This window comes from Apium graveolens, chromosome 7 (assembly GCF_009905375.1).
Source record: "Apium graveolens cultivar Ventura chromosome 7, ASM990537v1, whole genome shotgun sequence".
Classification (NCBI taxonomy): Eukaryota; Viridiplantae; Streptophyta; class Magnoliopsida; order Apiales; family Apiaceae; genus Apium; species Apium graveolens.
In genome coordinates this window covers 268,674,440-268,746,528 of record NC_133653.1, presented here as the reverse complement: position 1 = coordinate 268,746,528, position 72,089 = coordinate 268,674,440, and the positions used below count along the sequence as shown (strand labels likewise).

The window sequence follows — 72,089 nt, the reverse complement described above, 5'->3', positions numbered from 1 at the left end:
AATCATTTAATCCTGATGTATTCCATGTCAAGTCAGGGTTTATCTTATGCAATAATTTATCTCCCCTAATGTCGGAAATATTGACTCATCAAAATGACAATCAGCATAACGAGTAGTAAAAACATCTTCAGTTAGCGGTTCAAGATATCTTATAATAGATGGTGAATCAAAACCGACATATATACCCATCATCCTTTGCGGTCCCATCTTTGACCTTTGAGGTGGGGCAATGGGAACATATACGGCACAACCAAAAATCCTAAAATGAGAGACATCAGGAATTTGACCAAGTGCTAGTTGATGGGGAGATTGTTTATGATAGGAGGATGGCCTAATCCTTATTAGTTTCACAACATGTAATATAGCATGACCCCAAACAGATGTAGTAAGTTGGCTTTAAGAAGTAAGGGATGAGCGATAAGTTGAAGTCTTTCAATCAAAGATTCTGCCAAACCATTTTGGGTATGTACGTACGCTACTGGATGTTCGACTGAGATTCCTACCGTCATACAATAATCATTGAAAGTTGAGGATGTAAATTCAGCAGAATTATCTAAATGAATTGATTTAATAGGATGGTCAGGGAATTGGGCTCGTAACTTTATTATTTGGGAAAGAAGTTTGGCAAAGGCTAAATTTCGGGTAGAAATTAGATATACATGAGACCATCTGGTTGATGCATCAATTAAAACCATGAAATATCTAAATGGGCCTGAAGATGGATAAATGGGATCACAAATGTCACCTTGAATCCGTTCTAATAACTTGGGGGATTCAGTTTGAAGTTCAACAGGAGATGGCCGAACAATTAATTTTCCTAGAAAATAAGCTGAAAAGGAAGTTTATCTTGCGATATGATCTTATGGTGTCTAAGAGGATGTCCTGTAGAATTCCTATAATACGATACATCATAGAAACTCCTGGATGACCAAGTCTATCATGCCACTGAATAAGGGATTTTGGATCAACGATTTTGGGAATAGTGACATTGTAAGATTCAATGACCTTTATTTGTGTGGTATACAACCCCGGAAGAGACTGATAGTAATTTCTCCAAGATTTTCTTATAGCCTAAGGTAGTTGAAGTGATTAAGAGATATTCTTTTCCACCCTCACTAGTAGTTTCCACGTGAAAATCATTAAGACGAATATCCTTAAAACTTAAGAGGTTCCTAGTTGACTTGCTAGAGTATAGGGCATTTGGTATATGAACCTGTGTCTCACTCGGTAGAGAAAAATTAGCCTAATTTTATAGAATTATATGAGTAGTTGCGCAGTCAGCAATACATATGTCTCCCATATTTATACTGTGTATATAAAAATGAACAACAATTTTATTATGCAAACAACGTACATAATACAAGAACATAAAATAAGTATATAAAAGCATAATATTAAAAAAAGCACGTCTAAAGCACAACGTCAAAGAAATACAAATGAAATCTAGTTATCTAAATCATAATAAAGGTTAGCAGCAGTGTCTAGTTCATTTGAAGTCTTGTTGTTTGGTTCTTCACTTAGATTATGACTAGCGAAGTTCGTTTCCACCCTTTTCCCGTTATTCTTTTTATTTTCCTCGTAGAGGTCAACTAGATATTTTGGTGTGCGACAAGTACGTCTCCAATGCCCATGTGCCCCACATCTGAGACAGATATCCCTAGCATCTTCTTCTTGTGGTGGCCTTCTTTTTATTTGGCACTTCATGTTATCACTTTTGATGGCCAGAGTTGTTTTAATCATCATGCTGCCACTTCAGGTGGCTAGAGTTATAATGATTTCAAAACCGGCCTCGAAAGTTTCCATGCCCACGGTTTCGTCCATAATCTTGTCCTCCTTTATGCCCTTTCCCACGCCCATTCTTCTGGAATAACGTGTTATGTACTTCAGGTAACTGGGCAGAGCATGTGAGACGTAGATGATTTTTCAGTAACAACTCATTATTCTTTTCAGCGATAAGAAGAAGAGATATCAGCTCGCTATACTTCCGAAAATTGCGCTCCCTAAACTGTTGCGCCAGAACCATAGTGTTGGGGTGAAAGGTTGAAAAGGTTTTTGATAAGTGGCATTTTATACCACTTAGAACGTCTTAAAATGGCTTAAATTGGTGTCTTGAAATCAAGTATTTTGTGTATTTGATGCGTTTTTCTAGTGTTTATGCATTGCAGGGTATTAGTTGCATTTCGGGGGAGGAATCATCAAGAATAAGCCTTGGCATGTGTTCACCATTGCGAGAGGAAAGAAACGGGCAGATTACGGCGAAGAAACGGAGCAAACTTGGATTTTTTCCAGTAGAGGCCTGCACGCCCGCGCAGCTATGCTGAGCGGCCGCGTAGGGTCGGGAATTTTGCTGAATTATTTTAGACTTCTACTTCTGTTTGGCTTCCAACTTCTATGTAATCTGAGTTTTATGGGACTATTATATAAGTAGATTTGAGACGTTTTCACAGGGGGGGTTGAAAAAAAGAAGACTGTGTTTTACGCAAGAAGCGAAGGAGATAAGGAAGAAGACCGATTTAGCACATCGCAACGAAGAGGAAGCATATTTTCTTGTGATTCTTGTTTTGTTGTAACGTTGGATGCTAGTTTTCTTGCTTTGACTTATTTACTCTTGTGACGTACTCTGTTTTAATATAATTAGTTTAGTTATTATTTTCTTGTGTTTGTTTATCATGATTTCATATGAACCCATGATGGCGATAAGTTCTATTATGGGCTAATCGTGATCATGGGGTTGCAACAGATTTATTATGGAATTCTTTAGTTAATTGTTTAATACTTTAGTGTGTGATGATTGCATGATATCTGGTATTGGTTGTGCATATTCGTCTTATGTGCGTCGCGAACATATAAGATAGGGTGTTAATCTCTTGTGAAGCGACGGTGGATCTTGAGATTTAGAACTTGCCATGCTAGCATAGGTTCATGTACGTTGTGCATGATTAGTGGGTAACTCTAACAGTTTTATTTGCCCTATGTAATCAAAAAGAATAACTTGTGCTTAAATCGTTGTGTTGTCAATTTCTGTAGACATATGGGAACTTAACATAATTGATGACTATTCGACTTCTATCTTAATTGTGGATGCTTGGTAGAATGGTATTAGTACAATGAAAATTGGCTTTTATCAGTTTCGTGTTATTCGATTAATATCATCACTGTCACGTGCTAAAGGTAATAACAATGGCTATAGAAGGAAGTAATAATGAAGTTGTGATCTCATGAGTGTTTTATTATTGATAAATTGAAGTGTTAGTTAAGTGGTTAATTAAGTAGTTAATTATAGTTAATATTTAATCAACAAATTTTAAGTGTTATTATCTTAACATTGAGAAGTAATCATACATTGGTGAGTGAGTTTAATTAGACAATAATTTAGTCTGAGTCTCTGAGGGAATGAACTAGAAAGTATTCTATATTACTTGCGAACGCGTATACTTGCGTGAATATTAGCGCGTGTTTTCGCCCTAACAAGTTTTTGGCGCCGCTGCCGGGGAACCCGGCGTATTTGTTTAGTTTATGTACTTACCATCATTGGTCATTAGGACTCAGTGATTAGGACGTAGTAGTTACTTATTTTTTCCGGTTGTGTTTCAGGTACTTTAGCAAGCGTTTATGCAAACTCGTTCTCGTGCTCGCAAGAGGACTTTAGATACAGCTGAGGAGACAGACGAAGTTCTTGATATTCCGGAGAAGTTAGATTTTGAGGATTCGGATTCAGGAACTGAGCAGAAAGAACCAGTAAACATGGGAGATCGTATTGTTCAAGCTGACCCAGCTCTCATGGATTTTTCTCAGCCTAAAATTGATGACATTCAGTCAAGCATCCTTCATCTGGCTATTCAAGCTAACACCTTTGAAATCAAGCCGGGCACTATTCAGATGGTGCAGAATTCTGTTTCTTTTGGAGGAGCGGCAACTGAAGACCCCAACATGCACATAAGGAATTTTGTCGAGATCTGCAGCACTTTTAAGTATAATGGCGTGACTGATGAGGCTATCAAGTTGAGGCTTTTCCCATTCTCACTAAGGGACAAGGCTAAAGACTGGTTACATTCTGAACCAGCTGGGTCCATCACTACGTGGCAAGATCTTGCGCAAAAGTTTCTGGTGAAGTTTTATCCGATGGCAAAGACTGCTGCTATGAGGAGTGCTCTTACTCAGTTTGCGCAGCAACCTACAGAATCTATGTGCGAGGCTTGGGAACGCTACAAGGAAATGTTGAGAAAATGTCCACATCATGGAATGCCGGATTGGATGGTGATAACTGGTTTCTATAATGGTTTGGGGGCTCAATCTCGGCCCATGCTCGATGCAGCAGCTGGAGGCGCCTTATGGGCTAAAAGCTATACTGAGGCGTATAATCTTATCGAGACGATGGCTGCAAATGAGCATCAAAACCCAACTCAGAGGATGACGTCAGGCAAGGTAGCAGGTATTCTGGAAGTTGATGCAGCCACCGCTATTGCAGCCCAGCTCCAAGCGCTATCAATGAAGGTTGATTCTTTGGCTACGTATGGAGTTAATCAAATAGCTATGGTTTGTGAGCTTTGTGCAGGTTCTCATGCTACGGATTAGTGTTCTCTTATAAACGAATCTGTTCAGTATGTGAATAATTATCAGCGACAACAGCAGCCTGTGCCAGCGACCTATCATCCTAACAACAGAAATCATCCAAATTTCAGCTGGGGGAATAATCAGAATGCTATTCAGCCACCATATCAGCAAGGAGTGAGTAAACAGTTTAACCCACCTGGATTCTAGCAACCACAGTAGTATGCTACAAGGCAATCATATCCTCAACAGGGAAGTGCAGCTGCACCTACTAGTGCTGATTTTGAGGAACTTAAGCTGTTGTGCAAGAGTCAGGCGGTTTCTATCAAGATCTTGGAAAATCAAATCGGTCAATTAGCCAATGCAGTGCTCAATCGTCAGCCTGGCACTCTTCCCAGTGACACGGAAGTACCAGGCAGGAAGGAAGCTAAAGAGCAAGTCAAGGCTATTATCTTAAGGTCTGGAAAAGTAGCTGATGCTGAAAAGGCAAAAGAATTAGAAGCTGAAATTAGAGGTGAAGAATCTAAGCAAAAGGAGAAAGCGGCGGAACCAAGGAAGACTACTGTTGAACACACTCTGCCTGAGGCTAATACAGGGGAGAAACAGCTCTATCCTCCACCACCTTTTCCTAAGAGATTGCAGCAACAAAAGCTGGATAGACAGTTCGGGAAGTTTCTGGAGGTGTTCAAGAAACTTCACATCAATATACCTTTCGCTGAAGCTCTTGAACAAATGCCTAGTTATGCAAAGTTTATGAAGACTATTCTTTCAAGGAAGGTGAAACTGGATGACCTTGAAACCGTTGCTCTCACGGAAGAATGCAGCGCTGTTCTGCAACAAAAGTTACCACCAAAACTGAAAGATCCAGGAAGTTTCACCATTCCTTGCACAATTGGCAATCTGACGTTTGACAAGTGCCTTTGTGATTTGGGAGCAAGCATTAATCTGATGCCGTTGTCGATCTTTAAAAAACTGGATCTGCCTGATCCAAAACCCACGTACATGTCACTACAATTGGCTGACCGTTCCATTACTTACCCAAGGGGCATAGTTGAGGATGTGCTCGTCAAGGTGGATAAGCTCTTCTTTCCTGCATATTTTGTTATTCTGGATTTTGAGGAAGATAAGAAGATTCCCATAATCTTGGGAAGGCCTTTCTTGGCTACTGGCCGTACCTTGATAGATGTGCAAAAAGGGGAACTTACTATGCGGGTCCAAGATCAGGATGTGACCTTCAACGTATTCAAGGCAATGAAATTCCCTACAGAAGATGAGGAGTGCTTAAAAGTGGATATGATTGATTCTGCGGTTACTTCGGAACTCGATCACATGCTAATATCTGATGCATTGGAAAAGGCCTTAGTGGGGGATTTTGACAGCGATGATGAAGATAGCAACGAGCAATTACAATATCTGAACGCTTCTCCCTGGAAGCGAAAGCTGGACATACCATTTGAATCTCTTGGTTCTGACCTCAAGAACGCTGAAGGGAAGCTCAAACCATCAATAGAGGAAGCACCTACCTTGGAGCTCAAGCCATTACCTGAACACTTGAGGTATGTTTTTTTAGGTGATTCATCTACGTTACCTATTATTATTTCATCTGACCTTTCAGGTAGTGAGGAAGATAAGCTCTTAAGGATTTTGAGAGAATTCAAATCGGCTATTGGATGGACCATAGCAGACATCAAGGGGATAAGTCCTTCATATTGTATGCATAAAATTCTGCTAGAGGAAGGTAGTAAGCCAACTGTGGAACAGCAGCGAAGACTGAATCCCATCATGAAGGAGGTGGTGAAGAAAGAAATTCTGAAATGGCTAGATGCATGCATCATTTATCCTATTTCTGACAGCTCATGAGTGAGCCCCGTACAATGTGTACCTAAGAAGGGAGGTATCACTGCGGTCGCAAATGAAAAGAATGAGCTCATCCCTACTCGAACAGTTACAGGATGGAGAGTATGCATGGATTATAGAAAATTGAACAAAGCCACAAGGAAGGATCACTTCCCCCTTCCATTTATTGATCAGATGCTTGACAGATTGGCGGGTCATGAGTATTTTTGTCTTCTGGATGGTTATTCCGGGTATAATCAGATTTGTATTGCACCAGAGGATCAGGAAAAGACTACCTTCACTTGTCCATTTGGCACGTTTGCTTTTCGCAGAGTTTCGTTTGGGTTATGTGGCGCCCCGGCCACCTTTCAGAGATGTATGATGGCTATATTCTCTGACATGATTGGAAATAGCGTCGAAGTGTTCATGGATGACTTCTCCATCTTTGGACACTCATATGATGAATGTTTGAATAATCTGCGCGCCGTACTCAAAAGATGCGTGGAAACTAATTTGGTGCTTAATTGGGAGAAATGTCACTTTATGGTGCGTGAAGGCATTATCCTTGGGCATAAGGTCTCTAGCAAGGGTCTGGAGGTGGACAAGGCCAAGGTGGGAGTCATTGAAAATCTTCCCCCACCTAATTCTGTGAAAGGAATCCGTAGTTTTCTTGGTCATGCGGGTTTTTATCGGCGATTCATCAAGGACTTTTCAAAGATATCTAAGCCGTTGTGCAATTTGCTTGAGAAAGATGTGCCGTTCAAATTTGATGATGAATGTTTGGCAGCATTCGAGACTCTCAAGAAGAGTTTGATCACGGCACCAGTCATTACAACACCAGATTGGACAGAACCATTTGAGATGATGTGTGATGCGAGTGATTATGCGGTAGGTGCAGTTCTGGGACAGCGTAAGAAAAATCTCTTCCATGTGGTCTACTATGCGAGTAAGACTTTAAATGGTGCCCAATTGAACTACACCACTACTGAGAAGGAGCTTTTGGCTATAGTCTTTGGCTTTGAGAAATTTCGATCTTATCTGCTTGGTATGAAAGTAACAGTATTCACTGATCATGCAGCTATTCGCTATCTGGTTTCTAAGAAGGATTCGAAGCCGAGACTCATTCGTTGGGTGCTTTTACTTCAGGAATTTGAGTTAGAGATCAAAGATAGAAAAGGTACTGAGAATCAAGTAGCTGACCATCTCTCTAGGTTGGAGAATCCCGATTCTACTTCACAAGATAGGACGTTAATCAATGAATCTTTTCCGGATGAGTAGTTGTTTGCAATTCAGGAGGAAGAACCATGGTTTGCAGATATTGTAAAATATCTCGTCAGCAATATAATGCCTCCTAATTTGACATCCGCTCAAAAGAAGAAGTTTCTGCATGAGGTAAAGTGGTATATGTGGGATGAACCATATTTGTTTAGACAGGGAGCTGACCAGATCATCAGGAGATGTATCCCGTTCTGTGAGACGGAGGGGATATTACGAGACTGCCATTCCACGGTTTATGGTGGATACTATGGCGGTGAGAAGACGGCAGCTCGAATTCTGCAAGCAGGTTTTTTCTGGCCTACTTTGTTCAAGGATGCTCATCAGTTTGTTTTAAGGTGTGATCGTTGCCAAAGAGTGGGAAATTTGTCAAGGAATGATGAAATGCCATTAAATGTGATGCTTGAAGTCGAGGTCTTTAATGTATGGGGAATCGATTTCATGGGGCCTTTTATCTCGTCTTGCAATAATCAGTACATCTTGCTGGCAGTCGATTATGTCTCAAAATGGGTCGAAGTTAAAGCTTTACCGACAAATGATGCAAAGGTAGTGCTAAATTTTCTTCATAAGCAAATTTTCACAAGGTTTGGAACACCTCGGGTAATCATAAGTGATGAAGGATCGTATTTTTGCAACCGTAAGTTCACTTCTATGATGCAGCGTTATAATGTGAATCATCGAGTAGCTACTGCCTATCATCCGCAAACAAATGGTCAAGCGGAAGTGTCTAACAGAGAGATAAAGCGCATTCTAGAGAAGGTTGTTTGTCCGTCAAGGAAGGATTGGTCTTTAAAGCTCGATGAAGCTGTTTGGGCTTACAGAACAGCATACAAAACTCCACTTGGGATGTCACCGTTTCAGTTGATGTACGGAAAGGGATGTCATCTACCTGCGGAGCTTGAGCATAAGGCCTACTGGGCATTGAAGAAGTTGAACCTGGATTTAGATGCAGCTGGTAAGAAAAGAATGCTTCAGCTTAATGAACTGGATGAATTTTGACTTCAAGCGTACGAAAATAACAAAATGTATAAGGAAAAGGTGAAGAGGTGGCACGATAGGAAGCTACATCCAAAGTTATTTGTGCCAGGGCAACAAGTTCTCTTATTCAACTCTCGGCTCCGACTTTTTCCTGGGAAGTTGAAATCAAGGTGGTCTGGACCTTTTATTGTCAAAACTGTGTTTCCACATGGAGCGGTGGAAATTTTTGAGAATGATCCGGACCAAGCATTCAAGATTAACGGTCAGCGGTTGAAGCACTACTATGGGGACATGGCAAACCGAGAAGTGGTTAGCGCCATTTTGTTGACTACTTGAGTAGGGTACGAAACGTCAAGCTAATGACGAAAAAGAAGCGCTGCGTGGGAGGCAACCCATGAATTATTGTTACAGGAACCCTTAGAAGTTAATAACCTATCCAAAAACACAAAAAAAATCAGAAAACAGGGGCTGAAAAAAAAAATTCCAGTGACCCCCAGCGCGCCCGCGCAGCTATGCTGAGCGGCCGCGCAACAAGCTGAGCGCCCGTGCAGCTATGCTGAGCGGTCGCGCAGGGGTCGAGTACCAGAATTTTTTTTACAGTTCAGAAAAAAAAAACAAAAAAAAAACACAAAAACAGTTTTAGCCCATAAACCCACGATTTGTTCCCACTACCCCATCATTTTATCCCTTAATTCCCAAACCCTAATCTAATCCACACCCTATATATACATACACCTATCCTACATATCTCCCACAAAACTTCCTACACTTAAACCCTCTCACAAACATCAAATATCAGTTCTTACACGCTTTTATTCACGAATCAATGGCACCCAAGAGAGCACGCACTATTGACAGCAGCAGCACAGTTCCTACTGCTGATTCATCGAGGGGTACTGCTGCAAGGCCTCGGTTAACTGACAGAGCCGCGGAGGAGGAGTACACTAGGCTGTTGGGGAAGCCGATTCTGAAGGAGAGGGGGTTTTTGCCATTGGGGAGGGATGGTGAATTGCTACCCATGATTGCAGAAAAGGGGTGGATAGCTTTTTGTGAGTCACCCGAAGCGGTACCGATGAGCGTTGTTCGCGAGTTCTACGCGAACGCGAAGGCCGAAAAGAATGGGTTTTCTGTGGTCCGTGGGCTGACGGTTGATTATCATCCTGCGGCGATTCGCCGTGTGATTGGACAGCGAGAGAGGAAGCCCGAGGAGGAGAACTGGAATGAAAAGACTGCTGAGGATTTTGACTTGGATTTGATTTGTGCGACTCTCTGTCGCCCGGGCACAGTTTGGACCTGCAGTACAGGCAATAATGAGTATCGTCACTTTCCGACGATCGCCATGAACAGGTATGCCCGTGCATGGAATGCATTTATTTGTGCTAATATTTTGCCTTCTTCACATGCACACAAGGTCACAGTTGAGAGAGCACAGTTGTTGTGGGGAATTCTGAATGAGGAGTACTATGTGGACCTTGGTGAGTTTATCTACCAAGGAATTCTGAAGTTTTTGAGGGGAGCGAAGCATATGAACATCCCTTATGCATCCACGGTTATGAAGCTATGCCGAGCAGTGGGAGTGAACTGGCCAGCTCATGAGCAGTTGCAGTTGCCAGCAGCTCCAATTGATTCTGGCACTCTGAATGGGATGCGGGAGTGGACCGGTGGTGAGCCTGAGGAGCATGGGCTGGGTTATCGTCTTCCAGGAGGGCGTCCAGCACGAGGTGCTACTATGGCCAGGCCAGGGCGTGATGAGGCTGGTTCTTCGAGAGCTCAGGAGGGTGCTTGGATGGTTGATGCCCAGTATAGGAGGCTTTCACGGCGGATGGATGCCATGTATGAGACGCAGAGCAGGTTTGCTCAGGAGCTGACCCTTGCGTTAGGGACTACTTTTAGAGGCCTTGGAGCTGATATCCAGTGGCCAGTTTTTGGTGAGGACTCTGCATACCCGCCGCCTGATACTCCACCCACTGAGGGTGATGATGATGATGACTCCGAGTAGGTATACCCTGTGTTCCTTTCTACTACTTTCACTGAGGACAGTGAAGATTTTTAGTTTGAGGGTGGTAGTTAAGGAATATTGTGTGTGTGTCATTTAGTTGTATATTCATGATAGTTTAGTTCATATAGTTGCATAATTTATGCCATATAGTTTTTTTTTTATGAATGTCATGTAGCTCATGCATTTACCATGATCCCTTTTGCAATGATTTATCGACTGAATTGTGATATTGATGCGAGTGTAGTGATAGCATTAAAGTGATATTAAGTTGTATAGGTTGATATGCATGCTAGAAATAATTGTAAGTCCACTAAGTCTTAGAGAATGCGTAAGGGCTAGATTGTTGTTATGATTTGGTTGTTTTCAAGGTCAATCTACTTATTATGCTTAGAATTCGATTATAGGTTCTTAGTGATAAAGGCATGAAAAAGAAAAAAAAATTTGGAGAAAAAAATATGGAAGTTGTTGCTAGTTCTGGCTAGGCGTCAAATGGCTAGTAGCCGGCTCGCATATGTTACGAGTAGTCTAGGGTTGAGCAAGATGGAGTGAAACGCACTTGCTCAGAAAGAAAAAAAAAATTGCATAATTGATCAAGAGTGGGCTCTTTGGTATTCGAGTTATTAAGTTCTTAGGGGACTTTGTGCCTAGTGACCTAAGGCTTTTAGAGTCTGGGATCTGCTAACCTAACGCTCGTTACATGGATACCATTGTATAAGTCTTTTGTGGACCTCACTCATTGCACGGTCAAATAAGCATTTGAGTTGTAAATAAAAAGCACGATTCCGTAGTAAGCTCCAGAGTTCTTGTAGTGTTGAATATCACTTTGTGCCTAGAATTTTTTTATTCTTTGTATAATCGTAGGATTGCCTTGAGGATAGTCTAGTCATAGTAATTGGTCTAGTTCCGAAGCATATCTGTTAAGCATTTGCACACACCACGTTTCTGGCTGTATGTCCGTTTGCATGAGTTTATTGATCTTTAGTTGTCTAACTGCATTCGTTGAGATGTGGCAATTTGGTTGATTAATTGTAGTAAGGGGGATCGCTGTATTTTCATATAGATTGCATTCATGCATATTTTTATTTGTTTTTGAGTCTGTGACGCTTGAGGGCAAGCATCGATTTAAGTTTGGGGGTGTGATAAGTGGCATTTTATACCACTTAGAACGTCTTAAAATGGCTTAAATTGGTGTCTTGAAATCAAGTATTTTGTGTATTTGATGTGTTTTTCTAGTGTTTATGCATTGCAGGGTATTAGTTGCATTTCAGGGGAGGAATCATCAAGAATAAGCCTTGGCATGTGTTCACCATTGCGAGAGGAAAGGAACGGGCAGATTACAGCGAAGAAACGGAGCAAACTTGGATTTTTTCCAGTAGAGGCCTGCGCGCCCGCGCAGCTATGCTGAGCGGCCGCGCAGGGTCGGGAATTTTGCTGAATTATTTTAGACTTCTACTTCTGTTTGGCTTCCAACTTCTATGTAATCTGAGTTTTATGGGACTATTATATAAGTAGATTTGAGACGTTTTCACAGGGGGGATTGAAAAAAAGAAGACTGTGTTTTACGCAAGAAGCGAAGGAGATAAGGAAGAAGACCGATTTAGCACACCGCAACGAAGAGGAAGCATATTTTCTTGTGATTCTTGTTTTGTTGTAACGTTGGATGCTAGTTTTCTTGCTTTGACTTATTTACTCTTGTGACGTACTCTGTTTTAATATAATTAGTTTAGTTATTATTTTCTTGTGTTTGTTTATCATGATTTCATATGAACCCATGATGGCGATAAGTTCTATTATGGGCTAATCGTGATCATGGGGTTGCAACAGATTTATTATGGAATTCTTTAGTTAATTGTTTAATACTTTAGTGTGTGATGATTGCATGATATCTAGTATTGGTTGTGCATATTCGTCTTATGTGCGTCGCGAACATATAAGATAGGGTGTTAATCTCTTGTGAAGCGACGGTGGATCTTGAGATTTAGAACTTGCCATGCTATCATAGGTTCATGTACGTTGTGCATGATTAGTGGGTAACTCTAACAGTTTTATTTGCCCTATGTAATCAAAAAGAATAACTTGTGCTTAAATCGTTGTGTTGTCAATTTCTGTAGACATATGGGAACTCAACATAATTGATGACTATTCGACTTCTATCTTAATTGTGGATGCTTGGTAGAATGGTATTAGTACAATGAAAGTTGGCTTTTATCAGTTTCGTGTTATTCGATTAATATCATCACTGTCACATGCTAAAGGTAATAACAATGGCTATAGAAGGAAGTAATAATGAAGTTGTGATCTCATGAGTATTTTATTATTGATAAATTGAAGTGTTAGTTAAGTGGTTAATTAAGTAGTTAATTATAGTTAATATTTAATCAACAAATTTTAAGTGTTATTATCTTAACATTGAGAAATAATCATACATTGGTGAGTGAGTTTAATTAGACAATAATTTAGTCTGAGTCTCTGAGGGAACGAACTAGAAAGTATTCTATATTACTTGCGAACGCGTATACTTGCGTGAATATTAGCGCGTGTTTTTGCCCTAACAGTTTTTTCTATCATGTCATCATCAATAATATTTTCACCACACAAAATCAGTTTTGAGCTTATTTTGAACAAGGCAGAATTATATTCAGCAACAGATTGCAACCTTATATGTATTTAGTCATAAAGGGCATATGACAAATGGACAAGTTTTTGGTGATCAAACCTATCTTTGAGATTGGTCCAAAGGATGAGTGGATTTTTCACAGTTAGATATTCAGATTTCAAATTTTCATGGATGTGGTGTCTAAAGAAAATGATAGATTTAGCATTTTGTCAACAGTTGGGGTCTTTCCTGATTATATGGTGTCTTTTAGCCCATTACCACTAAGATGTAATTCTGCATCGAGTATCCAAGACAAATAATTATCCCTAGACACATCTAACACAACAAACTCTAATTTTGTAAAATTTGCCATTTTGAATGTAAAATAAATATTAAAATATGATGTAATGCTTCACAAATATATTTAAACAATTATTTCCAAATAATAACATATATGATACGATTAATATAAAAGTTACGACGGCATAGCCAACCAGAAAACTTTTGGATAATACTTGACGGCATAGCCATCTTTATAGCGTTTAAACATTAATATAAATAAATAATGATAATAATTAGAATCAAATAATTAAGTGTAAAACGTACCTCTTTCGTTAAATGAAACTTATTCGGGTAATACCTTCTTCGTGAATAGAGCTTACTTGGACAATACCTCATTCGTAAATAAATCTTGCTCGGGAAAAGACTCGTGCTAATAACATGATATAAATAAACTATAAACTATAGAGTAAGAAAGAAAGAGAGAGATCTGAAAAGTATTATTACTTCTTATGTGATTGTTCAAGTACAAATGACTAGGAAAAGCTTCTATATATAGTAGAGTTTTATCAACTATACTAAGAAACCTTAAAGGTAAGTTTTCTTAGTCAGGTTAACAAAATCTTGATTTTCGTGACAAGCTTCCAATATTAAATTAAATCTTTCCTGATAAGTATCGCGAGTCTTCCTTAGTAAGTATCGCAAGTCTTTCTTAGTAAGATTTGACAATCATTATTATAACACTGATAAATTAAAACATGATAAATATCATGTCACATTCATCGATAAAAGTTTTAGAAACAGATTCATAAAACTGAGTACTTAGAGTAACTTCAATGGAAGGTGCCAACTTCGGGTATCAAAAATTGGCATCCCATATAATAGGGTGTCAATTTTATTTATGATCCTAACTTTATATATATCGTACGTTACTTTTTAAATAGTCGAAATCAAAATTTTAATATATTTTGATGTTTTATTTAATTTTGGTTTATGTGAGTTACAAGTTATTTAATGGTGTTTATAAAAATGTGAAGAATTGGAAACACATATATAATGATAACAATTCTATGTGTTAAATTTATAAAAAAATATTCAAAAATGATTAAATTAGTAATAAATAAAAAAATTTACTAATAAAAATATTTAAGTGATTAGTAATAATTTATTATTTGTAATATATAAAAACTATATCCGACCCGAGTCGAGTTATCGAGTTCGAGCCGAGTCAGAGCTGAGTCCGAACTAAACGAGCCGATCCGAGCGAAGTCCGAGCCGAACAGACGAAAATCTTGGCTCGACTCATTTACTTATTCGAGATCCTTTTCATGTTCAAGACCGGCTCATTTAAAGAAACGAGCCGAGCCGAATTCAATTAATCGAGTCGATCCTGAATTTTTTCAGAAACGGATGTGTTAATTTGAAGCCCTAAAAATTTGTTTTAATTAAAAATGTTTTGAATTGTAAAAAGTTATATAAATTCAATTTCAAATAAATAATTATTCATTATTTCCTTAAACCGCCCAAAACGCTTAAACCGTTTAAACCCGAACCGCACCGTATTTTCGTGATGCGGTTTACGGTTTAAGATTTTCGCAGGATGATTATATTATAAGAATTTGGTATAACCGCAAATGCGAGTTATTTTACAAATCGCACCATACTGCACAGCAAATACCTTTAATTATGTCTAGAAGAATCAATTTTTATTTGATTATAGGTCATGTTTAATTTAAGACTAATTTTATTATAAAAATATTATATTTTAAATTTACTTCCTTTTATTTACGAAAGTTAACTCAATAAGAGCGATATTTGAATAAACCCTTATTTTAGGAAAACATATTCTGCCTACCGTCATAACATTCTTGGGTTTACTTTTTCATTAAACCTAAAACTGTAAATTAATCTTTATTTTGTCATATTTGAACAATCATAAAGTTGATAATTGTATTAATTTATTTTAATTTGATAAAATAATTCGTACATCGTATTATGTTGAGAGAAAATAGAATTTTGAAACTTATTTTTTTAACATTTTGAAGAGATGATGAAATCCTTTTTACCGAATCAGTTAAATTTCTAAAATATTTTTTTATACATTTGAAAGCAACGTGTTATCTGTTAATTAATGAATACAACACAGAGGGGGTGAATGTTTTTTAGATTATTTTTAAACTTTTTGAACTGTTATGGATGGTGAACAAAGTAATCTAACTGTACAAATAATATGTTTTAACAGGAATAATAAAACAAGCACATCAACACACTATCCTTTAAAACTCACTTAATTTTATATTAAAATAAAGTATGTCTTGCTATAAATTTCCGGGTTTTTTATTGATAAAGAACTCAGCTTCTCTCTTGAGAGTTACAAGATTTTCTAGATCTATTTTGTTACAACTAAAACAAAACATATAATATTTACTTTATAAAACAGTAAACACATGTTTTACACAACATGCAATAGCATGTAGTAAACCCTACTTTAAGTTAACTAAAACTTTCCATTTCTGGCTTAGTATATCTTTGCAAATCGTGCATGTCTGTGACTTTACTTTGTCAGCTAATCTTGGCCTTTAATCTTGTGTTCTTCAAGCTACTTTTGTAAACTTTTCAAATCAGTGATTGATTTGTTTGTTGATTGATAATATTGAATCTTTAACCGGTCTGCGTTAAGGTACTTGAGTTTTACATCGAGATCTCCAGTTTGTTATATAGAGAACTCGACATCTCGATAAGTATAATGACTTATCGAGTTCTCTTATTACTCTATAGATGTTTTGACTTATCGAAGTCTCTGAGTTCTCTATAAGAGAATTAGGCTTGTCGAGGTCTCTAATCTTCATGTCTTCATTTTGGCTTATCGATATCTCTGAGTTCTCTAGTACAGAAATGACTTTCGATATCTCAGAGATCTCTAGTCATATTTTGACTTATCGATATCTCTGAGTTCTCTAGTGCAGAAATGACTTGTCGATATCTCGTAGATCTCAAGTGATATTTTGACTTATTGATATCTCTAAGATCTCTAATGAAAAATTGACTTATCGATATCTCCAATCTTCATGTCTTCATTTTGGATTGTCGATATTTCTAAAACTTCTCTATAAGATTTTCTTGACTTCTCGATAAGTCATTCTGGAGTTCTCGAATGACTTCTCTATAAGACTTAATCAGTGACTTGTAGATTTCTTGACTTGGAATGTTTTTCCCAAAACAGATTTATTCAACTCCAAGATTCTTCACATTGTCTCCGAGGCATGATCTTCTTCCAGAGTTTATTCTTAGGCTTGAGACTGTTCACAAAAAAATATTACAGTCTAATCTATTTATACTTTTACAGACTTAAGTGATACAATACAAAATGTAAACTTAGATTATCATACAACTTACTTAGGGCTGTCAATTTGACTTAGTCTTGTTATAGTACAAGCATGTCTTGCACAACAATCTCCCCCAATTCGTGAGAAGATTGCTTATCACAAATTCATGAATGTTAACAAGACTAACCCCAAGCTACAATGAACAATTAAACTTTTCATACAAATTGACAGAAGTACACTTATAGAGAAGTCATTCGAGAACTCTACAATGACTTATCGATATGTCATAATGAAGCTTATCGAGAAGTCCCTCGAGAAGTCAGAGAATTGACTTGTCGAGAACTCACTCGAGAAGTCTTAAAATGACTTATCGATAAGTCAATTAGACTTATCAAGAACTCAGTTCTCTATATACTTTTGATCTATTTGATTCTTCCTTGTGCTAATTTTACATATTAAAAATGCAAATCAACATTTAGACAGCTTTCTTAGAATTGAAAAATTCCAAGCTAAATTTGAATTTTGAAAAATAAATATGCAGAGATTTCTGAAATATTTATAATTCATATTCTAGTTAATTTCCAATTAAATCAAATTAATTTTGATTTATTAGAAACTAATCTACTTCAAAACATTATCTGAGTTCTTGCCTTAGGATGAAGAATTTAACATTTTAATTTCACCTACAAGTCTAGTGAAAATTGCTTTATCCAAAGATTTAGTAAAAATGCCAGCTAACTATTTTTCTGTTGGAACAAAAATGAGCTCAATGGTACCGTTTGCAGCATGTTCTCTAATAAAATGGTACCTTACATCAATGTGTTTTGTTCTAAAATGATTAACTGGATTAGACATAATAGATATAGCACTAGTATTGTCACACATAATAGGGATTTTGTGTAACACTAGGCCATAATCTATTAGCTGATTTCTAATCCAAAGCACTTGAGCACATCAACTTCCAGCAGCTATGTATTCAGCCTCAACTGTGGAAGTTGACAAAAATTGTTGTTTCTTGCTATACCAGGATACAAGTCTTTGTCCAAGAAACTGACAGCTTCCACTAGTACTATTTCTGTCAACCCTGCATCCAGCAAAATCTGCATCTGTGTATCCAACAGCTTCAAAACTAATTCCTTTATGATACCATAATCCCAAGTTTGGAGACCCCTTCAAGTATCCGAAAATCCTCTTCACAGCCATTGTTAAGTGGCATTTATGTTTACTTAGAATGCTCTATAAAGGCTTGAATTGATGTTTTTTACTCAAGTTATTTGTGTTTTAATGTGTTTTGTAGAGTTTTTGCATTTCAGGCATATAACAGGTATCCAGGTGATTTAGCATTATTTTGATGCTAAAATGGTGTTAGGAAAGTGTCATGAAGATTGCTCGTGCGAAGGCCATCTCAGAAGGACAGCGCTCCCGTGCTGATGAAGTGCGCGGTCGCGCCGTGTCGGGATAATATAATCCTGATTCTACTACAATTCTGTTTCCTGGACTCCTGGATTAATTGGTCTTCTATATATTGATAACTTATGATCGTTTTTGATAACAAGACGTACTAGAGCTTAAGGAGAAGACGTAAGAAGTCCGTATGGCACAATTCAAGGCAAAGAGGATCTAGTTTATTCTTTATTTTAAGTTGTAATCTTGGATGCTAGTTTTCTTATTTATTGAACCTATACTCTTGTTTTACGTACTTGGTTTATTATTTATTCAGTATAAAGACTATGTTTATTATACCATGCTTTCATCGGAACCCACGTTGATGATGAGTCCGATTATGGGCTAATCGTTATCGTGGGGTTCTAACGGATTTACATATGGATTTCTTTAGTTAATTTGTTTGATCCCTTAGTGTATGGTGATTGTATGATATCCTAGTATTGGTTGTGATTATTCGTCTTATGAGCGTCGCGAACTTATAAGATAGCGTGTTAATCTCTTTTGAAGTGAAAGTGAATTTAGGGGTTTAGAACTTGCCATGCTAGCATAGGTTCATGTAATTGATATGAATAATTCGTAGGTAATTTTAACCATCTTACTTGCCCTATGTAATCACGATAGATAACTTGCACATTCAACCATTATGTTGTCAAATTCTATAGATATATAGGGTCTCAATATAATTGGTATCTATTCAGCTTCTATCTCTTTTGTGGATGTCTGGTAGTAGGGTATTCGTGCAACGAAAGTGGCGTTTACTAGTTTCGTGTTATATGATTAGTGTCATCACCATTACATGTTAAGGTTAAGAACAAGAAAGCTATTGAATGAAATAGTAATGAAGTTAGAATCCCATGTTTGTGTCATAATAGTAATCAATCCTTTTTCAACCTCTTAGTTAATATTCTTTAGTATAATCTCTTAGCTAATTGTAGTTATAAACAATATCAAATTTTAATCATCTTAGCTTTGAATAATAACCATAACATTGTTGCATAAGCACATTGATTAAAGTTAACCTAAACCAGTCTATGTGGGATCGAACTAGAATTAATTCTATATTACTTGCGATCGCGTATACTTGCGTGAATATTAGCGCGTGTTTTCGTCGTAATAGCCATCAAATGTGATTTTTTTGGATTGGCTTGAAATCTTGCACATAGACATGTTGCAAACATGATGTCTGGTCTACTTGCAGTTAAGTACATCAATGATCCAATCATTCCTCTATAGCTTGAAATATCTACACTTTTGCCCTTTTTATCTTCATCCAACTTTGTATATGTAGACATAGGTGTAGATGCAGGTGAAGAATCAACCATACCAAACTTTTTTAATAAATCTTTGACATACTTAGTTTGGCTGATGAAGATTTCATCACTTCTTTGACTGTCTTGAAGTCCAAGAAAGTAACTTAATTCCCTCATCATACTCATTTCATATTCACTCTGCATAATCATAGAGAATCTTTGACAAAACTTTTCATTTGTAGAACCAAAAATGATTTCATCTACATAAATCTGAATACGGTAAAATAATACTCAGAATGTGGTACAACAACCTTATCAGCAGTATGCAGCAAAACAATACAACCCTCCTGGTTTTCAGTAACCGCAATATGCACCAAGAAAACAACTCCAGCTGCAACAATCTAATAAAAAATCTGAATTGGAGGAGTTGAGGCTCATGTGCAAGAGCCAAGCGGTGTCTATCAAGACCTTGGAGAATCAAATTGGGCAGATTTCACTACCTGGTGACACAGAAGTTCCAGGCAAGAAGGAAGCTAAAGAGCAGGTTAAGGCAATCACGTTGAGGTCTGGGAAGGTGGCAAATCCCGAAAAATCTCAAGTTTTGAAAGATAAAGCAGTAGCTGAGGAAGAGGTGCAAAAGGAAGCAGAAGTGGAACCAAGAAAGACTATTATGGAACACACTCCTCCCGAGGACAATATAGGGGAGAACAGATCTATCCTCCACCTCCTTTTCCTAAGAGACTGCAGAAGAAAAAGCTGGATAAGCAGTTTGAGAAATTTCTGGAGGTGTTCAAGAAACTTCATATCAACATACCTTTCGCTGAAACTCTTAAACAAATGCCTAGTTATGCGAAGTTTATGAAAGGTATTCTCTCTCGAAAAGTGAAGTTTGATGACTTAGAGACCATTGCTCTCACGGAGGAATGCAGTGTTGTGCTGCAACAGAAGTTGCCTATGAAGCTTAAAGATCCTGAAAGCTTCACTATTCCTTGCACTATCGGAAACTTGTCATTTGACAAGTATTTATGTGATTTGGGAGCTAGCATCAATCTGATGCCTTTGTATGTCTTCAAAAAGTTGGATTTACCTGATCCAAAGCCTACTTATATATCCTTGCAGTTGGCCGATCGCTCTCTTACATATCCATGGGGCATTGTGGAGGATGTCTTGGTCAAAGTGGACAAACTCATCTTTCCTGCTAATTTTGTAATTCTTGATTTCGAGAAGGATAAGAAGATTCCCATAATCTTGGGAAGACCATTCTTGGCTACTGGTCGAACCTTGATAGATGTGCAGAAGGGTGAGCTTACCGTGCGAGTACCGAATCAGGATGTGACTTTTAATGTGTTCAATGCCATGAAATTCCCTACTGAAAACAAGGAGTGCTTAAAAGTGGAGTTAGTCGATTCTGTGGTTACTTCAGAACTTGATCAAATATTGAGGTTTGATGCCTTAGAGAATGCCATGTTGGGGAATTCAGATAGCGAAGATGACGAAGGTGATGAGCAGTTGCAATATTTGAATGCTTCTCCTTGGAAAAGAATGCTGGATATGCCTTTTGAATCTCTTGGAATGTCAGAACTGAAAAATGCTGAGGGGCGACTCAAGCCTTCTATTGAGGAAGCTCCTACACTCGAGCTTAAACCATTGCCTGAACACTTGAGGTATGCTTTTTAAGTGATGCATCTACTTTGCCTGTTATTATTGCATCTGACCTTTCAGGTAGTGATGAGGAAAAGCTCTTGAGAATTCTGAGAGAGTTCAAATCGGAAATTGGATGGACTATAACAGATATCAAGGAAATCAACCCTTCTTATTGTATGCATAAGATTTAAGATTCTGCTAGAGGAAGGAAGTAAGCCAACGGTTGAGCAATAAAGAAGGCCTAATCCGATCATGAAAGAAGTCGTGAAGAAGGAAATTCTCAAGTGGCCAGATGCAGGGATCATCTATCCCATTTCTGACAGTTCTTGGGTGAGTCCAGTTCAGTGTGTGTCGAAGGAAGGAGGTATCACAGTTGTTGTTAATGAGAAGAATGAGCTCATTCCTACTCGAATAGTCACGGGGTGGAGAGTTTGCATGGACCACTGAAAGTTGAACAAGGCCACGAGGAAGGATCACTTCCCTCTTCCTTTTATTGATCAGATGCTTGACAAGTTGGTTGGGCATGAGTAATACTGTCTTCTGGATGGCTATTCGGGTTATAATCATATTTGCATCGCTCCAGAAGATCAGGAAAAGACTATCTTCACTTGTCTGTTTGGTACTTTTGCCTTTAGAAGAGTTTCTTTTTGGTTGTGTAGAGCACCTGCCACATTTTAGAGATGCATGATGGTTATCTTCTTTGATATGATTGGTCAGAATGTGGAGGTGTTCATGGATGATTTTTCTGTGTTCGGTGATTCTTTTGACGAGTGCTTGCAAAATCTCGGTGTCGTTCTTAAAAGATGTGCTGAGACCAATCTGGTTCTCAATTGGGAAATATATCACTTTATGGTACGACAGGGCATTATTATTGGGCACAAGGTCTCTAGTAAAGGTCTTGAGGTGGATAAATCCAAGGTGGGGGTCATTGAAAACCTTCCTCCACCAATTTATGTTAAGGGAGTCCGCAACTTTCTTGGTCATGCGGGTTTTTATAGGCGGTTCATCAAGGACTTCTCAAAAATCTCTAAACCCTTGTGCAATCTTCTAGAGAAAGATGTCCCTTTCAAGTTTGATGACGAGTGTTTTGCTGCGTTCGAGATCTTAAAGAAGAATTTAATCACGACACCTGTCATAACTGCACCTGATTGGAATGAGCCTTTTGAGATGATGTGTGATGCAAGTGACTATGCAGTTGGAGCAGTTCTTGGGCAGAGAAAGAACAACATATTTCATGTGGTCTACTATGCTAGTAAGACCCTAAATGGTGCTCAACTGAACTATACTACTACAGAGAAAGAACTCTTAGCCATTGTCTACGGTTTTTAGAAATTTCGATCTTATTTGCTTGGGACGAAGGTGACAGTTATCACTGAACACGCTGTTATTCGATATGTCGTCTCTAAGAAGGACTCGAAGCCTAGACTGATTCGATGGGTTCTTTTACTTCAGGAGTTTGAGTTAGAGATCAAGGACAGGAAAGGTACTGAGAATCAAGTCGTTGATCATATCTCTCCTTTGGAAGATCCAAGTGCAATTTCACAAGATAAGATATTGATAAATGAGTCTTTTCCCGATGAGCAATTGTTTGGGGTGCAAGAAGAAGTGGTTCGTAGACATTGTGAACTACCTTGTGAGCAATATTATGCCTCCAGACTTGTCTTCTGCTCAAAGGAAGAAGTTTCTTCATGAGGTGAAGTGGTAAATGTGGGATGAGCCATTTTTGTTTAGACAAGGAGCTGACCAAATCACCAGGAGATGTATTCCGTACAGCGAAACGGGGGGGATCTTGCGAGACTGTCATTCGACTGTTTATGGAGGCCACTATGGTGGAGAGAAGACAACAACTCGTATCCTTCAAGAGAGATTCTTCTGGCCTACATTATTTAAGGATGCGCATCAGTTTGTTTTGAAGTGTGATCGATGCCAGTGGGTTGGTAATATGTCTAAGAGGGAGGAGATGCCTCTTAATGTGCTTCTCGAGGTTAAGTCTTCGACGTTTGGGGAATTGACTTCATGGGGCTATTTGTCTCATCTTACAATAATCAATATATCTTATTGGCGGTTGATTATGTGTCGAAATGGGTTGAAGTCAAGGCTTTGCCGACAAATGATGCGAAGGGAGTGCTTAATGTTCTTCATAAGCGGATTTTCACAAGGTTTGGGACTCCAAGAGTCATAATCAGTGATGAGGGATCGTACTTTTGCAATCGCAAGTTCACTGCCATGATGCAAATATATAATGTGAATCATCACATTGCTAATGCCTACCATCCGCAAACTAATGGTCAAGATGAAGTGTCTAACAGAGAGATCAAGCGCATTTTAGAGAAAGTTGTGTGTCCGTCGAGGAAGGATTGGTCTTTGAAGCTTGATGAAGCTGTTTGGCATATAGAACAATATATAAGACTCCGCTAGGTATGTCACCGTTTCAGTTGGTTTATGGTAAGGGTGTCATTTTCCTGTGGAGCTTGAGCACAAGGCATATTGGGCATTGAAGAAGTTGAACCTTGATTTGGATGCGGCTGGCAAGAAAAGAATGCTTCAATTAAATGAACTCGATGAGTTTGGACTTCAAGCTTATGAGAACAATAAAATATATAAGGAGAAAGTCAAGAGATGGCACGATAGGGGTCTAGTGCTCAAATCATTTGTGTCGGGGCAACAAGTTCTTTTGTTCAACTCTCATCTCCACCTTTTTCATGAAAAGTTGAAGTCGAGGTGGTCAGGGCCGTTTGTTATCAAAATTGTGTTTCCGCATGGAGCTTTGGAGATTTTTGAGAATGATTCAGGCTAATCTTTCAAAGTGAATGGACAGAGGTTGAAGCATTACTATGGAGATATGACAAACCGTGAGGTGATTAGTGCCGTTTTATTGTCCACTTGATCTCGGGAGTCTACGTCAAGCTAGCAACGTAAACAAAGCGCTTCTTGGGAGGCAACCCAAGTTTGTTGTATATTAGTAGATAGAGGAAGAAGAAAACAAGGAGAAAAAGACAAAAAAATCATAAGAAGGAAAAAATTCAAGTTCAACTACAGAAGCACGGCGCGCCCGCACTGAGGAGCAGGGCGACCGTGCTGATTTTCTCGAAAGTGCGCGCGCCCGCGCTGGATTTCCAGTAACACGGCGTGCCCGCGCTGCCAGGCGGGGCGGCCGCGCTGCACCCATGTGGTCGAAAAAAGAAAAAGGAAAGAAACAGAAATTCAGGGACTTCAATATAAAATCAATTCCTACCCGGATTTCCCTCCTCCACTTCCTATAATTTCTATTCCAAATCAATTCCATTACCCCCATTACTCCCATTAATCCCACTTCTTTTCCATAACTAATTATCTTTCAAATTCCTATATATACATACACTTATACACAAATTTTTCCATCACTTCTCAAATTCTCAAACACAAATCTCTCTTATACACACATCTCTTATTCTCTCTTATTCAATCTTAATGGCACCCAAAAGACAACGAACCCAAGTTAGCAGCAGCACTACCGATTTTTTTAGTGTTGGTGGTGTGAGGCCCAGGTTTTCAACTCCAGAGGCTGAGGCGGAGTATACGAGGCTGCTTTTGAAGCCTATAGCCACGGAGTAAGGATTTCTTCCATCGGGAAGGGATAGTAAGTTGTTGGAGATGATTCTAGAGATGGGGTGGATAGCTTTTTTTGAGGCGCCAGCTGCGGTGCCTATGAGTGTGGTTCACGAGTTTTACGCGAATGCAAAGGCGGATAAGAATGGTCTTACTGTGGTGAAGGGGTTGACGGTTGATTACAGTGTTGAGGCCATTCGTCAAGTGATTAGTCAGCCCGAGAGACAATCAGAGCAGGAGGATTAGAATGCGAAGATTGGCGAGGATTTTAACTTGGATTTGATCGTTGCTACTTTGTGTGTATCAGAGACTCATTGGAAGTTCAAGAAAGGCACGAAGGAGTATGCTACCTTCCCGGCTTCGTGCATGAACAGGTATGCCCGTGCATGGAATTCGTTTATTTGTGCTAACATTATCCCTTCATCGCATATGCATGATGTTTTGGTGGACCAGGAAAAGCTGTTGTGGGGTATTCTGTAGGGTGATTATGTGGACTTGGGGTCCCTTATCTTTCAGGGGATTTTGAGGTTCTTGAGAGGGAGCACTATGGGTGTTATTCCCTATGCGTCCATTGTGACGAAGTTGTGTGTGGTGGTTGGAGTTCATTGGCCCGTACACGAGCAGCTGCAGCTTTCCACTGCCCCAATTGATAGTTCGACGATAGCAGTTACGCAAGAGTGGTACGGGGGGAAGCCTGATCTGAAGGGACTTGGGTATTCTTATGACCATCTGCTAGGTGGAAGGCCAACTCCTCTGGAATATGCTGGTGGCACGGCTCGGGCGAGCAGAGCAGCTTGGAGGGCTCAGTAGGATGAAGAGGTCGGTCATTCACGGTCGCAGCAGCAGCAACTGCAGGAGGAAGCACATGGCAGTGCTGGGATGAGTTTAGCGCAGTATAGGCACTTGATGAGGACGGATGCGATGCATGACATCCATAGTCGGTTTGCACAGGACCTTACCCAGACGTTGGGGACTGCATTTAGAGCTACATGAGTTGATATTCAGTGGCCAATATTCGGTGAGGACTCTGTGTACCCGCCTCCAGACACTCCTGACACACCACCCCATGAGGGTGATGACCCTGATTCTGAGTAGGTATGTCTGAATCCTTACTATTACCTTCACTGAGGACAGTGAAAATTTAAGTTTGGGGGTAGTAGTTTAAGGAATATATGTTTGTGTGTGTCTCATATAGTTTGCATATTCATGATAGTTAGTTCATATAGTTGCATATTTATCATGTAGTTTTTTTTTTAATTTTATATTAGTATGTTGCATATAGTTTCATGCATGAGCATTATACCATGATCCCTTAGTTAATTTTTTCGATCAATTTGTGATATTGTTGCAAGTGTGGTGATGTCGTATTTAGGAATGTTAAGTCTTATTGAGTTGATTTGAATGCTAAAAATAATAAATTTCACTAATTCTTATAGGTTGCTTGGGTGCTAGATCATGATCATGTTTATTTGTTCATTGAGGCTTAATCACTTGTTTATATTTAGAATTTAGGATATGCTCTTAATGATAAAATAACATGGAAATTTAAAAATTGGAAAGCATTGGATTTCATTGCTAGTTGTTGTGGCTAGGTGTCAAACTATCTAGGGTTGAACGAGATGGAGCGAAACGCACTCGTTCAGAAATTATTTAAAAAAAGGAAAAAAAGAGAAAAGAAAAGAAATTTTTTGTGTTATGCATAATTGATCATGAGTGGGCTCTTTAGTACTCGAGTTATTAAGTTCTTAAGGGACTTTGTGCCTAGTGACCCAAGGCTTTTATAGTCTGGGATCCACTAACCTAACGCTCGCTACATGGGTATTATAGTATAAGTATTTTGTGGACCTCATTCATTGCACGGTTAAATAAGCATATTTGTGTTGTTTATGTGTTAGCAATAAAAGTATGAATCCATGTAATAACTCCGATATAAGAATTGAAGTGTTGTCAATCATTTTGAGTTTAGCTTTTATTCTATTTATAACCTTGTGATTACCTTGATGAGTAGTGAGTCATGATTATTGATCTAGTTGCGATAGTATATCTGTAAGCATTTGCACACATGCACGTTTCTAACTTGTGAGTTGATTTGGGGGATTTGATTGATCTTTGTACGAATAATTACATTTGTTGAGATGTTGCTTGTTGATTGGTTTAGTTAATCTGAGGGGATCGTTGCATTCATATAGCTTGCATTCATGCATTTTTATTTCTTGTTCTTTGAGTCTGTTTATGCTTGAGGATAAACATTGGTTCAAGTTTGGGGGTGTGTTAAGTGGCATTTATGTCTACTTAGAATGCTCTATAAAGGCTTGAATTGATGTTTTGTACTCAAGTTATTTGTGTTTTTGATGTGTTTTGTAGTGTTTTAGCATTTCAGGCATATAACAGGGATCCGGGTGATTTAGCATTATTTTGATGCTAAAATAGTGTTAGGAAAGTGTCATGAAGATTGCTCGTGCGAAGGCCATCTCAAACCAGCAAAATAAAGAAGGCAAAATCAGTTTATCCAGAAGGTCAGCGCCCGCGCCGAAGATACAGAAGGACAGCGCGCCCGCGCTGATGAAGTGCACGGTCGCGCCGTGTCGGGATAATAAAATCCTGATTCCACTACAATTCTGTTTCCTGGACTCCTGGAATAATTGGTCTGCTACATATTGATAACTTATGATCGTTTTTTATAACAAGACGTACCAGAGCTTAAGGAGAAGACGTAAGAAGATCGTATATCACAATTCAACCAAGGCGAAGAGGATCTAGTTTATTCTTTATTTTAAGTTGTAATCTGGGATGCTAGTTTTCTTATTTGTTGAACCTATACTCTTATTTTACGTACTTGGTTTATTATTTATTCGGTATAAAGACTACATTTATTATACCATATTTTCATCGGAACCCACGTTGATGATGAGTCCGATTATGGGCTAATCGTTATCGTGGGATTCTAACGGATTTATTTATGGATTTCTTTAGTTAATTTGTTCGATCCCTTAGTGTGTAGTGATTGTATGATGTCCTAGTATTGGTTGTGCTTATTCGTTTTATGAGAGTCGTGAACTTATAAGATAGTGTGTTAATCTCTTTTGAAGCGAAAGTGAATTTAGGGGTTTAGAACTTGCTATGCTAACATAGGTTTATGTAATTGATATGAATGATTCGTAGGTAATTTTAACCATCTTACTTGCCCTATGTAATCATGATAGATAACTTGCACATTAAACCATTATGTTGTCAAATTCTATAGACATATAGGGTCTCAATATAATTGGTGTCTATTCAGCTTCCATCTCTTTTGTGGATGTCTGGTAGTAGGGTATTCGTGCAACGAAAGTTGGCATTTACTAGTTTCGTGTTATCTGATTAGTGTCATCACCATTACATACTAAGGTTAAGAATAAGAAGGCTATTGAATGAAGTAGTAATGAAGTTAGAATCCCATGTTTGTGTCATATAGTAATCAATACCTTTTCAATCTCTTAGTTAATATTCTTTCGTATAATCTCTTAGCTAATTGTAGTTATAAACAATCTCAAATTGTGATCATCTTAGCATTGAATAATAACCATAACATTGTTGCATAAGTACATTGATTAAAGTTAACCTAAACCAGTCTTTGTGGGATCGAACTATAATTTATTCTATATTACTTGTGTGAATATTAGCGCGTGTTTTCATCGTAACAGCCATCAAATGTGATTTTTTTGGATTGGCTTGAAATCTTGCACATAGACATGTTGCAAACATGATGTCTGGTCTACTTGCAGTTAAGTACATCAATGATCCAATCATTCCTCTATAGCTTGAAATATTTACACTTTTGCCCTTTTTATCTTCATCCAACTTTGTAGATGTAGACATAGGTGTAGATGCATGTGAACAATTAACCATACAAAATTTTTTTAATAAATCTTTGACATACTTAGTTTGGCTGATGAAGATTCCATCACTTCTTTGACTGACTTGAAGTCCAAGAAAGTAACTTAATTCCCCCATCATACTCATTTCATATTCACTCTGCATAAGCTTGGAGAATCTTTGACAAAACTTTTCATTTGTAGAACCAAAAATGATATCATCTACATAAATCTGAACTAGGATCATATTACCACCATGCAGCTTGTAGAAGAGTGTCTTGTCTATTGTTCCTCTAGTGAATCCATGTTTAAGTAGAAAATCTGACAATGTGTCATACCAGGCTCTAGGTGCTTGTTTTAGTCTATAAAGAGCCTTGAGCAACTTGTATACAAAGTTTGGAAATTATGGATCTTCAAATCCAGGTGGCTGTTGCACATAAACTTCCTCTTCCAACTTACCATTAACGAAAGCACTCTTGACATCCATTTGATATACTTTTAAATTTGAATGTGCAGCAAATACAAGAAAAATCATTATTACTTCAAGTCTTATAACTGGAGCAAAAGTTTCATCATAGTCAATTCCTTCCTCCTGTGAGTAGCCTTTTGCAACCAACCTTGCTTTGTTTCTGGTGACAATTCCATTTTCATCCATCTTGTTCCCGTACACCCACTTTGTTCCAATTATGCTTCTGTTCATTGGTGCAGGAACCAACTCCCAAACTTTATTTCTTTCAAACTGATTTAGCTCCTCTTGCATAGCAGATATCCAATCAGAATCAAGTAGAGCTTCTTCAGTTTTCTTTGGATCAATTTGTGAAAGAAAGCATGCATGTAGACATTCATTTGCAGTTGCACTTCTAGTCCTCACTCCAGCAGTTGGATCGCCAATAATTGCTTCTCTAGTGTGACTTCTATCCCATTTTTTGGTGTGAGTTTGTTGACTTGAATTTTCAGTATTTTCTTCACCATTGGCATGACTTGCAGAACCTTCATCTCTTTCTCCCCCTGAGTTTGTGCTATCAAATTCAGGAACATGAGATGAGCTTCCATTCTCATGATTTACTTGTTCAGTTGACTCTTCATTTATTCTGTGATTTGTGTTGACTTCAGCTTCATCATCAGAATCACTATCAATATTGATATTTTCAAACTTTAGGGTTTCGGCTTCATTTTTACTAAGGCATTCCAAGCCTGGACATTTGTCATCATCAAAAGTAACATCTGTGCTTTCCATGATATTCTTTTGTTCAATCACATAGAATTTGTATGCAGTTATTTCCAATGAATATCCCAGAAAAATTGCCTCAAAAACTTTAGAGTCAAATTTCCCCACATATTCAGAGTTGTCCAACACATAGCACTTACTTCCAAACACATGAAGACACTTCGCAGTAGGCTTCCTTTTAGACAAGATTGAGTAGGGTGATTTCCCAAGATTCTTGTTAATGAGATATCGGTTTTGAGTATAGCATGCAGTGTTCACAACTTCTACCCAAAAACTAGTTGGCAACTTTGCATCTTGCAGCATTGTTCTAGCAGCCTATACTAGTGTTCTATTCTCTCTCAACTACCCCATTTTGCTGAGATGTTCTAGCAGCTGAGAATTCTTGAACAATACCATTGCCTTTGCAGAACTCAGTTAAGGTTGCATTCCTAAATTATGTTACATTGTCACTCCTCAATCTTTTCACGCAATTTTGATCTTCAGCCTACTTCTCAATTTTCTTAATGTGCTCAATTATGATGTGTGGAGTTTCATCTTTGGAGTGCATAAATTATACCCATGTATATTTTGAATAGTCATCTACCATCACAAGTGCATAACTTTTTCTTGAAATTGACTAGACATCAATTGGTCTAGATAAATCCATGTGAATAAGTTGCAAAGGTGCACTTATAGAATTCACAGTTTTACTCTTGTGACTTGATCTTTTCATTTTTCCCTTTTGACAAGCATCACAAGCTTCATCTTAAGCAAACTCCAGACTAGGCATATCTCTTACTAACTCCTTTTTGACTAGAGTGTTGATTGCCTTGAAATTCAAGTGAGATAGATTCTTATGTCATAGCTTACTTTGCTCTACAGATGCCTAGGTGTAGAAGCAACAAATTCCATCCTCATTTGTTGAGTCCAAGTCTGCAACAAATAAGCTTCATTTCCTTGCCCCTTTCATAGCAACTTCACCAGTCTTTTTGCTGATAAAATGCATTCTCCTTTGTCAAATGAGACATTGAATCCTTTGTCTGCAAATTGACTAACACTAAGGAGATTCACTTCAAGACCAGCTACCAGTGCTACATCTTCAATGCCAACATTTCCAGAAATCAATTTGCCATATCCCATTGTGAAACCTTTGCTGTTGTCTCCAAAAGTCACTAATGGGTCAACCTTCTCCTCAAACTGTGATAGCATGGCCATAGCACCTGTCATATATCTTGAGCATCCACTTTCTATGATCCATATGACTTTCTTTCCTTTGCCATGCACACAATGAGTTTAAGTGTGTTTAGCAACCCAAGCAGTGTTGGGTAATATTCTCTTGTTAAAAGATTTGATAGAGGTAGAGTTTGATGATTCAGAAATATTAGATATCATTGAATGATGTGCATTATCCTTTTTAGTTGAAGACTCAATATTGATTTTCTTAAGATGAACTCTCAGCTTGTGGAAACTTGTCATTACTTTCATGTTGCAAGGTATGCAATCAAACTTGTCACAGAATGAGTAGGGATCCTCAGTTTTTGCTTCATTGTACTTGCATGCTCCCACTCCTAGCTTACTAACAACCTTTTTGTAAAGGTGAGTTAGATGATTCACAGAGCCACATTTTTGAAATTATTTTCTTGGAGCATCTGCAACATAAGCAAAATTGTTGCTTTTGTTTATCCCAATATTTCCATTTCAATTCTTCTTCTTCTTTCTTGCATCTTCAATTTTTATTTCCTTGACAGGTGTCTTGGAATCTTCATTGACCATGGGCTTCTTTTCAGCTTTGTAAGTTGGAGTTGTTTATGCATTTTTCTTCTTATTATCTTTATCAGCAATTTCTTGCTTTATGATCAACTCTTCTCCACTGAAATCTATTTAACATGCTTTGAACATAGGTGAACCAACCTTTCTCAGCATAGCTGGGACATCTTCATTTTCTGTTGCTTTTCCTTTACCACCTACATCTTTCTTGTTACTATTCAAAGCATCATAATCAAGACCAATGGCTATGTTAGCACATGGCTTGTTCTTCTCATGGTACTGACCAACCAGCTCAGATGCATTCCTGAATGATTTCAGTTTCACCTCATTCTTTTCAATCTTCTCTCTTAACACAGCTTCAATCTCATTGGCACACTTCAGCTTATTTTTCAAATATTCATTTTCTTTCTTGACTGACTTAAGCTCCACAAGCAGTAGATCCATCTTTTGCTTCTCACTCTCAAACTTCTCACTAGCTTTTGTTAGCCTATTGACTTCCTCAGTAGCTGTTACTAAGCTAGTGTGTATATGGAACATCTCCACACTCATCGTTTCCACAGTCTCCTTATATTGACTAGCATTTAAATCAATAGTGGTTAAATTTGGTACCTTTGATTTTAAAGTGGATGCTTATCCATGCTCAAAATCCATAAGTGCATAATTTCCAACCTCTTCATCCTCATCATCAACATCAGTATCATCCCAACTCTTTCCTTCTACAATATAAGCTTTTACAGACTGTTTCTTCAAAAGAGCTTCATACTTTGCTTTCAGTTCTATGTAAGCTTTATCATTCTTCACCTTTTTCGGCTTTCTGCATTCAGTAGCAAAGTGACCCAACTCATCACAATTGAAGCACCTTATCTTTGATCTGTCCACAGATCCTATTTTGTAGCCACCTTTGCTAGCTGAATTGTACTGAGCTTTTGGTTTCTAATTGTTGCTGTTGGAAGATTGTCCCTTGCTTTTGAAAAATCTTGGCTTCTTGACTCTTATGTTATAAAATTTCCTAGCCAAGTAAGCCATGGATTGATCCATTTCATCTAGCTCATCCAGGCTGTAATATTCATCTTCCTCCAGTTCCAACACAACTTGCTTTTGAGGTTATTTGTTCTTTTGTTTCATAGCTTGAACAACTGTAACTTGATCATCTTGCTCATCTTCACTTTCTTCTCTGTCATTCACAATCAAAGCACTTGAACCATCAACAACATGACCATAGTGTGCTTTCAATGACTTTCTTTGCAACATTTCAAGTTAATAAGTTTTCAAGATTCCATATAGAACTTCCAAAGTCATTCTGCTTAAATCTCTTCCTTCTCTAATAGCTGATATTTTTTGTTCAAGATGGTCAGGAAGAGCTAGCATGAACTTTAGGTTAACCTCCTCAGCCTCATAATATTTATCATGTAGCTGTAAGTCATTTATCAATTTATTGAACCTTTCAAAGACTTCAGTAATTCCTTCTTTTGGTTTAGCCATAAACCATTCATACTGAGAAAATCCTCCTTTGGTTTGACCTAACTTCCTCTATTCCTTCACATAAGATCTCTATTTTCTCCCAGATCTGTTTGGTTGTATCACAGTTGATAATGTTATTGTACATTATATAGTCAAGTGACTCTATCAAGATCAACTGCAAGCCACTATCCAGAGAGACTTTTTCTTTTTTAGGTTTAGTATATTCTGAAGGATCTTTAGAAGCATAATGTGCTGGAATGACCATGTCTCCATTTGTAGATTCCCCAACTCTTACCATGGGGGTGAAAGGCCCATTCTTGAGGATCTGAATGTGTAATGGATTGGACATCCTGATGAACAACATCATTTTCTTTTTCTATAGTGTGTAGTTAGATCTGTCAAAGGTAGGAATTTTGATACTGCTAAGCTTCTGTGTATTCATTCTTCCAAGATCTTTAATCTGTTTGCTTTCAGATTTTGCTCTAATACCACTTGTTAGGTAATGAATACAATATAGGGGGTTGAATGTGTTTTAGATTATTTTTAAGCTTTTTGAACTGTTATGGATCGTGAACAAAGTAATCTAACTGTAGAGATAGTATGTTTTAAAAAGAATAATAAAACATACACATGAACACATTATCTTTCAAAACTCACTTAATTTTATATTAAAATCAAGTATGTCTTGCTACAAATTTCTGGGTTCTTTGTTGATAAAGAATTCAGCTTCTCTCTTGAGAGTTACAAGATTTTCTAGATCTATTTTGTTAAAACTAAAACAAAGCATCCAGTGTTCACTTTATATAAAAGTAAACACAGGTTTTACACAGCATGCAATAGCATGTACTTACGCTACTTTAAGTTAACTAAAACTTTCCATTTCTGGCTTAATATATCTTTGCAAATCGTGGACTTTACTTTGTCAGTGAATCTTGGCCTTTGATCTTGTACACTTCAAGCTGCTTTTTGTGGACTTTTCAAATCAGTGATTGATTTGTTTGTTGATTGATAATTTTGGATATTTAACTGATCTGCATTATGTACTTGAGTTTTACATCGAGATCTTCAGTTTGTTATATAGAGAACTCGATATCTCGATAAGTATAATGACTTATCGAGATCTCTTATTACTCTATAGATGTTTTGACTTATCAAGTCTCTGAGTTCTCTATAAGAGAATTAGGCTTGTCGAGGTCTCCAATCTTCATGTCTTCATTTTGGCTTATCAATATCTCTGAGTTTTCAAGTGCAGAAATGACTTGTCGATATCTCAGAGATCTCTAGTGATATTTTGACTTATCGATATCTCTGAGTTCTCTAGTGCAGAAATGACTTGTCGATATCTCAGAGATCTCTAGTGATATTTTGACTTATCGGTATCTCTGAGATCTCTGATGAAAAATTGACTTGTCGATATCTTCAATCTTCATGTCTTCATTTTGGCTTGTCAATATCTCTGAGACTTCTCCATAAGCTTTCTTAACTTCTCGATAAGTCATTCTGGAGTTCTCGAATGACATCTCTATAAGACTTAATCTGTGACTTGTAGATTTCTTGACTTAGAATATTTTTCCCAAAACAGATTTATTCAACTCCAAGCTTCTTCACATTGTCTCTGAGGCATGATCTTCATGATCTTCTTCCAGAGTTTATTCTTGGACTTGAGACTGTTTACATAAAAATACTCCAGTCTAATCTATTTACACTTTTACAGACTTAAGTGATACAATACAAAATGCAAACTTAGATTATCATACAACTTACTTAGGGCTGTCAATTTGACTTAGTCTTGTTATAGTACATGCATGTCTTGCACAACGTTATCAAATATTATCAAATAATTATATAAATTAGAATTTTTTTCATGGAGCTGTTTATATGTATCTAGTAGGGTGTACATACGAACCACTCAACCGCATTAACCGTTCGCACCGCTCGCACCACTCGCAACCGAACCGTATTTTGCGGATAATCGCCATACGCGGATTGATTGCAGATTAAAATTTGAATAATTGCTTATTTGCGGTTTGTATGGGGTTTTGAATTATAAAAATCATAAAATAGCAACCACAAACCGCAATATATATATATATATATATATTCTCTAGTATATAAACTAATAAGTAAAAACATTTATTATTTTAAGATTATTATTATTAAATATTATAAGACTAATAAATTAACACTCTTTTTGTTATAATTAATGAAGTTGACATTTTGGGGTGCCAACCATTGGAATATTTTTTGAAAGAAGTGTGCCCAAAATATAATACGAAAAAAGAGAATTTAAAATATAGTAATATTTTGATTATTATGCGAAGTTAGGGGTGCCTTTGGAATTGCAAGTTAGAACTGCTTTTAAAAAATGTTATTGTAAACTGTGAACATAAATTAGAACAGAGAAAAGACAAGAAGAGTGCGGGTAGTCACATAAAAGCATAAGGGGACAATAACAAAGAGTTACTAGAGTTACTAGTAGCTCACCTACCAAGTTGCTCCAAAATTTATTTCTACATCCCTGGCCCACATCTCTTCTATGCGACCACTCTTTTTCCTCACCAACTTGGTCAAATATATAATTGTGTATATACATTTCAAAAATACGGTTATTTGAATTTTCGAAAAAATAGATTTTTCATTTAAAAGTAAATTACGATCGAATATATATAATCGTAATATATTTTTGGATCCGAAGTAGAATCGGTCAAAAGATAAAATATTTGCATTATAGTGCAAAACCGCGGTTTTAAATTTTCTAAACAATTACTCCCTCCGTCCCTCCCAAATGTTTGGGGCGCGGAGTTTAAGAAAAATGATAAAATAGTGGAGAAAAGTTAAAAAAGTGAGTAAATATTATATATATAAAGTGGGTATAGTGAAGAGAATTAGTGGATGTAGTTATTTTAAAAATAATAAAAACCTTACCATTTATGGAAAGTTTTGAAATGTAAATCATTGGAAGGGACATTCAAAAAAGGAAAGTGTAAATAAATGGAAGGGACGGAGGGAGTAATTGTTTAAAAATTTCATAAATACACGTGACATCGTAAATGAAGTAAATGTAAGAAATTACGCCACTCTATTCGACTTAATTAATTTCACAAATCCGAACAACACCCCTTCATTTAACTTTTTTTAAGGGTAAAATAATTCATTAATCATAAGTCATACGGTATTTACAATAATAATTAAAATTCAGTGAATATATACGGTATGTACCGATTCAGGGTAACTGTAACTATTATATACTTTTTCCGTCTCATTGGATTTTACATGTTTATTATAGAGTATAGCTTCATAATATTTTTTTTAATAAAAGTTTAAATATAAAATTTTTATTCAGAAAAAAATTAAAAAAATATTGTGCAATTATACTTCATAAGAGTATTAAAAAACGTGACAAAAAATAATATATACTCCCTCTCTGTCCCTCCCATTTGTTTACATTTTCCTTTTTTGGATGTCTCTTCTAATTGTTTACATTTCAAAACTTTCCCAAAAGAGTATGGTTTTTATAATTTTTAAAATAACTACATCCACTATTTCTCTCCACTATACGCACTTTATACATATAATATTAATCGGTCTCACTACTTTACTAACATTTTTAACTTTTCTCCACTATTTTATCATTTTTCTTAAACTCCGCGCCCCACCCCAAATGACGGAGTAAAATTTAACAGAACTATATACCTGATTTGGTGTAGCCATTAATTTAACCAGATATAAGTACATCTGTACATGGAGAGTGATGGCCAGTTAAGTTTCTCCCACCATCTTATTCCTCCCTCTCTCTCTCAACTTCTTGTGATCAAAAAACTCTACCGACTTCTCATTTCTCTCTCTTCATCTACATCTGCTTATAGTCACAAACATTCATCACACGTACAACTACAATACAGGGCCTGTTGATATTGTTATTCAAGTCTGATCCATTTCTCTCAACAATCAAAAACAGTTCAAAACAAGGCTTATTAACAACTTACACAAGAAAATAAAAGATGGGGAGATCACCTTGTTGTGAAAAAACACACACTAACAAAGGAGCATGGACTAAAGAAGAAGATCAACGTCTCATTAACTACATTCGTCTTCACGGTGAAGGGTGTTGGCGCTCCCTCCCTACTTCCGCTGGTACGTGTCACTGTTCTCACGCTAAAACTGTTCTCCTTACGACATCTTATTGTTTGTTATTTGCGTTCATATCACTACAAGGAAAACAGGTTGACACAACAATTTTTAACCGTTGTTTAATATCCCTCAATACCGTTGAGTATTGAGGTGTCGTATGATACGCGTATCAGATAACGGTAATCTTTGTCTGTCTTCATTTTTTTCCTGTAAATGCATAATTATAATTTAGTTTTTTTCCATATTTTTGTACTTAAAAGGATTGTTGAGATGCGGAAAGAGCTGTAGATTAAGGTGGATTAATTATCTCCGTCCTGACCTCAAACGTGGTAATTTTTCGGAAGATGAAGACGAACTCATAATCAAGCTTCATAGCGTCCTCGGTAACAAGTATGTTAATATCTACGTTCAATTTAACAAAAATTCACTTGTACGGACATTGTATTTCGATACAATTCATTTACGAAAAAGTATACTCTAGCAAAAACAAATGTACTGACATGTAAATTGATCTTGTTTTCCAGATGGTCATTGATAGCTGCAAGATTGCCAGGAAGAACAGACAACGAGATCAAAAATTACTGGAACACGCACATTAAACGCAAACTCATCAGCCGTGGCCTTGATCCGCAAACTCACCGATCCTTTAATTCAAGTTCTTCAGCTGCCATTCCCACCGCGAATGCCATAGCTACCACGTCTCTAGACTTCAGAAAAAATGCTAGCACTGTTGCATCGAAAATGTTACCTAGCCAAAATCAACTTAACAGGATGTACAAGTTCAAAACCGAGTCGATCGAGGAAGGAAATTGCAGCAGCAGCACAACAGAAGAAACTCAACAACAACAACAACAACATTATTATCAGAAAGAGCAGAACAAGCCTGTTCTTGATCTCGAGTTATCGATAGGACTTCCTGTAACTCGAACCGACCAGAAAACCGAATCAAATTGGCACGGTTCGAGGATCACGAAACCTTCCGCCCTGGTAGCACCCCGGATGTGCCTGTGTTGGCAGTTAGGCTTTCAGAATAAGGCAGGTGAATTTTGCAGTAATTGCAGAAGTAGCACAACTGCATTTTACAGTTAATGTTGGTAGGAAGTTTAAAGCTGCTAGATTTTAGATATCTGATGCATTTTGTTAATTATTACTACTCCAAGTGTAAATTTTTGTATCAAAACTTACGACAATATTGTTAATTATGATATCGTTATTGTATAATTTTAATCATCAATTTCAATCAACTAATACTAAAAATGCATCATATACATATATATTAAACTAGGACTCGAACCCATACTCCCTAAACCGAGTTCTGAATCTTATAACAGTCCCGTCTAACAATATATAGTGTCCGTTTGTGAAATCTTAAAATAAGTAACTGATGACTTAAAATTAATCAGTGACTTAAAAGTGATTAATATATAAATACTTATAAGTTATATAAGTGTTTGCTTAATTTTACTTATAAGTCAGATTTTTTTTAACTTAAATGAATTAAAATAAATAATTTTTAAATACTATTATCTTAATTCATGACTTTTAAATTAACTTAAAATTTAAAAATATATATTTAAAAATTAAATTAATAAAAAAAAGTGAAAAATCAAAATAAATTGAGAAAAAGTACGTCGTTACCAACATTCAATTTATAAGCTTATAAATTATAAATTTGGTTGACAAACAGTCCGAGATAACTTATAACTTATAAGCCTGTACACAAAAACGCTCGTAATAAACTAGCTCGGGGTATGCATAGGATCGTGAAATTCACAATAATGAAACCTTGAGGAATGGCTATATGGATCATGCAATCTTCTTATTTATAAACCTGTGAATAAATAAAATAAAAATGATGAAAAAGAAAGGCGAATAACATGTGACATGTTTGGAGGGTAGGTAACCAAATCACAAAATACAGAAAGGAAGTAGAGAGTTGGGGTTAGTTAAGAGTTGGTGATGTGATTACGCAGCCAGGTATGGAATACCCACGTTATTACGAATATTAATGGGTTATTAGGCCAGCCAAACATGACCTTATTTTTAAGATTAAACCTACCATTTTCACATGATCACACGTTAATCTCTTTGCTTAACTGTATAAGCACATGTGTATCATGTATGCATGGTTCCATAATACAAGGGCGGATCCAGAAATTTTAGGCGGATCCATGAATTTTAGTTTAGTGGAACACCAAGTAAATTTTAAAAATAATTCTTTATATTTTCGAATTTTCGGAGACATTTTCATATATTTTCAAAAAATTTAATGGTGACAAAACGTAAAATTTAATTTTATAGGTCCCCTGACGTCCCTTACTAGATCCTCCTCTAGTTGCATACACTCTTTCCGCTCAACATATGCCAAAAACGATCCCCGAAAACGTTTCAAAATAATATACATCGTTAATTATGCGAGCGACTCATATATATAAACAGACTCCGTAAACTCAGCACTTGGGAACGTTTTTATAAATACTTTTGAAATTCTAACATTTCTCTTAAATTAAATCAAACATAGGATGGATTTAAATAAAGTTTCAGAGAAAATAGGATATGGCGTAAAATCTCAATAAATGAATAATCTTATTAAATAAATAATAATTTCCGGTTATAATTGAATAATTGAAAAATCTAATTGGAAAAAAAGTTGAGATGGTTGGTGGAGTTTGGTAGATGTATGATGCTTGAAAATTGAGATTGCAACTACTTCCGTCTCTTCTAATCAATTTGAAACCCTACATTTTTGTTGGAGCTCATATATGACGTAGTTAGAGATGTGTTATATCTTTTTTTATATCTATATTATAAATATAGAATAAAATTACAAAAATTAAAATTTATCACTCCCTCTATATTCTGTGCTAGCACAGTTCTATAATTTGTGCTAAACATAAAACAAAAGATAAGTGGAGTTATAACTTACACATCATTCCACCTCATCCCAGCTCATCAAAAAATAAAAAAATAGCTAGAAAAAATAATTTTATATTCAAAATATTGGGATACTTAGGGAGTTGATGAAATTTGGAACAAAATATAGAACGAACAGTTGAAACCATCGGAGCTCTAATGTTATTTTAGCACCAAAAACTACTTTTTGGTATTAAATTACAGCTTCACTTATTTTTACACCACCACTCTTAGTAAAATTTCTTTTAGAATCGGGTTAATTTAGAATTCTGGTTCCGCCACGGTGATTTATCTGTAGACTATTCCACTACATATGAAACAAGAACAGAGTCAATACAGTAAGAGTTGGATCATGCATTGCAGACTTCTGATACAAAATGCTCCTATGGGCTCTGTTAAGCACCATACTACTAGTTTACCTTACCTCCACGAGATGCCCGGCTGTCTGTGGGAGGTACCGTTATGCATCTAGCATTTCGGTATCGCTAAATGCAATAGATTGAAGTTGATAAGAGTAAAAACGTACTTGCTTCTCATTAAATCGAATCCAGAATCATTACATCAGAAATAATACTCGGAGCGACATTCGTCCACTCCTGAATGCCTAACACAGAATGAATGGCTCTAGCTAACGTATTAGCAACTACATTCGTAGACCTATGAACAAACTGAACTAGCACATTAGCAAAGTTCTTTAACAAATCAACACAATCTTCTGTGATAGTGTGCCTAACATATTGATTTCAATTAGGACATTAAAGTAAAACGACAGTAAAATAGCTCCCCTTTGAAGTTTAGCAAGTTTATGATTAGATTATTCTGTCATATTTTGGACAGTTACATTCCCTCTGTGTTGCTTAAAACTCCAACAGCAGCAGGATGATTGCAATATTTTGACAACATTAAGCAACTCTTAAACAGAGCACAGCTAGATAGATCAAGTGGTTAAAATTTATCCTCTGTCATTCCAGGTTTTGCGTTTGAACCTCGCTCACCCTAAGAATTCCTTAAAACAGATACTCATGCAGTCATGCTCACCCCGAGATACTCATTTGTAAGGCTATAAGAGATATTTGTCAAAAAGCAACTCTTAAACGACACGAAGCTAGCAAGCCTTTTGAAGCCAGCGTCTGGTAGCCAGCAGAGCCTCATCCCTGTCTTCTTCTAGTCAGTGGAATATTCCAACCAAACATAGTTGGCACGTTATTACCAAGATAAGCTTGAAACAAACCAGTTGCTTGATTTATGTGGGCGGTCTCATTGTATAAACCAATTACTTTCATAGATATTATCATAGAAAAGAAATACAAATTTATAAACACTGGCATTGATCTCTTCAAGGAAAGAAACTCAATGGGCTTCTCAAGCTGGCTCTATACTAACAGCACAAAACAAGTTCTGAAAATCGTTCATCCTGGTGGCCACGCAGAGCTTCATGATAGGCCAGTTCTTGCTTCTGAGATTATTAACCGGAATCCTAGATGCTGTGTTGCACATCCCAATGTTTTCCAGCAACCTTGGGCCATTGTTGCACCAGACACTACATTAATGCCAGGCCAGAAATTCTACGTGGTGCCTGTAACTACTATAAGAAGGCTTCAAAAGTTGTCTTTGAAGTATAACACCTCTCAAAATCAAGATGTTAGTCGTGATGATCACGGGGGAGGGGATGCCTTCAACACTACCTGTTGGCAGTCCAAACCGTCAAGCGAGGTCACATCTAATGATAGTTATTGTGCATGTTTGAGGAGTGGAAAAAAGATAAAAGGGAACAACAATGAAGAATCTAGCAAGGAGAGGTTAGCAAGAAACTTAACTTATTCGGAGAAAAATGCAGAGTCCAAGAAGGGGAGCAATGATCTTAGTGTCAGGGGAGGAGGACCTCCCAAGAGACTTATTGCTGTTGATAACTGGCATCCAGGTCTAGAGAGCATTGGTGAAGAAATTGCCTCTGCTGAATATATACCATGAAGAAAGATTTATCAGTTTAAATTTGTTTATTGATTCACATATTTTTATCTAGAACTTTGCAATATTTGCAACTGAAAATAACCAAATCAAGAAAAAATGACAAAAATATCTGATTTTTTTAAAAAATTAACAAAAATAGTCATTTTGAAAAAAATAACCAATTTTAGCCACAGCCAGTTGGTATCCCAATTTATATAAAATACCCCACTGTTAGTTGGATATTTCATATATGAGATACTCTACTGATAGTTGGGTATCTCGTATAAAGTGAATACTCCATAACAGTTGGGTATCCATCTGCTAAAATTGGTCAAACTTTCATTTTTGTTAATTTTATATAAAAATAGGCTAAATTTATCCTTCACCCCAAAATCAACCACTAATACAACTTTAAAATTTAAGTAATTATAATATTTTTGGCTGGATAATAAGCTACTTAAATTATACAGTCAAAAAGATTCTAATTACTTAAATTGAATAACAGTCTAAATTCTGGTTCTGGACAAGGGAGTTCAGTTGGCCCAAACACGCTCATAGTCTAAGTTTGAGGTGCTTTCTGTACAAGGCAGTTCAGTTGGCTCCTGTTCCAGTTTTTTGGAAAACCAGTGAGATTGCGAGAAAGGTTTTCGAGTTTCTGCAAGGCTCAGTTGGAATAATCTAAATGGAAGTCACAATGAGAACTCTAGCTCTAGCAAGTTCTCATTGTGACTTCCGACTTACATTTACTTCAATTATTTCAAGCAATATCAAACAAAACTAGAGTTTCCACAAAAAGGCTAATGATATAAGGTGATATAGAGTATTCGTCGTGATAGGTATAAGGAGTCGATTCAACAAAATAATATGGCTCATGAGTATAAAGATCATATGAAATCAAATTGTTTGAATTTGAAAGTAGTGGTTCACCTGTGTTTTTTATACCCAAAACTTGAGCCGGAACGTTCTCACTTATACCAAAACTTATCTTTTTCTCCCAAGAAAACTCAGCTACCATGTTGTCTTTCAACACCCAAATGCCCAAATCAACAGTTCCATATTCGTCACCGCCTTCCTCTGCAACTTCTTCATCGACCTAAACAAAGTAAGCAAGAGATTGACCAAGTGGAAGCATAGGAGGAAACTCATGCAGACAGTAACTATAATACATCCAGGAAGGCATCATGACTTGTCCTAATATATTTGTCTTTGTATTGAGGTACATAACTAACTGACCTGACATGATAGAGTCCCCTACCCAACATGCAGTACCATTAACAAATACTGATCTTTTCTGGAAAAAAAAACAAATACTGATCTTTCATTAAATATATATCCATCATTTGTGTGAATGTTCCGTCCAAAATGCCCACTGAATACGCATCTGTATCTGAGAAATGTGTGCTCAATTTTTTAAAAAATAATAAATTACACGCATTCACAGAATGTGTATTCACTTTTGCCCTGCAGTGAATATAACCGATGAATACGAATGAAAATAGTTACTTATACAAAAAACTTAAGTCCGGCTCCAAAACACTCAATGTAATATCTAAACAGTATACTGTTCAAGTGTACATGGGCCGTAAATTCATTCTACAATTCAACATTTCTATGCACTTTCAATTCCCTTTAAACTATAATACGATCTATACATTTTTGCAGGCCATATAGGATAACTGGTAACAACGTGAGCGAGTAACCTGTAACAAAGTTATCTTCTTATTCAGAACATTTTTGTTTCAGAGTGAGCCAATAGCCAGCCATACGAAACCTGAACCTGCAGGCTGTAGAGTAACCTGAACAGTTTATATCATATCGCATAATGTACGTATTAGCATGGCACCTGATAAAGAAGAAAAACAAAATAATGTCGATCAAGCATCAGCTGACCAAGTACTATCTGCATAACAACAAACTTGGCTTCTGTTAGACGTATGCATCACGAGCCACATTTGTAGAACCAAGCTTGTTAGTCATATCAGGTAAGTATTAATGTATAACTACTATGCTTATGATAAAATAACTTAGATAAGCCAAGCCATTTTGGTTCACAGTTGAATCTTTCTCACTGACACAAATCTAAACATGCTGCACACAGCACATTGACATAACATACACTATAAGGAAAAAGAGTCTCCAAGACAAACTACATGGAAAGGCGATACATAACATTGCGATACTAAAAGCCAGATGTATCATCTGATAAAGATAAAACTACAGACAACTTTGTCCGAATTGTCAACATAAAAAACTATTAAGCTAATAGCAGAGCAAACTCCTAGCCTACAGGCCAATCGTCAACTACACAAACATAAGACGCTACAAAATAGAGCAAACTCCTACCGTACAGTGATAGAATTCAAGAAACAAAACTAGAATCAACAAGATCCAAATCATCTCATCCTATTGTGCACATGTACTAACAATCCCTGACCACCTCAGCAATCAGATATTGATATCTTGAGTTGTAAAAACTGTAACAAGTTCTCACTGTGACTTCTGACAATTTACTTCAATTATTTAAATCAATATCAAGCAAAAGTAGAGTTTCCACAAAAGGGCTAATGACATAAGGCGAAAGTTTGGAGTCCTGCTCATGGTAGGTATAAGGAGTCGATTCAACAAAATCATATGGTTCATGAGTATCAAGATCATATGAAATCAGATTGTTGGACTTTGCAAGTAGTGGTTCGCCAGTGTTTCTTATACCCAAAACTTGAGCCGGAACGTTTTCACTTAGACCAACACTCATCTTTTTCTCCCAAGAAAACCCATCTACCATGTCATCTTTCAACACACAAATGTCCAAATGAAGAGATCCATATTCGTCACTGATTCTGTCTGCATCCTCCTGATCGACCTCAACAAAGTAAGCAATAGATTGACCAATTGGAAGAATAAGAGAACACCGAGCTGACGTTGCTTAAACTCAGATGTAGAAAGACGCGAGTCCGGGACAATCTTAAATTTTTGAACAAGAGGATTCCAGATATAAATGTCGGGATGATACTGATATTTATCGTCAAACATAATTGACAAACAAATTAAACCATTCGATTTTGTATACCACCAACAAGCAGGCAAGTCTTGTGGATAATGAAATGTGCAATATTCTTTACAATGTGCATCATCAGAACGTACTGTCATTACATGGTTACTTGTATTATCGAAAAGTAAATATTTGGGATTAACATGAGCGGTGAGTTTTTGATATTTAGAGTGTAGAAAGATGAACAAAAGAGTTCTTACAAGAGAATACCATGATTTTTGGACAACCGCGCAACGCAAGACATACTTGACAGGAAGTCTTTTGAGCATTTCCGACAGAAGCTCTTCAGGGAAGTCATAGGAGGGCATGTACTTGTGTTTTAACAAGCTCATTTCTGTTCAATTTGATTGTAGGAAGACAGGGGAGACTGTGCAACTAGGAATGCTTTTGTACGCCCCAAATCCCAATTAACAATCAATTAAAGGATTATCAGGTTTTTTAGAGCAGAGTGAGCATGCTCGGAGTAGTCCAAACAACCATTTTGGTTCAACTTTGCATCATTCTCAATGACACGAATCAAACGTTCTGCATATAGACATAACATACACGTATTCACAAAAGGGAAAAGAAAATCGGAAGGTCATACTAAACAAGTTCTCTATTAGAGCGACTTACAATAATATTTAATGATCGTTTTCAACAATCCGATCATATGGATGTGCAAATTATGGAAACTCCGAGACCCATGCTTACACTATACCACTTCCAAGCAGAAAACAAATGATGAAATAAAGTACATGATAAGGCATTTACATAACAATATAAAAACCCAGATAAAAGGTGCTGAATTAATCAAAGACCTAACTAAACAAGCAGAAAATAAAGCTAAAGAAACCCATAACACACTATCAAACAGAGCAAACTCCTAAAGTACAGCGATAGAATTAAAGAAACAAACACAGAATCTACAAGAAAAGAAAAATTGTCTGCCCCATTGGTCATATGATTCAACAAAATCATATGGCTCGTGAGTATCGAGATCATATGGAATCAAATTATTTGATTTAGCTAGTATTGGTTCCCCATTGGTCCTTATGCCCAAGACTCGAGCCCAAACAATTTCACCTAGACCGACACTCATCTTTTTCTGCCAAGATAACCCACCCATCTTATTTTTCAAATTTCAATACCCAAATGCGCAAATGAGGAGAATCATATTCGTCTTTTTGTCAAAAAAGAACTCAGTTTCCAGTGTACAGTCCCACTGTCAACTACACAAACATAAAACACTACGAAGTAGAGCAAACTCCTGCCGTACGTACAATGATAGAATTCAAGAAACAAAACCAGAATCAATAAAATCCAAATTATCTCATCCTTTTCTGCACATGTACTAACAATCCCTGACCTCATTAGCAATCAGATTTGACAACCTGAGTTGAAAAAGCAAGTTCCCATTGTGACCTGTGACTTAAAATTTACTTTAATAATTTCAATCAATATCAAGCAAAAGTAGAGTTTCCAAAAAAGGGCTAATGGTATAAGGTGATATTGAGTCCTCGTGATAGGTATAAGGAGTTGATTCAACAAAATCATATGGTTCATGTGTATCAAGATCATATGAAATCAAATTGTTTGACTTTGCAAGTATTGGTTCACCGGTGTATCTTATACCCAAAACTTGAGCCCGAACATTTTCACTTAGACCAACACTCATCTTTTTCTCCCAAGAAAACTCATCTACCATGTCGTCCTTCAACACCCAAATGTCCAAATGAGGTGATCCATATTCATCATCACCTTCGTCCGCATCCTCCTGATCGACCTCAACAGCGTAAGCAATAGATTGACCAAATGGAAGAATAACAGGAATCTCTTCCTGACGTTGGTGAAGTGCAATCCAGTCAGGCACTGTGACTTGTCCTAGTATATTAGTCTTGGTATCAAAGTACATAACTGACTGTCTTAAACTGCTAGAGTAATAACATCCTACCCAAAATGCAGTACCATTAACAAATACTGACCTATGATTATTCAAAAAATCAACAAAAACCTTATCTTGGTGTATTTTCTTCCAAGAACTAGTGTTGTGACTATAAACACCAATCACGACCGAGTGTGGATACTGTTCATACGTGTCGTCCCTCTCCTCACGTAAGAAAGGTGCAGAAGTCGAACTAGGTTTGACAATATGTACCACAACATAATCATCAAGTTCCGATAAAAACCCAAAAGCTAAAGTACTCCACTTGGTCGGCTTAAATTCAGATGTAAAAAGAGGAGAGTCGGGGATGATCTTAAATTTTTGAACAAGAGGATTCCATAGATAAATGCTGGAATTATAATCAGAATCCCCAAGCAACATATTAGACATACAAATTAAACCATTTGATTGTGTATACCACGAACACGCAGGCAAGTCTTGTGGTGGATAATGAAATGTGCAATATTCTTGACAATGTGCATCATCAGAACGTACTGTCATTACATTGGAACGTGTATTATCAAAAAGTAGATATTTAGGATTAAAATGGGCTGTGAGTTTTTGATAATTGGAGTGGAGAGAGACAAACAAAGGAGTTCTTCAAGAAAATACCATGATTTTTGGACAGCTCCGCAACGCAAGACATACTTAACTGGAAGTCTTTTGAAAATTTCAGACAAGATTTCTTCGGGGAAGTCGTAGCTGAACATGTACTTGTGCTTTGACAAGCTCATATTTCGGTGCTGAGCCAGAAAGTTTCAATCGTGAGAATATTAAAAATGTGTCTGCTAGTCTCTACGCAGCTTTGCCGCTCACGATAAAATTAGGGAAAGCCGATTGTATGGGACTGCTGCTCGACCTATAGGTTTAAATGGGCATTGTATGTTTTGAGTTTTGACAATATCTTCCATTAATTTAACCCGGCCCAAGTCATATGTGTAAATTGCGCCTTGAACTAATTCTTAAAATCTTCTAATTCTAGTTATTATTTAAACAATCACATTATTGGTTAGGAAAGATACCTACTAGGAGAAATATTTGTTATGAACAAATCTGTTAAAATGTGAATTCGATATAAATGTTATAAAATTAGCTAAGATTAACACATTATTAATTTCTATATCATTGAGATATATTTCTATAAATGCAGTATGGCTAATACATGAAAATGCATACAGGGCATCTCCAAAGAAGGGGAAACCTTAGCAATAATATCCTATGTCGCATGTATTTTAGCAATTGATGCATTCCATTGGTAATATGTAAATTAAAACCCTTAGCAAAAAATTTAAATAAGCTCTTGTGAATGGCTATATATGGCCAATCTCTAAAACCTGGTAGCAAAAAATATAGCCAATATCATTGGAGTTGTAAAGCATTTTTATTGGCTATATATTAACCAATCGTTATAGCCAATATCATTGAAGTTGTAAGAGTGATTGTCTTACCCTTATTAACAAAATTTCTGCTCAGGAGCGAGGAGGGAGTAACTTTTATCTTATTCTTGACGAAATTAGTCATACTAGTACTTATTTAGAGTGTGTCATGCTAGTTGTTATTTAAAGTAGGTGTCCTGGAGTTCTACTCGTACGAAATGATAACAAGATTGCCCATGAGTTAGCTCATTACTTACCTTGGATAATAAGTAGGAAAATATGGTCTGCTGTTCCCTCTCTTTTTTCCCCCTCTTTCGAAAGTGGAGGTGGATTTTTTCTATGAAGAAAAGTTGAGTGCCGTTCCTGGGGCCTTCAAAAAAAAGGAAAAATAAATAAATATGCAGCCAAAAGAGTGTTTATCTTGCAACTACTCTTAACTCCAACAATATTCATGTTCATCAATTCTAGCGGACCTTGTCAAACAGAGCACCACTCCCACAAACATAAATCAGCAAAATCAAGATACAGAGTGATGAAACTTATTAAGCAAAACCTCAACATGATGCATTTTGTTAACCAGAACCATAAAGGTCAACCTATATAGACAACTGCTTCCGAGTTCCGCCTGTACAACTAAACACCTGATTAGATACTTGAATATTTGTACTATGGTTAACTTGTAAACTAACGTCATAGTCGTGTAACCAGGTCCTCATAATTTATGCTACTTGGAAGCCTGCTAAATGCAAATATATCTTCTGTACGACTATAATACATTCAACGATTATCAGACATTCAACAAACAAATTAAAATATTAATCAAGTTGAAAAAGGCTACCTGATGATGCAAACCTGAAAGAAGGCGCTGAATCAACCGTAAGCCTAACTAAACAAGCCGAAAATAAAGCTGAAGAAACCCAAGAACTCATACAGCAAATTAAAATAATTGGTCTCAAAGATCATCGGTAACATGCACATAGATAGCTGAAAGTTCATATATGACAAACACGTCCACTTATTTATCTCCCTAATCTATAAAACTATTCATGGAAAACGTAAATACTCTGTTGTCACTGTAATATAGCTCTTAATCTTTTATGAATATGCAGGTAGACAAACTCGAATTTGCTTAATCTCCTCGGGAAAGTCATAGGAGGGCATGTTAACGTATTTTATAAATGCATCACTCATGCTTGAATCACCACACCACACATGCTCTAGAGAAAAAAAAATCGGCATTTACAAAAATAAAATTTAGGATCTGAACCATTGCACTTGAAGTCGGTCCTTTTTTGAAATTTCACTGCAATTTTAATATGAATAAAATTGTAAGGACAAAGATGATAACCTAAGACAATTACCAGGCACAGAAGCACTGCATAGAAAGATGATGAGGAATTGTTGCATGAGAAAGTGGCTATTGTCGGAGTTGCAGAGTAAGAGCAAAGCTAAAACGGTTATGTGTGGGAAGTAGACACTAGACACGATGATCACCAGAAAACTAGGCTGCAAATTATAGAACAGTGTCATGTCAAGAACCAGCGCCAGAAAACAAGGACCATGTGTTAAAGATACGAAAACAACAGCTGTAACTTCAATTGGAGACTTCAAGTTACCATTGTGGAGCTTGAATGGAGCAACACTGTGAGGTAAAAGTGTCCAGACACTTACTGTCACTCAGAAGTTTAGAAACGGACAAAAGGTTATAGGAAAACATATGCACATATAGAACATTGACCAGCTCAATATCACTAAGTGTAATACTCCCTATATAACAGCAGCAGTTGCACCATTAGGAAAATACAAAGTAGAATGAAATGGTGTAACAATATGTAAAAGATGCAGACACAGCGTGATATGATCCGTAGCACCATTGTCCACAATCCAAGTTTCTGAAGTATAAGATTGATCAGGATAAAAATTGTTTGTAAAATGCAAACTAGTACTTGCAAATTGAGTACTGTTAATAGCAGAATACCAACTGTTAGCTTGCATTTCCGGAGCAGAAGTAGCCTGTGCAGAACGAGTATTCATACTTCATAGACTGTTGGAGTAGTTGAATAAGCTGCTTACACTGACCATCTGAGAGTGATAGAATCAGCAGAAGTAGCATTAGCTGGTTTGAGAATATCACAAACAGTAGTGGTTTTGTCTTGAAACACATCTGCACTAGTCACTTGAGTTGCAGATATAGTTTTCACATTGCCAACAGTACCAGAACTGAATCGAGGTTTAGGCTTAGGCTTAAGCTTAGGCTTTCCAAATAATTTGTGCCATGAAGGAAATCCATGAATATAGTAACACTTATCATTAACTAACTTGCTGAGCTGGTCTGCTGAACTGGCAACTTAAGATCTCCAACAAAAGTTAAAACTGCTGTATTTGTATCTTTAACACCATTCTAACAAGAAAGACAAATAAACTATCTCGGTTTTGTATCAGAGTCACAGTTTCCGCAAAGACCCTACAGCAAGTTCAGTTTTTGTAGGGTGAATAATTCAAGTGTAAGTGTAAAACCTCTTTTAATTTGTAATCATTTAATATCCATTCATCTTGATAATGATAACAGGCAATCAGGAAGAAGTAGAAAGAAAGAGTAATACTATCACTAGGGCAAGTGGAACAAGGAGATTATAGAATATAGAATCTTTTTTAAAAATACATTTGACTATTTTAGAATAATCTATAGCAGAGACCGCCGTCCATTAACAGGGTATTCATGAGAGGCTACAATAATCGTATTTGGAGTTGCCATTTGTCTTGCTGTACAAGGTGAAAATAAGTCAGTTAAATAGAGGATGTTAAAGAAATAGCCAGGAAGATTCACTAAACACTATTTTGTTCATAGAATCCTTTTTCCACTTTATTTCCTTTTAACGGACATGTAAAAATGGAACTTTTCTTCTATTTAATATATAACTTACGAGGTATAAGAATACGACTATTGTTGAGCACTTTAATAATTTGAGCAAAAAATATAAGTAGAAAAATTAACACTTTCTAGGTGTGTTTCGGCCAAAATCAAACTTTCAAGAAAAGCTTTTGTATAATCTGTTTTTTTTTTTAATTTTTAAATTCTCCTAGTTTTTCAAGACAAAAGTTCTGTAATACATGGTCCACTTTATATCCTCTGATATATTAAACAATAGATCAAACCTAAGATAAAGAAGAGAGAGCTCACCGGAACCATAACAGCTGCAATCGGTTATATTAGAAGTTACCTAGTAGTAATATCTGAAAGGAATTTTTTTAAATGCCTTGGCTTTTTCACAACAAAGTGCAAATTCAGCTCTTATCTAATTTTTTCGTTTAAGAAAGATATTAATCACACATTTCACAACTATGTTAGCTAAAAATTATATATCAAGTTCAATACAATTCTGCAAAGAACAAAGAAGTGCAAATAAATGAACAAAAAACACGAAGAAATCATAATTACCAGTTTCAAGTACTTGCAGGTAGTTCTAGTATGGCTGCAACAGCTAGGTTTGCAAGTGCAATAGTAGTCTGCATAACATCAAACTTGGCTTCTATTAGTCGTATAGATAAGATTCACATTTAATGAACCAAGCTTGTTAGTCAGGTAAGTATCAGTGCACTACTACAATAAGTAAGACAAACTAACTTAAATAGAAGCCAAGCACATCAAATGAACCCCAAGAGCTTGGTCAAGGACTAAAAGGGCAAGCATCGATAAACAGAAATGCCAAACACATTAAGATGCACAAAACATAGTCCATATAATCAACACTTATAATCTTTTTTTTCTTTTGCTAATTTAATACACACAAACCTACCTACCAGGAGTCGAACTCCTGACCTCCCGCAAGGGGGTACAAGAGCTCAACCACTGCACCAACACTTTGTTGGCTCAACACCTAGAATCTGCAATTGCTGTAGAGTGATCCAGCTGGGAACAGAAGCATTTACAGAAGGGAAGCGACCATAATCCTCAGAGACACTAATATCCTTCACAACACAGCTATTAGCAGCTCGCCAGACCTGTAACTCCTCAAAATGCTTAACTACGTCAGTAGTGGGTTGCTGAGTTGGTTACAGAGCCAATGATCTTCGTCCATGGATATCTACACTATATGTAGATAGAAAAAGATAATACAACTCTATAATAGAAAAAATCGATAGAAGAAACTACTATATTAAAAAATTTGTAAACAATCCTTTTACAGCCTAGACTATAATTGAATAGGCAAATATTATAGATGCACGATACAGCGTTATCCCTGAATGTTCTTTCACCATTGCTTAAAAGTGTAGCATCTTAATCTTCAATACAAGATCTTGGTTAAAGCAATTATGGCTACTACAGACCCAACAAAGTCTTGCCCCTAGTCTTTTGATGTATATGTATAAAACAATAGTAAACTCAGCTTTCACCTAAAATAATTTCAGCCAACTGAATATTGCCACTTAATGCATGTGTCTTGGATGATGGCATGAATGAGAACCCGTCAAGAAGTTTTGCACATTTCAGCCCCCACTTTACCATTAGGAACTCGATAAGATGATGTCCACTGCATTGTCCAAATAACAATTAAATACTCCATCAAAGAACATAAACTAAAATTTACATATTCTGCATAAACACATATGCACGCCAAAAGAGAAAAACTATCTACATTGGCATGAAGTTTCCTACAGTTACAATTGGACTAAACAGTTGCAAAGTTATAGATGAGGACAAAGTGGTCCCTCTTTCAGATAATGGTGGTTTGATCTTTGAATTTTTTAATAAAAAAAAATAATAACTAGAAAATTACATGGTAATGACATCGTACATTCTATAGGCTGCAAATCATAAATTACCTTCTATTGTGATAGGTCGTTATAAAAACTGATCCAGGAGAGTTCTGGAGGAGAAAAGTAACGGTGGCAAATAAATCATCAAAAGCTGCATAACACATGTCAAGATAAGCAGCTCAAAATCCTCTTTTGTATCAGCAGAAGAAGAGAAGGGAATTAAACAGCATAGCATCCTACCACTTGTGTCGTACAATACATCAGCTCCCAGTATTATATCTGGATGTAAGTTGAAGACAGGGTGATCCCAAAGGCCCCATGTGAGTCCCACCACCTAGAGTACAATATGAAATTAGAGGACATAAGATTCTCAAAGCTATATGGATCAACTTAGAGAAGTGCTATTCGAATTCAGATTGATGTATAATCTATACTTTTTAATTCATAAATATAATAGCAGACTAAGGTGAGAAACATTTATTCTTTTATCTTGTTACTTTGGGGGTCTCATAGAATTGCATAAGGAATTCTAGCAGACAATCTTTTATGGGTCTTTCATTAGTTGTATAACTCTGGACGTCATTTGCGATGCAAATTTAAAGAGGATTCGTAGTTTGTTATTAAAAAATTCGCCATGGAGTGGAAAGCCTAGAGTCCCTGGAGACTTAAGTATCAGATTATGTAAACTACTAGCATTTGTAGCCTAGCCTAATACCATTCTTCTTAAAGCAACATAACCAATTGACTTCAATTGTAGGTTCCTTCACTGACCGCAGGTGGATAATGTAAATTAGTAGAATGTATATGCACCTAAGATGACAGAAATAAGTACCTCGCAGTTCAAATTATTTAGCTGAGATACTTTTTTCATGTTAGCCAGAACCTGCACATTGAACAACATGAAAGAGCTACTGGAAAATATTATAACATTTTTGTACGCTGATATGTGATGGAAAACACCTAGTCATATCATATGTCCAAGAAGCTATTAAATATGTCAAATTTTTAACAAACAAGCTTGCTGCAATTAATTCTAAGTTGACAATACTTGATTGCAAAAAGATGAAAAAAAGTGAGAATGTATACTTATACATCCGAAGCCATTGTTAATGCTAAAAATCAAATCATACAGCTAGATGATTTCGGAAGTTTTCTTAAAAATGAAAAAATGTACCTCAGGTCTGGTGAGGTCATCAGTTAAAGTAACATTTGAACCTAGTTTCGCAGCAACTAACCCAGGCAATGAAGTCCCAGCTCCAAGCTGTGGACAAGGAAGTCACATTTTTGAAGCAGGTCGTTATTATAATAATCATGTTTTTTAAGTATGACAAGGTTCGAACTCTCGACATTCTGTCAAGGAGATACCACTACACCAAGAGATACCGAGTTTGTAAAAATCGTAAAAGTAGAATATAAGGACCTCAATAACATTAGCAGCAGAAAAGCGGGATCGATGTTGCCAGACATACTCGGCCAAAACAATACTACATGGCCATACAAACATTCCGTACTGGTCGTCTTTTCTTACATTCTGTAAGCAAGTAAATCAAACAGTTATTAGTTACATTAAATAATTAGAAGCATATAATTTGAATCTCGTGGCATGCTCCTCGGTCCGTCCTATTGAATTGTTAACATTGTTCAAATTACGGGAAGACGGATAACTTAAACAATATTAACAATCCAATGCGACAGAAGGAGTAATAATGAAACAATCCAATGCGACAGAAGGAGTAATACCAAACCAAACACACCTCGATAATGGTGATGGTGATGGAGAAAGATTCATTAAGATCAATATCGGAGGAGTTTCCGAATAAGTGGTGGGAAAGAGTTTCCGAATCATTTGAATTTGATGAGTCTTTATCTTCCATCCTCCGCAACTTTATGATGCCCTTTTTGCGGCTGATTCAAAATTGCATAAATAGCATTTGCAATCTTAAGTTTTAGAGTATTTATTTGTTTTTTAGATTTAAAAATTTTAAATTGGGTTAACTAGGGGCATCATTTTTATTTAGATTCATTCGGTTTTAGCTTGTCGGACTGCCGGAGTGGCATGAAAATGCTCCCGATTTTATTCATGTAATTTGCTTTGAAGGTTTATAAATAAGTAGAATAATATAAGTCGTTTTGCAGAGATTTTTTATTTATCATGTAATTATAATATTTTTAGTTTTTTTTAATGAGATATATTTTCAAACTAAAAATTGATTAATAAATAAAATAATAATTCATTTACGTGTCATGCCTAACTTTATATCTATAATTCAATTCTTTAAAATTAACTCTACAAATATTCAAATAACTATTTTTTTTTGCGAAATTCAAGTAACTATTCGTTAAAGTTAAATAAAATATTCACTTAGCACAGTTACATATTATGTGTATGATAAAAATTACATGTCACAATACGGTGTAGTAGTACGAGGTTGTATACGGGAATTAAATATCTCGGGTTCGATTCCCACAAACCACGTTTGTTATATAAATATTGAAAAAAAATAGAGGTAATTTAATCTTTTCGATGAGACTTTTTAATCTCATTAATATTATCACCATGTTATTCTATTATATATAGAAGAAATACTTGTAAAAAAATTATAAATATACTACTCCATTTCACATAATTTTTTACACCGGGGAAGGAGCCTACACACAATTCTTATCGCAGATTCAAGTGGTACGTGAGTTGGATTTAGAACATAAAATATAGTTGTCTGAATTTAAAAAAACTTTTGGATAAAAATACAATGTTTAAATTTTATTAAAAAATAAAAAATTAAATTAAATTAAAAATTTATACTTTGTAATAATCTTAAAATGCGTGATAAGTATGAGAGAAAAACCCATAGAAGATTAATTGGAACGCATTAGGAAAAACTGTAAAAAAATGAATGCAACGGGAGAGTATTGTAAATAAGTTTAAGAAAATAGTTAAACTAAAATAACTTAAGAAATTACTGTATTTAATAAAAAAAATCAAACTTTTTAAATTTGTAAAGCATAAAAATACATAAAAAACACAATATAATAAAATCAAACTAAAATTTTATGGAATCCATCTACATTTAAAAATAAAATATCTTATAAAACGTGTTATTTTGTAAAATATGTTTCATAAATATCATTATTTCAACAAAATTATGTAAATCTCATATATTTATACGTATGTTCTGCAATATGTCCTCCAACATGAATATTTATTTTCTGTAAATTAAGCATATTTTGTAAAAAAAATATATTTTATAATGTTATGCTTGTAAAATATATACAATCTATAAGATTTTCAATAAAATATTGGTGTTTATCGAAAAATAATATATTTTATAAAATTTTAAGTTATATAGTATTTGTTGAGGACTCCAAATTTGAAATGAGATAAGACAGTGGACTCCATAAAAGCTGAATTAACAAACATTGCATTTTTAAAAAAGAAATTAAAATTTCATAAAAGTATTTATAAATGATCCTTGATCACACTTGTTACATACATAGTTGTAAAAATCGGTAATCGTAAAAGCTGAATTAACAAACATTGCATTTTTAAAAAAGAAATTAAAATTTCATAAAAGTATTTATAAATGATCCTTGATCACACTTGTTACATACATAGTTGTAAAAATCGGTAATCGGAACTAATCGGTTTAGGTACCGATTAGGGATTAATCGGCAAATCGGGAATTAATCAGAGGGATTAATCGGAACAAAAATCGGATATATTTAAATATTTTAATAATATTTAATATATTTATCTTGTTATTATGAAATATATAATTCAAAAATAATTTATAAATATTAATCGAATTTCAAAAAATAGATGGCCAAATATTTTTTAAGGACTAATCTGGGATTAATTAGGGATTTTTTAAAAAATTGGGGATTTTTAGAATAGTGGTTACATGTAGTATTGGCATAAGTATTGGCATAACAAACCTGACCCGATCCGACCCATGTCTTTCTTACAATTACCCCTCAATCCGGACATCAATAGAAACCCTAGTTACAGTCAAATTGAGCAGAGATGAGCTCCTCTAAACACAACTACATGCCCTCTTTTGACTTCCCCGAACATATCTTGTCGGAAATACTCAAAAGACTTCCTGTCAAGTATGTCTTACGTTGCCGAGCTGTCCAAAAATCATGGTATTCTCTTATAAAATCTCCTTTATTTATCTCTCTCCACTCCAAACATCAAAAAATGACAGCCCATATTAATCCTAAGTATCTTCTGTTCTGTAATAGTAAGAACCCTATAATGACAGTACGTTCCGACAATGCACATTGTCAAGAATATGGTACATTTAGTTATCCACAAGACTTGCCCTTTTGTTGATGGTATGCACAATCAAATGGTTTAATTTGTGTATCTACTATGTTTGATTTTAAATATAAGCACAGTCCCGACATTTATATATGGAATCCTCTTGTTCGAAAATTTAAGATTGTCCCCGAGCCGCCTCTTTCTACATTTGAGAGGAATGATTGGAGTGCTTTAGCTTTTGGGTTTTTACCGGAACTTAATGACTATGTTGTGGTACATATTGTCAAACCTGGATCGACTTCTGCACCTTTCTCACGTGACGAGGATGATCACACTTATGAGCAGTATCCGCACTCAGTTGTGATTGGTGTTTATAGTCTAAACACGAATTCATGGAAGAAAATATGCCAGGATAAGTTTTTTGTTGAATTTGTGATTACTGGTAGATCACTATTCGTTAATGGTACTGCATATTGGGTAGGGTTTTACTCTAGAATGTTAAGTCAGTCAATCGTGTACTTCGATACCAAGACAAATATATTAGGACAAGTCAAGGTTCCTGACTGGATTGCACTTCACACACGTCTGGATGATATTCCTGTTATTCTTCCATTTGGTCAATCGATTGCTTACTTTGTTGAGGTCGGTCAGGGGGATGCAGACGAAGGCGGTGATGAATATGGATCTCGTCATTTGGAGATGTGGGTGTTCAAAGACTACATGGTAGATGAGTTTTCTTGGGAGAAAAAGCTGAGTGTTTGTTTAAGTGAAAATATTCCGGCTCAAGTTTTGGGTATAAGAAACAGTGGTGAACCACTACTCGCAAAGTCAAACAATTTGATTTCATATGATCTTGATACTCATGAACCATATGATTTTATTGAATCGACTCCTTACACCTATCACAAGGAGCACCTTATATCACCTTATACCATTAGCCCATTTGTGGAAACTCTACTTTTACTTGATATTGATTGAAATAATTGAAGTATATGTTAAGTCGGAAGTCACAATGGTAACTTGCCAGGGTTCTTCAACTCCAGATGTCAATATCTGATTCGCAACGAGGTCAGGGATTGTTAGATGTGTGGAAACGGATGAAGATGATTTGGATTTTGTTGATTCTGGTTTTCTTTCTTGAATTCTATCACAGTATCACTGTACGGTACGAATTTGCTCTACTTTGTAGTGTCTTGTGTTTGTGTAGTTGACAGTTGGTCTTTACGCTGGGAGTTTATTCGTCTATTAGTGTCTTTCGGTTAACTGTGTCTTAGTATGTTAATAGTGTCGTATGTTTGTGTTATTGACAAATCAGACAAAGTTGTCTGCAGAATAATCTAATCAAATGATATAGATGGGTTTTAGCATCTTAATGTTCTGTATCGCCTTTTCATGTAGTTTATCCTTTCTTTTATCAGATGTTTGGTCTAACAACATGATTCACCATCAAAATTACTTGTAAAGGTCTGTAGTAAAAAGCCTGTAAAGAAATTAACAAGAAAATGTAACTTAAGTACCTACAAGATCTGCCTGTAGGATGGAGAACTTGTTGAATTATTAGGCAACTGAAAAGCACATTAGGTCTTTGTTTGCTCATTTTCAAAATTCTGAGACATGCGAAAAGTTTGTTCCTGATTTTCTTGCAACCAGATCTTTGATTTCTGGTTACACGATTCCTGGGAAATCGCCATTCAGAAAAGCTATCCAATGTACAACGATAGAATCGATGAAATAAACGCAGAATCCCGAAAATACCAAGAATTGTTAACCTAATCTCATTTTTTTCAGCATATCCATGAAGCTAAAGGTCACAACAGACAAGTTTCCTATTATTGCGGCTTACGATGAAATTTGATGACCATTTTTAACAATTCGACCATGCGGATGTGAAGATTAGGAGCCAAGCGATCACATGATTCAACAAAATCATACGGTTCGTGAGTATCGAGATCATATGAAATCAAATTATTTGATTTAGCTGGTATGGGTTCCCCATTGTTCCTTATACCCAAGACTCGAGCCCAAACATTTTCACCTAGACCGACACTCATCTTTTTCTGCCAAGACAGACCACCAATCTTATCATCTTTCAATACCCAAATGTCCAGATGAGGAGCATCATATTCGTCATCGTCTTCATCTGCATCTTCCTGATCGACCTTAACAGAGTAAGCAATAGATCGACCAAATGGAAGAATTCTTGGATTCTCAATCTGACGCCCGTGAATTTCAATCCAGTCAGGCACATTAACTTTCGCAGTACATTTGTCTTGGTATCAAAGCACAGAACTACCTGGTAGAACTCGTTAGAATTATACCCTACCCAAAATGCAGTACCATTAACAAATCTTGATTGATCAGTACACATACGATCAACAAAAACCTTATCTTGACATATTTTCTTCCAAGAATTATAAATTTAAAGGCAGAAGAAGATCACCTGCCCCTGTCAATTATAAATTTAACCAAATGAATGAACCATAGTGTGACCACATCAACATGGTGCATGTTATGATCCGTATTAGATCTAAAAGTGATACGAAAATTTAAAATTTAGATTTACGTTTTATGTATATGAACCATGATGCTAAAAATTGGCGATTAATCGCTACTCAAGGAAAAATCACACGAGGGAGTTGGTTTTAAAGTCATCAATTCTCTATGGTCCATACATCAATAGAAATATTAATAATCAACATACTACTTGACATATAGTACCAATTCCCAAGCTAACTCTTGTAACAAGTGCTATATATCAAGCTAACTCTTATAGTATTAGCGAATGTCACTTTCGATTTCAAAATAACAAGCATCAAAACACATTTATTTATTTTTTATTATTGATTTTTTAAGAGAAGCAAGATGCTAATATACAAAAACAACAAAACCTACAAGGAAGGGAAATCACCAAAGAATAGTGTCTTTCATAATGAACTGAAAAGAGATAGTCATCTTGGTTTTGGCTTCTCAGCAAGTCCAGGAGGATGATCTCTTGATTACAGGCTTCATTTGCCTGTCCTCCTCGAGAGAAATCATTCCCAAGTGAGACGGATCTTCCAACATCATTTTTGCTACCAAATATCCTGCAATCGACCATGTCTGGAACTTTCTTGCTTGTTTCCCCACATATCTACCTAGTTTTCCGTCGTAATATTCTGGCCAGCTATCTTTGTGCAACCGGTTCTCGGCAAGTTCAATCATTTTTCTTGCAATTTGCGGTCGACCAGTTTTGATACAAGCAGCAGTTACCAGCCACAGAAGCACTGCATGAAAGATGATGAAGGGTTGTTGCATGAGAAAGTGGCTAATGTCCGAGTTGCAGAATAAGAGGAAAACTGAAACAGCTATGTGTGGTAAGTAGAAAGTAGACACTATAATCATGTCAAGAACCAGCGCTGAAAAACAAGAACGCTAACAAGAAAGACAAGTAAACTATCTCTGTTTTGTATCAGAGTCACAGTTGTTGCAAAGACCTACAGCAAGTTCAGTTTTGCAGGTTGAAAATTAAGTATAAGTGTACAACCTCTATTGTCAATCATTTAATATCCACTAGTCTTAATAATAACAACCGGAAATGAGGAAGAAGTAGAAAGAAGAAACAGTAAATCACTAGGGCAAGTGGAAAAAGGAGATTATAGAATCTTTTTAAAAAAAATACATTTGATTATTTAAGAATAATCTATAGCAGAGATCACCGTCCATTGACAGGGTATTCGACAGACGATAGAATAATCCTATTTGGAATTACCATTTTGTGTTGCTTTACAAGAAAAAAATATATAAGATTAATGACTCAACTATGTACAACATAATTATTTTTTGTGAAAAAATAAACTGGAAGATTCACTAAACCTATTTGTTCATAGAATGCTTTTTCCACTTTTTTTCCTTTTAAGGAACATGTAAAAATGGAACTTTTCTTTTATCTAATATATCTCATTCTAACGAGAAATAAGAATACGACTATTGTTAAGGACCTTTTAATTTTTTGAACAAAAAATATAACTAGCAAAATTAAAACTTTCTAGGTGTGTTTCGGCCTAAAAGAAACTTTCAAGAAAAGCTATTGTGTACTCTGTTTTTTTATTTCTAAATTCTCCTAGTTTTTCAAGACAAAAGTTGTGTAATACATGGTATTGGTCCATCTAAAAGCACCGAAATCTTAGTGAATAATAGTACACAGCAGAATTCATATCAAATATTAGTGATATTTTGATTAGAAAAAAAAAGGGAACAATAGAAGCAACAAGAGACAAAAAGAACCTGGCCAAGATCCGCCATTGTGGTAACTCCATCTTGTATTCTTTGGATCACAACCAGTTACAATAGTCCATTCGTGATTTTCTATGGCAGGATAACAAATTTTAATTGGCATCTCACCGACCAGCTCCGGCCAACGTTCCTCAATAAGATCCATAATAGCAGCAGATTGCTCCGGAGTGGCAAGAGAGGACAGGATAGCAACACAATTTCCAAGAGCAAACCATCGGAAATCCATTCGAGCAGGACTGACATTGCCAATAAAGTAGCCACCACGTGTTGGCATGAAGTCAAATACCCACTCTGGGATTGAATCAGGAATAACGTTGAACTTATTTACTGCAGTATGAGAGTATTCCTCAGTTTTGTAACGATAGATGTCATTCAGTTGTTGGAAGTCAAGCCAGTAATAACTTCGCATATGGTAACTTAAGGCATGCAAGCGCTGAACAATTTTTTCCATAAACTCTTTCCCTTCTGTATCAGGTTTTAGCATTGCCAATGAACATTTCAGTGACATGTAGAAAAGTGCCTGGATTTCAATAGGATAACCATAAATTCCCTGAAATATAACCAAAAAAATATTATTAGGCCAACTGAAAAATGTTGCAGAAATCAGACAAGTTGGAAAAAAGTTGTCCATGAAACACAGGTCAGGTTGATAGTTGACGCATAATATGTGGCTTACTTAACTTCAACTTTTATCAACAGTAACAATCTAATGGAATACAATATATATTCCTAATACATTGCTTTTCATTGTCATTCAAAAGATGACTAAAAGCAAAACCAAGTTAACATGAGATTATGTCCTTGTCAGTCTTCAAAGAATGGACCAGCACAGTAACAAGTAACATTATAATTACTGAAATCCGTGAGAGCCAAAAAACACGGTTCATCAAAGATTACGGAAATGGGATGAGAGAGAACATAAATTATCGGAATGATTAACTCTTTACAATCCATACTTGAGCAAGAGGTGCCCACTAGAACAAATAAAGACATTTCAGACAAAGGGTGATGTTTCAAGCCTTGTCAAAGGCAAACTTGGTGGGTGTCTTCATTTAAAAAATAAAAATACTGACAAGTGCCCACACAAAGAAAAAAAGCATATTGGATCTAATAGTTTTAAATATGATATGACAAGTCATAAAATAGTTGTAAAAATAAATATCTTCACAGTCTTCGAGTATATTTTCTCAACTGATACTTATATTCTAGAGTTTTATTATTCTATGCTCACTAAAAATTAGCTGTTTAGTTGTGAGTTTCAGGTTCAGGATACTTATTAGAGGGAGAAAAATACCTCGAGAATAGTAATATACAATGAATTGAATATGAATTGTTTTTCAGATTATGTGTTCTCTAGAGTTACATTAATAAATCTTACACATAGAAACCTAGGTATACTATAAGAAATTAAATAATCAGAAGAAACATATGATGTGCTGTTGTGATCTAAACAAACTTGAACCAACAAGTCACAATTAGATTTTTAGGTCCGCTGAAAAGAAAAACAATGTAGTGATCAAGGAAGACAGTTTGATATCTGCTCGAAGAGAAGAGGGTAAACTGCAAGAAATGGGGGAGATAAGAGTGCTTGTAATTGCAAATATTCTGACAGGTATATAAGATAAGCCATTATCATATGTGCACATAATATAGTTTTCTACAGTGGAGTCCCAGTAAGTGATAGAACTAATAATTCCAGATATCCCTGACCACAAACTAAAATAAACAATGATATTCTCAAAGATAGTAAACCTCCATATGCATATCAAGGATCTGCGCATAATCGTAAATAATTTTAAAGCCCAGCCACTAACTTTATACTCCTAAAAGGAAGTAACTTTTAAATAATGATGCATAAGCTTAGAAGTTAACTTACCATTCTTCGATCAATCATTGAGCATCCATCAGCACATAGAAGAGTTGGAAATGTATCAAAACCCTCAGATAAACAGAGGCTTAGGACGAGTTTCATTCCTTTTTGGCACTCTGGAGTTTCAGCTAAAGTAAGATCTCCAGTACTCTTTGTATAAGCCCGGAGCAGAATAATCCACCAAAATCCAGAATCAACTGGAGCAACTCGACCAATTGCACTCTCACCAAAATCCGCTACTACACTATCTGTTTTACGGTCCGGATTATGAAGAACTTTGAAACTAGCTGGCATAGCCCCTTCCCCCAGTTTGAATCTGTCTACTTTCTTTTCCCAACTTTGAAGCTGAACTGTCTTTAGCAAGAAGTTTTTAACTATGTCTGGCTCACCATTCATCAAAAAAGCCAGTGCACTTGGTACAAAATCTCGAACAAAAACCTACATTTCCAAGAAATTCGGGTCAACCCTTAAACATATCTGCAGGATATAACCTCGTAGCAATTACATCTATTAGCTCTTAATGATTAGTAAAATTCTTGTTCATTTTGCTCTGATTACAGTAAACTTTGAGCATAAGTATTATCACAGTACACATAATCTTACTCTATTTGAATAAAGAAAAAAAAAACACAATGTAAACCAAGTTCAAATAAAATGTGACATAAACAACTGATTAATATTTAATAGTTAACAGTATTTAGCTAATTGCTTATACCTGATCATAATTTAGTACTTCCTCCGAAGCATGGTCATATGCAGCAATAGTGCCAACTGGTTGCGACCGAAAGAACACCAAAGATCGCCGTAAAGCTTCCCAAGCTTCTGCAACCATCGGATGGGGCTCAAAAGAGTTCCGTGCTGATGAAGCAGGGGTATCATATCCTGACCGCCCTCCAGGTGAGTAAGCATTATCAAAATTATCCTGCCCTCTTGTCAAACCAAAACCAATAGACAACTCACTCAGTGACCTTTCATCAAAAGATTTCTCCCTCTTCAGATTTAGCCTAGGTCTATCAAGAAGTTTTGTGAGATCAAAATCATCCATCTCAGAGATGGAGCAAATGGAACTAACTTTCCTAAGTCCAAAATCTTTAGTTGCCTCCATAACCAGCTCTTATTCAACAATACCCTGCACCCACAAAGGGAAAAAAAACCTTAAAAGCAATGCTATCACTCACTAAGGTAAAACTTTCTAAAGAAGTAATTGTATATAAGGCTTCAAACACCCGTTTTTCACAATGCAACATCACCCGAAAGCCATAGAATTCTTAATATTCTTCAATGCGTCCTAAAACAAGATTCAAAAACTAGGAAAGTACTATTGCGATAAAGCCCAAAAAAAAAAATTAAAACAACCATTCCATATAAACCAATTAACAAGACAAACATAGACAGACTCTTAGGGGAGCTGAATTGTCCTTATCTACATTCATAAATAACAAAAACACACTTGGGAAGGTGACCATCACAGGCAATTTGCAATAGAAAACATACTTGCTTACAAAGTTTAACTAAAATTATACTCAAATTACAAACATACCCATGTTATTATATACTAACATGGGTATAAAGATTAATTAAGATGAATCTAAATCACATTATTCTCTTAATATAATTACCATTATAAGTCACAAAAACACACTTGGGAAGGTGACCATCACAGGCAATTTGCAATAAGAAATATACTAGTAGCATAAAAAATTTAACTAAAATCTTGTCAAAAAAACAAATTTAGAACAAAAATCATACTCAAATTACAAACATACCCATGTAATTTAATATCATAGACTTAACCAAGATCAATCTAAATCACATTATCCTCTTAAAAAATTACATTAATTCTCAGCATTTACACATACCTCAACAACTTTATTTAATGATCCACCAAAAAAAACAACATCAAGAACTAAAAATCACATACATTCTACACCCAAAACATTACCCACAAAAACACACAATCACATTTTCAAGATCAAACACCATGATCATAATTAACAACAACAAAGCTAATATAAACACACATGTATTTACATATATGTGGCAGATCTGAAAAATACCTTGTGGAGCTGAGATGGGGAGAAGGGTATTTTCCGGCAAGAAAGGCGGTGAGATGGCCGGAGAGATCGCCGGAGAGAGGAGAGAGATGGGAGAGAAAGAGAGAGGAGAAGGGAAAAAGAGTGCATGTTTACAAGAGGTGTGTATATATAGAGGGAGAGAAAGTATTAGAGGACAGAGAAGTAAGTGGAACGGACCGTCACAATCCAAAGCTTTAGTTCTTGTAATAAAGTTTACCGGTTTAGCCGGTGAGGAGTTAAATAGAAAGTTGTTAGAATTTAATAATGTAATAAATATTTATAAAGTCACTCATTTTTTTTCTCTTCTTTTTTTATTTGGTAAAATATTTATTGAGATCCTTTTTTTCTAAGTAAACTCATGCATGTTAAATAAGGCTTTTTTTGCTAAGTAAACTCTGCATTGACCTTTTGTTAACTAAAAAAAATTGATATCTAGATAATTGATAGGGATGTAAATAAAAAATATTGGAAAATTCTATAGAATTATAATACAATCTTGTATTTTAACAGAAATTACAAATATTTTTAACAGGTAAATAATTACAAATATTTTTAACATTTTTTGCCAAAAGTATTACTTACATTAATTACACCAATAACTTCTAAATATGTTGAAATACATTCTTTTAATGTGTTTAATTATCAAACTAAACTAAATATATCCGGTTTATATTAAAAATATCTGGTAACAAATTTTCATCAAATTTAGATAAATAAAAGTACAGTGATCAAATAATTAACCGATAAAATCATTAATTGGGAGAGTAAAAAGACCTATGATCATCAAGTGATTATTTTGAAATGAAACTTACCTTTCACACCTTTTCAAGTTTTCGATCTAACTAATTTATAAACATTTAAGTTCCAAATACTAAAATATATATTTTGTTCAAATACTATTTGATGAACAAATATAAGATATAAGAAATATATAATTTATTTCTCCACTTGTTGGTAATTGTATACTCTATTTTATATAATACTCCCTCCGTCGCATAATATTATTCCCGTTTTGACTTTTCGTTCTATTCATTATAAACGATTGACTTCTTAAATTCATATTTATGAGTATTTTAATATAATGAAATTTTTATATTTAATATTAATACGAAATTAAAAATATTAACAATAAAAGTGTGTATTAACAAATTTGTCTAACATAAAGATGTCGGAAAAAAATATTTAGAGACGGAGGGGTACAAATTACGAATACAAGCCAACTGCTCCTTGCATGCTTTCTAGGGTCACCAACCCAACCACCTCTTTGTATAGCTGAAAGAAAAGTCAACGGTCAAACCTTTCCAGGTGACGCAAGAATGACCGGGAGTAGCCGGTAAGAGAATAATTTCACTAACGTCTAGGTAGTTACGGACAAGAAGAAGACAGAGCACGAGAAAATCGCGGGGAAGCACACGACGTCGTTCTGACGTTGTCCTACCTATCGTATTTAGCTACTTTTGCAGGTGGTTGTTGAAGTTGTTTATGTTTGTGTTTTCTTTGGGGGCTGGGCATTGGCTAATTATAAAATTTAAAATTTGTACAAATTATTATTTTTTTAAAAATTATGTACATATTAGTCTTAAAATTGTAATTCAAGATATTTGATTATAAGAGTATTTATCAGCTTTTTAGATTAATATTATTCATGTCGGTGGATTTTTTTTTGTTGTTGAAGTATTATTATTGCTTATGTCTATTAATATTTGTCGTTTATTTGAATTAATTTTTTTATTTTATAGTGACAATGTATTTAATTGAGATTTTAAATGATCTCATAGTGTTTATATTATATTGAAATGCATGCAAATTTTATGATAACTTGAAGAAGTCTATTAAATTCAACAAACTATAAACATGCTTGCTCGGATTTAACAAGTATTACTTAAGTATCTTCGTAATTCTAATTACATATTCACCTAACTTATTCCGAGTACAAACTGCAATTACAAGATTTGAATGAAAAAAGTATTAATTCTAACATTAAAATAAGCATGGACGTTTTTTTATATGTCAAATTCAGGCCTCGTTTGTTTCGTCAATTTTATAATGTTTTATAATTACATGGGAATATAAACTTTCTTGAAATTAAGTTACAGTTATAAGTTACACCGTAATTAAAAATATATGTGTTTGATTTATTATCATGTAATTTAGTAATTACGTAGTTAATTTTGATAAATATTAAATGATTTTGTACTTATCAGCTATGTAACTTCTTTTAGTGATCATGATTGAACGAGATAACTAAGTTCTTATATTTTGTAGGAACTATAAATACATAGAACTTCAACTTCCTTTATCCGATTTAAAATACATTAAACCTAACAGTTTAATTATTTTATAATCCAAAAAATTCTAAATTACACAGTTGAGTTATATCGAAACAAATAAGACCTATGGATTATTCTACTATTAACCATTTCTCATGTAAAATTTTGATTGGATGGCAAACTTAAATTTATATAGCTTCAAAGCTGTCCCCACAATTAAGGAAAAGAAAGAAGCTCGATCCACGCATACAATGCGTTGTGAAACACGCCGTTTATAAAGGTTGACAGCTGGTTCTTGCAAGTTGAAATATATACAGCATGCAGTTAGCAGAAAAAAGTTGAAGTATACGCCATCTAATTTTGTGCTTAGTAAATTAAATTAGGGATTTATTGTTGCTTAAGAATGGGGGTGTTTGATTAATGAGGGAATCCATGTCATTGCCACGATGTGTAAATAGTTGTTCAAAACTGAGCTGGATTTGATCTTATCCTATATTGCAAAATTAAATGCGACTTACCCGGCTTACATAGATATACGAGATTTTATATGGTGTGCCCAAAAGCATACGATAATCATTAACTCCCATAGAAATGAGCTCTTTTTATTGGTGGTTGAATAATAAATGTTAATGACCCCTGCATTCACATTAATTCCACCAATAAAAAGAGCTCATTTTTATTGGAGTTAGTAGGGCACACATTCGAAAGACCGTAGATATATAATAGGAATAGGAGTAATATTTATTTGCATTTAAAAGAGTAAACGAGTCAAATTTTTAATGAGCTGCTCGATCTTGTCTCGTAAAAAATGTGAATTCAGCTCGGGAAATAATTGAGTCGAGTTCGATTTTTTTGTTTTTTTACCTGCACCGAGCTCCACTATAAATTACTCAGCTCATAAGGTTCATGAGACTTATCAATACTTCCTCTATTTTTTTTATTTGTCAATTTGACTGTTATACACATTTCAATGTGTTTTAACCGAATAGTTAGAAATATAACTATATTTTTTTATAAATTAAATTATAAGTTGTCTACTTTTGTTTACAAAAAAATAATATTACAAACGATAACTTGAGCTAGCCGGTCAAAATACATTAAATTTTTTGCAAAAATCAAAGCGACAAATAAAAAAATAGAAGGGGTATAAACTATTTTTGTAATTTTTTGTGAAAAATGAAAGTATTTTTACAAAAATAATTTTGGCCTTGGGTATTTTTTAAGAAGTCCAAGATTATTTATAATTTGGGTGCATTTGTTCCTCTAATTTTTGGGGATGTGTGTATAAAATCTAATAATAAATTACTTATGAGACTTATGTGAAAGTTAATTATGATACTGCTATTTACAGGTTAATATAGACTGGATTGGTGAAAAAATTATTATCATCCTTTTAATTTAAAAATTGTTATTTTATTTGTTAAATAAATTGAAAATAATATAATTATTTGTTTAGCTCATTTATTTGTATTTGAATCAGGGTGTATAAGTAGTTTGCAGATTTGATCTAAATATATTTTAGTTTTTTAATGAATGTTATATTTTGTTTATCAAAAAATACCCCTATATCCTTTAAGTTTAGTTTCAGAATGAGTATTTGCTGCACGTATTTTTAAGGAAGTGTTTTATTATTATTTAAGATATTTTTTCTAGAATGGGGCAAATTGAAATTTCAAAAACTAAGGTTCTGTTTGGGAATGATGTTGAAAACAGTTATGCTGTGAGAAAAAGTGCTGGTGGAAAAAGTGTTGTCAGGAAAATTAGATGACTGTTTGGTAAATTTTTTAATTTATGCATATTTTGAGATATGATATATAAAAATAATATTTTTGGGAAGTTTTAATGTTGAAATTGATAGTTATTTTATGCAAAAAATGAAATAAGTTTTTTCCAAAAGCACGAGGGAACATTTTTTTGCTAACAACAATTTTTTGCCCCAAAATATTTTTCCAGACAACAGTTTTTAAAATTTACCAAATACCTTTTTAACACCTTTTCATTAAAAAAACTACTATAACTGTCAATATCAAACCGAGTCTGAGTAAGATAACATGCCACGTTTGAAACGAATGACTGACGGATATATTTCCGCTGTATATATAAACAGAATTACCCACGTTTATATTTTTCATAAAGCCTTTCTCATGACAAAATTAATAATTATATTTGCAGATAGTCCTAAAGTTAGTCCACATTTGTTCATCAAATGCATAGCACATATTATTATTGTATTGAGCTTTTGTTTGGGCAAATGTGTAAATTTGAATACGCTCCCCTTCTTTTTATGGTGTGCCCTTGTTGTTTCTTTATTCGAAATTCTTTTGAACTTCATTTTTTATAGTATCTGAAGTTAGTAAGGGGATGTATGTCATTTGGATTTTTTTGGAATTATAGAAATACTTTACAATGAAAGAAACTCACCACATAAAATTATTTTAGTGAGAATATATTGTTGAATAAAATGAAATCTACTATATATTGTTGACAAAAGTCTTTTGTATGATTTTTTTATCGTAGATTACCCACAACCGCTACCATTTTGGGTGCGCACTGGATAAACTCTACAAGCTCACGTAATAGCATGCAAACTACGTGAAACAAGATTAATCGCATAGGCATAATCATAAATTCTCCTCCCATAGCATTCGAACTCGTGATCAAGAAAATAATTATCCCCTATTTAACCAATTGAGCCAACCCTTGCGGGTTTGTATGGAATTGTTTTCTATATTTAATATAATAATAAGTATAAATTTTAACAGTTGTGATTTAAAAAGATAATAAAAAGGCAGTGTTAAAGTTGACTAATAACCTCATCAAAATATTCCAGCGGTTAGAAAACTCGAAAACTCATTTATAAATAGGTCGACAATGAATCACGAGTATTAATTTTTGGAATATAAATTTTTCTTCGTATTTATAATTTAGAGGTGTCAGTGAGTCAAGTCTGAGCTCCACGGCTAAGCTATGATGTTATGTTAAGCTAAGAGTTCATTTAAGATCTTAATATATTAAATGAAGACTCAATTTGAATCTTATAATATATTTCAACACTCTCACACGTTTAATTTAGGTCGAAAGGTGGATGCCGAACGCCTAAAACGTTATGATATAAATTCACCTTGGTGCCTTTAATAAGTTGCGAGGATACTGGATTGATAAGAAACCGAATTTGAGATCCCGCACATCAAAATTATGATATCATATTAAGTAAATAAATTATGTGGTCAAAATCTGTATATTATATTATACATACAGTTTAGAGTATCTTTAATGGGTGAAAACCTTTAGTTAAGAAAATATAAAAAATACCATAAATAAATATTATAGATATTATGTAAAAATTAATTAACTTCAATAGTGCAATTCTATTAGCTAAAATTTTAACCAACCTCTTTATATTACCTATATTTGTTGAACATGTATAGACTTTTAGCAAAATTACTCATCATCTATTACCATATCAAAATAATACATTCTATTTATAACAACTTGAAATAATAATAACATACTATTTTAAAAATATATTTAATCATTATAGCCAACTTCAACGAAGTAAATCACCTTACAGGTTTATCAAATTTTACATAATCATTATTTTATATCATTTTAGCCGACCAATATAACAAATACCATTGGAGATGTCTTACCAAACTATAACTCATCATCATTTTTCCTTATTATAAATTATACATAAATATATATAAGTTTAAAGTTGAAAATTTTAACAAAAATAACTAAATTAGAAATTATTCCCACAAATAATCTTTTATCCCATCTGGCTTGCTATTGTCACTCACGGAATAAGCAAATGCAGGCAGTCTTTACATTTTGGCCCAATAGTAAATTATATTAGTCCAGGCCCAGTAATGATAGTTTCAATGTTTTATTGTTTTATTTATGAAAAAGGAGTTATCAAATGTTAAATATTTTTATTTATACTAAAAATAAAAATAACACCTTATTAAATATAAAAATCTATATTATGATTTTAAATTATTGAAACAAATTTGTCAAGATATATATAATTAAAAACTGAAAGATTGATTCAACAAATAAATTAATTAAATCAATGATATGATCACTATTGTAATGATTAATTAATATATGTTTGATGAGTATACTATAACATTTTATTTAAATGAAATAGAAGTCATCAGATAATCACTTCTAACACAAGAAT

The 72,089-nt window shown here is 35.4% G+C and overlaps 5 protein-coding genes, 1 long non-coding RNA gene and 1 other non-coding gene across 14 annotated transcripts; 2 read left to right on the top strand and 5 right to left on the bottom strand.

The window, feature by feature from the left end:
- Window positions 1-4,137: 4,137 nt before the first annotated feature.
- On the bottom strand, window positions 4,138-4,244 carry LOC141675630 (small nucleolar RNA R71). Its single transcript, XR_012556273.1, has one exon. It is a non-coding gene; the product is annotated as a small nucleolar RNA R71 (small nucleolar RNA).
- Window positions 4,245-36,796: 32,552 nt separating this feature from the next.
- LOC141671903 (myb-related protein 330-like) lies at window positions 36,797-38,410 on the top strand. Its single transcript, XM_074478341.1, has 3 exons — window positions 36,797-37,191; window positions 37,449-37,578; window positions 37,713-38,410. The coding sequence occupies exons 1-3, from the start codon at window positions 37,059-37,061 to the stop codon at window positions 38,275-38,277; spliced, it is 828 nt and encodes a 275-aa protein (XP_074334442.1). The 5' UTR covers window positions 36,797-37,058; the 3' UTR covers window positions 38,278-38,410.
- A 2,200-nt stretch (window positions 38,411-40,610) lies between these two features.
- LOC141671902 (uncharacterized) lies at window positions 40,611-48,116 on the bottom strand. Of its 7 annotated transcripts, none has more exons than XM_074478339.1 (3): window positions 42,979-48,116; window positions 41,914-42,055; window positions 40,611-41,782 (listed from the first exon to the last, which is right to left on the bottom strand). In XM_074478339.1, the coding sequence occupies exon 1, from the start codon at window positions 47,523-47,525 to the stop codon at window positions 46,533-46,535; it is 993 nt and encodes a 330-aa protein (XP_074334440.1). In that variant the 5' UTR covers window positions 47,526-48,116; the 3' UTR covers window positions 40,611-41,782; window positions 41,914-42,055; window positions 42,979-46,532. The 7 variants fall into 7 exon arrangements, with proteins under 7 accessions (XP_074334440.1, XP_074334441.1, XP_074334437.1 ...); XM_074478340.1 differs by having other exon boundaries at window positions 40,611-41,786; window positions 41,919-42,055; XM_074478336.1 differs by having other exon boundaries at window positions 40,611-42,055; window positions 42,979-43,144; window positions 43,285-48,116.
- A 1,706-nt stretch (window positions 48,117-49,822) lies between these two features.
- Window positions 49,823-52,562, bottom strand: LOC141670882 (uncharacterized). The gene is made up of 2 exons (XR_012554803.1): window positions 50,017-52,562; window positions 49,823-49,906 (listed from the first exon to the last, which is right to left on the bottom strand). It is a non-coding gene; the product is annotated as an uncharacterized LOC141670882 (long non-coding RNA).
- Window positions 52,563-52,567: 5 nt separating this feature from the next.
- LOC141670881 (uncharacterized) lies at window positions 52,568-55,109 on the bottom strand. Of its 2 annotated transcripts, XM_074476928.1 has the most exons (7): window positions 54,913-55,107; window positions 54,579-54,689; window positions 54,333-54,419; window positions 53,991-54,041; window positions 53,399-53,492; window positions 53,225-53,309; window positions 52,574-52,932 (listed from the first exon to the last, which is right to left on the bottom strand). In XM_074476928.1, the coding sequence occupies exons 1-7, from the start codon at window positions 55,030-55,032 to the stop codon at window positions 52,785-52,787; spliced, it is 696 nt and encodes a 231-aa protein (XP_074333029.1). In that variant the 5' UTR covers window positions 55,033-55,107; the 3' UTR covers window positions 52,574-52,784. The 2 variants fall into 2 exon arrangements, with proteins under 2 accessions (XP_074333030.1, XP_074333029.1); XM_074476929.1 differs by lacking the exon at window positions 53,991-54,041 and having other exon boundaries at window positions 52,568-52,932; window positions 54,913-55,109.
- Window positions 55,110-57,530: 2,421 nt separating this feature from the next.
- LOC141674933 (F-box protein At4g22390-like) lies at window positions 57,531-58,397 on the top strand. Its single transcript, XM_074481632.1, has one exon. It carries the CDS (start codon window positions 57,531-57,533, stop codon window positions 58,395-58,397), a length of 867 nt encoding a protein of 288 aa, XP_074337733.1.
- Window positions 58,398-60,214: 1,817 nt separating this feature from the next.
- On the bottom strand, window positions 60,215-65,774 carry LOC141671499 (putative alkaline/neutral invertase D). The gene is made up of 5 exons (XM_074477775.1): window positions 65,619-65,774; window positions 64,277-64,690; window positions 63,568-63,999; window positions 61,683-62,241; window positions 60,215-60,682 (listed from the first exon to the last, which is right to left on the bottom strand). The coding sequence occupies exons 2-5, from the start codon at window positions 64,664-64,666 to the stop codon at window positions 60,387-60,389; spliced, it is 1,677 nt and encodes a 558-aa protein (XP_074333876.1). The 5' UTR covers window positions 64,667-64,690; window positions 65,619-65,774; the 3' UTR covers window positions 60,215-60,386.
- Between the last annotated feature and the right edge of the window lie 6,315 nt (window positions 65,775-72,089).

What these genes read in the sequence shown, in the direction of transcription:
- LOC141671499 (XM_074477775.1), bottom strand. Translation starts at nt 64,666, where the DNA reads ATGGAGGCAACTAAAGATTTTGGACTTAGGAAAGTTAGTTCCATTTGC. An exon ending in AAGTACTAAATTATGATCAG is followed by an intron (nt 64,000 to 64,276) that starts GTATAAGCAATT and finishes TTGGAAATGTAG; the next exon opens with GTTTTTGTTCGAGATTTTGT. An exon ending in CAATGATTGATCGAAGAATG is followed by an intron (nt 62,242 to 63,567) that starts GTAAGTTAACTT and finishes GTTATATTTCAG; the next exon opens with GGAATTTATGGTTATCCTAT.
- LOC141670881 (XM_074476928.1), bottom strand. Translation starts at nt 55,032, where the DNA reads ATGGAAGATAAAGACTCATCAAATTCAAATGATTCGGAAACTCTTTCC. An exon ending in TCACCATCACCATTATCGAG is followed by an intron (nt 54,690 to 54,912) that starts GTGTGTTTGGTT and finishes ACTTGCTTACAG; the next exon opens with AATGTAAGAAAAGACGACCA. An exon ending in CTGCTGCTAATGTTATTGAG is followed by an intron (nt 54,420 to 54,578) that starts GTCCTTATATTC and finishes CCTTGTCCACAG; the next exon opens with CTTGGAGCTGGGACTTCATT.
- LOC141671902 (XM_074478334.1), bottom strand. Translation starts at nt 47,525, where the DNA reads ATGACAGTACGTTCTGATGATGCACATTGTCAAGAATATTGCACATTT.
- LOC141674933 (XM_074481632.1), top strand. Translation starts at nt 57,531, where the DNA reads ATGTTTGATTTTAAATATAAGCACAGTCCCGACATTTATATATGGAAT.
- LOC141671903 (XM_074478341.1), top strand. Translation starts at nt 37,059, where the DNA reads ATGGGGAGATCACCTTGTTGTGAAAAAACACACACTAACAAAGGAGCA. An exon ending in CTCCCTCCCTACTTCCGCTG is followed by an intron (nt 37,192 to 37,448) that starts GTACGTGTCACT and finishes TGTACTTAAAAG; the next exon opens with GATTGTTGAGATGCGGAAAG. An exon ending in CATAGCGTCCTCGGTAACAA is followed by an intron (nt 37,579 to 37,712) that starts GTATGTTAATAT and finishes CTTGTTTTCCAG; the next exon opens with ATGGTCATTGATAGCTGCAA.